The 71,595-nt window shown below is 46.7% G+C and overlaps 1 protein-coding gene across 2 annotated transcripts; it reads right to left on the reverse strand.

Moving 5' to 3' along the window:
* Positions 1-1,881: 1,881 nt before the first annotated feature.
* ATP1A1 (ATPase Na+/K+ transporting subunit alpha 1) lies at positions 1,882-31,112 on the reverse strand. Of its 2 annotated transcripts, none has more exons than XM_025872514.2 (23): positions 30,836-31,112; positions 20,857-20,961; positions 20,103-20,162; positions 18,123-18,326; positions 16,807-16,920; positions 16,387-16,521; positions 16,166-16,283; positions 15,456-15,724; positions 14,714-14,912; positions 14,334-14,443; positions 12,355-12,489; positions 11,630-11,822; positions 10,126-10,301; positions 9,006-9,142; positions 8,032-8,182; positions 7,271-7,439; positions 7,002-7,156; positions 6,551-6,674; positions 5,229-5,374; positions 4,983-5,113; positions 4,593-4,694; positions 2,641-2,732; positions 1,882-2,241 (listed from the first exon to the last, which is right to left on the reverse strand). In XM_025872514.2, the coding sequence occupies exons 1-23, from the start codon at positions 30,845-30,847 to the stop codon at positions 2,213-2,215; spliced, it is 3,066 nt and encodes a 1,021-aa protein (XP_025728299.1). In that variant the 5' UTR covers positions 30,848-31,112; the 3' UTR covers positions 1,882-2,212. The 2 variants fall into 2 exon arrangements, with proteins under 2 accessions (XP_025728299.1, XP_025728300.1); XM_025872515.2 differs by lacking the exon at positions 30,836-31,112 and adding an exon at positions 30,059-30,286.
* Between the last annotated feature and the right edge of the window lie 40,483 nt (positions 31,113-71,595).

Here is a 71,595-nt window from a genome sequence, read left to right on the forward strand (position 1 = left end):
GGCGGGTCAGTGGTGCCCTCAAGCAGGACAATTTCAATGGACTGGTTTTAATGGGAGCCAGGAGGTGGCGGAGGGATGATTAGGAGGTGAGCAAGTCGAGGGAAAAGGCCGGTCGGGATGGTTCCATTGCAGCTTTGTAGGGGTGGACAGTATCTGGGGTCAGTATTCAGGAGCTGTTTCTGTCATTTTTCTGGAGCCTATCTTAGCTACTACGGACAGGGCTAAAAGAATGCGAATGTGAAGTAGGAATGAGCCCATTTAGTCTTGCCTTTAGAAAGCTTAGAAAGATCTGGCCTGGTGTGGGTACCAGTTTTACCCACCACTTCGCTGCTTCCTCTAGAGCAAACTTTTGGCTCTAAAACTTTATTCAGAGGATTGTCAGAAGGTAGAAGTGTTCTGGTGGGAAGGGGACGGGAGATTCAGAGCCTCCCTTGGTCCTGCTCCACACTCCCTCTGGGGGTCTCGAAGCCTAGGGCTGCTTAGAGCAGTGAGAAGCCCTGGCCTGGAGGCCACCTGGGGTCACCCGTGTCGACCGTCGTCAGGCCGATGACCGTCATCATGGTAGTGTGTGTGTTCACTGGTCAGTTCTCCGGGGATGCCAGAAAGCAGACACGCGGGGAGTAGGGGCAGGGCCAACGAGTCTGCCAGGGCTTTGCGTGCGGGTTTAAGCACATGGCAGGGGCCTCACACCACCATGACAACAGTGAAGCCCAGCATGTCCTCCAGCAGCCAGTTACCACCTGTCTTGTGGTCCAGGAATCCCGACAACTTTCTCTTCAGCTTCCTCCTGGTTTATGTCGGGCTGAGCAGATGGCTCTCTTTAAAAATGACTGGTTTACAAGTGCAGAGCTCATCCCGGGGGAAAGTGCCCCAAGAAAGGCAGAACAGCGGGGTTAGACTAAGGGCAGACCACCCAGCCCTCCGGCTGGAGGAGGTAGGGACAGTGACAGCCAGTATGTGGGAATTACCGGTCTCCCTTCCTGTCCCGCCTGCACAGCTTGGAAGTGAGTGGCAGGCGAGAGGCATGAGCAATGAATTAAACTTCCAGAGGAGAGAAAGTACTTGAACTTGTTCTCTGATCACCCGCACACCACGCTCTCTGGTGCCAGCAGTAAGGAGCCTGGATCGTTAGCTGCTTGAAGCAAGGACAGCCTCCGAGCGGGCTCCTTATCAGCCCTCAGGCTGCAGTACTGAGCCAGGAGACGGGGAGGGCGTTTCACACTCACTCTTTGAAAGCAGGCATTCTCAGACTTGACCCTGAAGTGAGATCTCCTTACCTTTTTTTAAGTGCCTTCTGGCACATAAGCACTTTCTGAAATGGAGCCATTTGCCGCTACATTAGGACCAGGCTCTGAGAGGGAAGCGCTTTGTGAGACACACACCGGCTGAGATGGTGTACATGCGGGTTTCCGCTGCTCACACGCACCGAGGCCTCACGACGCTCAAGGCTGTTGTGGTGGGCACGCGAGAGATGGCAGGTGGGCTGCAGGCTGGGACCAGGCTGGCGAGAGTGTTATTACACCAAGCGACTTAATCTTTCACAGGGCGTGTTTTTCCGCCAAGAAGCAGAGGATCGGTGGCAGGTGGGGTTACAGTCACCTGCCCCCCCCACCCTGAGGTGGCCCACAGGAGAATGCATCAGGTAAGTCCATCTACTCAGAATCAGAGAGCCTGGGCACAGTTTCCTCTGAACACTGTGACTCCGAATTGCCTAGCGAGCCGATGAAGCCAGACGGCCGGTTAGCTCTGGTTCCGGGGCTCTGGGATTTGCCCTGCTCACAAGTCCCCGGTCGGCGCCCGTGCAGCTGCCGGTACCGGGCTGCGCACTGAGACCCGCACTCACACATCTGGGCCTCAAAAGGGATGAGGGCACGAGACAGATTCCGTTATAATAGCCATCTTTATTTGTAAAAATCCAGATATAAAATGTATTCTTTCAGTCTTTCCAAGTTTTCCTTTTTACAAAAACAAAAAGGCACATAAAAACCATCCCCGCGGTCATTCCCATAGACGATGTTTGTCAGGCAGCCCTCCCCCCTCCCCCCCATATAGCTACATGCTTCATTCCGGGACGTCTTGCTTCCCCCACATGCTTCGGTGCTTTCCTACCAGGGTAGAGTTCCGAATTCCAAGACTGAAGTACACAAAGAGGGGGTGGGGGGCGGGTGCAAAGTGTGTGGCGTGATGCTCCACGGCGTGCAGGACACGGGGTCTAGTAGTAGGTTTCTTTCTCTACCCAGCCTGGAGGCAGCAAAGAGAGACAGACACACGGCAGTGAGGCCTCCTGGCTCTAGTACACAGGGGGAGCAACAGTGATGAGGCGCAACCCGGGGGGTGACAAAGCCCGGGGTGGGAGGAGGTCACCCAAATTCAATACCGGACCTCAACTGTTTTTATTCAAATGTTTTTAGAAAGGACATGTTAAGTGGGAAGATGGCTCCGATTTCTGACCAACTTTCTACCGTATCCTATTGGGTTTTAGTGGAGTCTAAAATAGGATTGGTTCTGAAACTCTCTGGGGATGGGACGGTGGCTGTAGGCAGTCCAGGGGCCTTAGCCAACCAGACTGCTCACAGGAAACAAGCCACAGAACCATGGCCTCCCCCACACCCCTGCTGAAGCTAAAAGGTCTGTACTTACCGCCAGGGCGTCGCCTGATGATGAGTTTTCGGACTTCGTCATACACGAAGATGAGGAGAGAGTAGGGGAAGGCACAGAACCACCAGGTAGGTCTGGAAAAGAGAAGCAGGTACCAATTTACACGTGAACACAATTCAAAGGAAAGAGAAACTGTATCATCAGCGACAGTGGAAGAACCTGGAAGGAGGAGCCAAATACGGTCATGACTAACCACTGAGCCTTTAGCATGGACCACTCAGCAGGGTCCCGAGAACAGAATGCTGCTCCCTGTGCCCAGGGCCTAGAGGGACAGAGGAAAGCAGACTGCAGACTTTCTGAACGAATCCCCTTCCCACCTTCAGTTTGCTTTTTTTAATTTGGTTTGGGGGGGGGGGGGGGGGGTTTGTTTTTTTTGTTGACCATCCCACAGCAAAGGGATATTTTCTTTCTTCCCTTTCTCAAGTTTAAGCAGCTTGAGTGTGACCTGTGTCTACATCCTGGCATTTGCTGATCAAGATCTGCCAGTGTGGGTCAAAACCAGTTTCTCCATCCCTTGCATTCAGTCCGCTGTGTGTTGAATCCCAGTGCTGGGGAATGAAAACAGCCAAGCCCTAAGAGCGCATAGGCCTTTGGGAGCCCGGCGGGCTGCTGCCACAGTCCCCAGCCTGGGTGCTTCCCTGACGACCAACTTCTGCAGTCAATGTATGAGGGAGGCTGTCCCAGGACAGAGGCCTGGCACTCTCCTCTCCTTCCTGGCGCTAGGCGTCCTCCTCCATAGCTAAAAGAGGACCTCCTCTGACTCGGCCACGCAGAGTAACTAAGCCACCTTCCAAATTGGGTAGAACCTGTTCAGGAACAAGCTCTCCAGTCAGAATAAAACATGGCCTGAGACACTACTCCATTTCAGGGTGACTCTCCATCTCAGCCTTTTAGAGAGCTGGGTTCTCCTACCCTCCTCTTGACAAACTGGCTCAGGCTGATGGAACTCAACTTGGACAAGGCTTGCCCCTGGTGTACGCTAGCTCTGTATAAGGTACTGGGGCTACAAAGTCAAAAAAGATCCTATAGCCTATGTCTTAAAGATTACAACCTAGTGGGGAGTAGAAATAATAGCAAGGAAGGGGTGTAACTGCACGTGTCCAGGAGGGTGACATCACACAGTTGTGGCAAGCTCCAGGGAAATCGGCCCTGAAGGACTCTCTGGCCTCATGGGCTGAGAGGGCGCAGCCTTGCCAAGGACACAGGCAGGGAGAAAGAGTACTGAATCCATCTAACAAGCTTGGATGGCTACAAGAGAAAGCTGGAAAGCCAGCTCGGGCAACAGCGGACAGACCCTGGATGCCAGGCTACCCTTCCACAGAGGGAATGTCTGTATAGACCCAACAAGATGTCAGTGAGGCCCACAGGGATTGGCTACGGCAGGGACAGAGTCAGGCTACTGGAATTTGCACTTCTGATAAACCTGCATTTTTCACATGTAGGGTTTACCACAAAGTCCTTCACTGGGTTTAAAAAAGGCCCGTCTGGTTCTGAGCAAAGTTAGTGGTGGGCTTCCTTTGGTCTACTCCACCCATGACCCACCCCAAGCCTGCTTCTCCCCCCTCCTTCGGGAGCAGAGGATTCAGGGGCCCACAGAGGTGGGGGCCTGTGATGGGACACACAAGGGCTAGGTAAGTAAATCAAGATTTGAACCCGGTCCCCAAGCCCCAGGATACCAATGACGACCAACTGTTACCACGGTGGACCCGAACATGGCACCCAAACACTCAACGCAGTGAGCTGGTGAGCCACCCCAAGGTACCAGAGCCTGTCTGGCCTGATCTTAGCCAAATCCTAAGCACCCTGGTCAGTCCTTCCTAATTTCCAGACCAGAGAAATTCTTGTACATGCCACCCCTAATCCCTAAAAATAATAGCTATAGCACACGTCACTTCTATTTCATGCTTTATGGAGCTGGATGAGGAGTGACTTACTTGAGGGGGTACATCCTCAGGGCAACACCCATTCCAGGGCAGTAGGAAAGGAAAGCAGCAAGGGCCGTCTCTTCAAAGAGGCCAAATATTAAGATCTTGTTCCTAAAATCAAGGGGAGAAAAAGCTTAAGAACGCAAACAAGAGTTTATCTTTTAATGCTATGTATTCAACGGCAGATCAATGTCTTTATGTGTTAGTGTTAGCTGTGCTTAGGAACTTGAGGGCAGACTGAAAAAAAAAAGAAACACACACTGGAGAATTACATTTTGCTTCCTAAATCTGTGCCAAAGGGGAGAGTCCAGAAACTGCCATGTGCCAGGGGCCAGGATTTTGCAAAGAGCTGAGAGACCGGGAGCCCTGGTCTGAGGGCCCCAACTGTCCTCTACTCACTTCATCCCCTGTTGGAAGACAGAGTTCCTCCTGGTCTTACAGATGACCAAATCAGCCCACTGCACCACCACGATGCTGACAAAGAAGGCCGTGTGGCAAGTGAACTCCACGATCTTCCTCTGTTCGTAGGTCTGAAACACAGAAGGCCGACAGATGAGCCCGGCCCTTGGCCCGCACGGCCGGTAGCTGAGCGGCCACCGTCCTCAGGGGTCTGAGGAGCGCCCCACTGGTCAGGCCCTCGCTCACCCACTGCTGCCCGTAGCTGTCCTCCACATCGTTGATCCAGCGGTCATCCCAGTCCACTCGGATGCCCAGCAGGTGGGTTGGGAGGAAGCCGTTCTCAGCCAGAATCACAAAGTATGTGAAGAAGCCCCCCAGGGCCTGGATCATACCTGCAAGTGTGCACAAACAGTCCTAACCTGGTTCCGGGGCACCTCCGCACACACTTCAGCCGACTGCCACAGCAGGCCCCGGAGGGTACTTTGGGGCGGTCTTCGGCACTGGCTGAGAGACGACTGAGAGGATGGGAGGACCCCAGCGGCGCAGCCCCCACACGGCACCCTCTTCTCTTTTTTGAGTCACTTTTTAGAGCTTTCTTTAAAAGGGGAAGACACGTAGGCCTTGCTCTGAAACACCCACTGCTATCATATGATCACGTGTCTCTACCAGGGCAGAGCCTTTTTAGGGGAAAAATGCTTCCCTATTTTTTTAATCTCTGCGACAACGTGACTTCTTTCCCATCTCAGTTTTCACACATTCCAAACAGTGAATGTGGCACCTTCCAACCCCCTCCCCCCACCGCATCTGATCCCACCCCACCACCCTGAGTTCCTCAGGGCAGGATTTCATCCTATGCTCTGGCCCTAAGCCTCCTCCTTAGAGTCAGGTCTTCCTGGCCATTAGCCAACTCCTTGTCAACAACTGTTAACCAGTCTGCCATATTTCCACAATGGACTCATCGGTTCCACTTTAACCCAAGTGTTCACAGTGATGCAACCCATTAATCCAAAGGCCTGGGCTGCTCCTGGTGGCCTCGCTGGGTTCTCCTGAAGGCCACTAGGCAGAGCATTTAGGATCCCAGGGCATTTTCACTGCCCACTACCTAGAGACCATCTGTTAGCTGGTCATGCTCCACTGGTAGAGTGGGAATCAAGCCCTGGGGGTGGGGAGAGTGGGGGTGCAGGGCTACCACTGGGTGGTGATCCGCCAGCCAAACCTTCAAGCTCATGTGGTTTCTTCAAAGCCTAACTCTCTATCCAAATTAGTGCCTGACACTCTATATCCCCAGGAAACACTGCCTCTGAATGAACTGTGCCTGGCGTTCTGAGGGGCAGCCCCCATTCTTAGGCAGCCAAGCCCCGTCTCAAGAACTCCAGTCTCCACAAGGAAGTAACTAGACAGACAGCAAAAGATTTCTTCTCGCTCAGGAGAATCTTGTACAAAACTCCCCTGCGTCTCACCCTATGCTGCCTCCTGCTAGATCTGAAGCCTGAGAAACCAAGCCTGGCAGAGCCCCCCTCCCCGCCACAGACGCTTCCCACTAAGCGCCGGGGGCCTCGGCAGCTCACCGATCTGCCCGTAGGCCATGCTGATCAGCCGCTCGTTCACAAGCTTGTCCGTTTTGGGGTTTCTGGGCTGTCTCTTCATGATGTCGCTCTCAGCTTGCTCATAAGCCAGGGAGATGGCAGGAACCTGGGGAAGAGAGGCGAGAGAGAAGAGTATAAAAGTTGTCAGATACCAAGAAGCTGACAGCATGAACGCTTTGTTATAAAGTCCTTGCCCCCTCTCCTTTAAAACTGGTTTTCATACCATGAGATGCTGTTACCAGGCCTATTAAAAAATAATAATAATGTTGCCATCTGATAGGTGGTGTCAGCTGCCCGGAGGATCGGGAACACAGCTTCCTGGGGCCTGAGGCCGTGACGCATGGTGAGTACCACTTACGCCCAGCCTGACTGGGCGATGCAGCGGCGGGTGAGCGAGGGGGGCCTGAAGCTGCCGTGCCAGTCACTTACTTACCATGTCCGTGCCCAGGTCAATGCAGAGGATGGTGACGGTCCCCAGGGGTAGTGGAATGTTTGCAATAATAAATATCAGGAAGGGGGTGATCTCTGGAATGTTACTGGTCAGGGTGTAGGCAATGGATTTCTTCAAGTTATCAAAGATCAGACGACCTGGGAAAAGCAAGAGGTTGGTTTTGTTTTGGCTTTTTACTATAGAGCTTAAAGAGATGGGCAGTACCGGGATGAGTTTCTGGTGAACACTTTATAAACACAGTGCTCGCTCACCTTCTTCTACTCCAGTTACAATTGATGCAAAGTTGTCATCCAGAAGAATCATGTCTGCAGCCTGCTTAGACACGTCGGAGCCAGCAATCCCCATAGCAACCCCAATGTCTGCCTTCTTTAAGGCTGGAGAGTCATTCACGCCATCGCCAGTTACAGCTACAATAGCCCCCTGCCAGAAGAAGGGAGTGGGTCTGTTAAGAGCCACACGGTCCAGGGGAGGAGGCACACGGGGCACACGCCTCAACTTGCCTCTCCTCGCTACAGACCCTGCCCCTTTCCTAGGAGACTCTCAGCGGGCACAGAACTGGCTCAGCCAAGAAGCCACCCAGCCACAAGCTGACCACAGAATCGAGGAGTGATGACAAATGTATCCCCTCCCCTTACTAACAAGGGCTCCTCAAAGCCAGGACTTCGATGAGTGTACCTCTGGAAAACCTGATTCCTTTAAGGTCTTTTCAAGGTATGGGACAAGAGTCTCCTGGCTATTCACGTCCCCCGTGTAGACCTGAGGAGCCTGGACTGCTATTCTAGGCCAAGTGTGGAGCCTCAGACTCTGGGCCACGGTGAAGACGTGTGTGGTCAAGTGTGTGGCTCGGCTGAGCCGTTATCAGGTTTCCCTTCTCTCTGGAGCCATGCCTGGAGCTTTTTACCGGCACATAGGCAGTGAGTCTAAGAAGACGTTGGGCTGTGGTTCCGGCCCTGGTGCTGCGACCACAGAGGTCAGCAGTGCCCGAAAGAGCCAGCCCTGGCTGCCCGCTAACCTGTCTCTGGCAGCCTTCCACAATGATAAGCTTCTGCTGAGGAGAGGTCCTGGCAAACACGATCTCCGTGTGGTACTTCAGAATGTCATCCAGCTGCTCAGCGGTCATGTCCTTCAGGTCGCTTCCATGAACCACACAGGCCTTGGCATCTCTAGAATCAGGATGGGAAGAAAGATCCCCCGTTGCTTCCCCTGCGTGATGCTCCTCACCAAGCAGGGAGGGGATGTTCAACTATGCCGAACGCTTTGTACAGCAGCCCACGGCCAGAGGGGATCTTCCCCATCACGTAAGAGCTATTATCTGGGCAGAGGTCCACAGGTTACAAAGCATGTTCATACGTCTTAGATCTGGTTCAAGACGCACAGCCACCTGCGGGGCAGCCTGCCTTCACCTTCCTTTCCCGATCTTTACAGAGGACACACTGAAATGGTATGACCAAGTTCTAGACAGTAGATCAAACCCTCTCATAGCCCCAAGCTGGGTGAGGGGGCCCCATACTTTAACAACACACCAGCACAATACTGCTTTGTCTCTGTTACCTTCTGTACTTTACTGCCCAAATTCCTTTCTCGCCTGAACTACCTGGACAAGTTAGTGTGGCCCTGGAAACAGACTTGGTGCTAGGTGTTAGGTCATATGCTCTGTGATTAATAGCATGAAATGAGAGGCTCGACTGCAGAGTGTACTGTATGACGAAGCTTCAGCTTCCCTGCTTTGCAAAGCGGGACTAACACCTATCTTCATAGGTTACCGCTTAAGTGCTGAGGATATGTAAACCTAAGTGTTAGCTATGATGACCTGCTCTCACTGAAAGCCTCCCCTGGAAGGACCAGACTGCCTTCTGGAACTATAGGGGCCTTCCCTATTCAGAGCAAGGTCATCATAGAAGCAAACCATCATGCAACCAAGCTGATGATTCCCAACAACCACCATTTGTGCACTTAAGGTAGACCAGGCTGAGCTTCCTGCCTTACCTGGGGTTCACCTGGCTCACTGGGATGTTGAGGCGGGCAGCGATGTCTTCCACGGTCTCGTTGCCTTCTGAGATGATGCCCACACCTTTGGCAATGGCTTTGGCTGTAATTGGATGGTCTCCAGTGACCATAATGACCTGCAACAAGAAACAGGGCAATATTGCACGCAGCTGCCTAAGTAGGCAAGAATAAATATTAAGGATGCTTCATCTTGGACTATCAAAAGGACAGGAATGCAAACCTAAAACTCATAAACATTAACCAAAAATACAAACATACACCTGTTTATGGAAAACACGAAGCAACATCCAGATCTTGTCTTGGTATATGATCATATAAGATATGTAACGTCTGTTTTTCCTTTTACACAGTCATGTAAGAAAACTCAAATTTACTAAAACCGGCAAAAAAAAAAAAATGGTAAAAATGTGATGCTGATCGGACTACAGGGCAAAGGTGCCACACACTGCTGGTCAGCATCCCCAAAGTGGCCCAATTTGGGAGAGAGCATAAATACGTAAAAAGAATTCAAAACCTTGTTACTGCTTTTCTGACCCGATGATTATATTCAGAAGACTACACTGAAGAATATAGTCAAAGTGTTTGGGGAATCATTTTTACAAAGTTTTTCAGGGCGGTATTACCAATGAGCATGAGAGAGTGGAAACAAATCAGACAGCCAGCACCAAGGCAGGCTAAACAAACCGCCCCGTTATCAGTGCACTTGAACAATGTTCCGTGACTTAAAAAGACAGATACAGAGGACACCAAACATTCATTAAAAAACCAGTTAACTGAAAATAGAGAAGACCAGCTATTCCCAGCATGAAGTAGATCAACTGAGAACGTATTTCAAATGTAAAACCTTACACCAAGTCTTTTTGCTCTTTCCAGTGATTTTTAAGCTTCCATTTCTTTCCCCCCAAATGTGTTTTTTCTTTTGAATCTCTCATCTGCTGTCTACACCAACATCTTAATACCATTTGGCCTTTTCTGGTGGTAACCAAAGCTTTGGAGATAAGAAACTCATCCTCCTGGTGAGAAAACTGAGCTGGCCCCACGTGACTCCCGTGGGGCCACATGACGAAGCAGGGTGCCCCGAGGCACACTGCACACCTACCTTAATACCAGCGCTGCGACACTTGCCCACGGCATCAGGGACGGCGGCCCGCGGAGGGTCAATCATGGAGATGAGCCCAACAAAGCAGAGGTTTTCAACGGGGAAATTCACGTCATCCGTGTCAAACTGGAACCCTTCAGGAAACTGTTCATCGGGCAGAAAGAGGTGGCAGAAACCTGCGGTGGGGGGGGCGGTCTGTGAGGACCTCACCGATGGAGATGGCCCAGGAAAGAAGCCGCTGGTCATTCAGACGGCCTCCTTCTGGCTCCAGGTTGAGTTTGGAATATTGTTTCAAGGTCTAGTTTTAAAACCATGAGGTTTTATTTAACATGTACGTTTGCTATGGGGTCAGAAAAACCATGCAGATGACAAGAGTCCATCACCAAGCCTCAAAGGAAGCTCCCCGTCCAGCATGGAGAAGACAGAATGAGGACAGGACTTCTGAGCACTGGGGCTTCAGGGTTCATGACCTGCCCACTCAGGTGCTTAGATTTGGCAAATCACGTAATTATTTGTCTCTGCTTCTTTCCTTAGAAAAAATTGAGCCCCTGTCTCTGCTCACTCTTCATCTAACCAAAAGACATGACTGCCCACCAGTGAGGGCCAGCCTGCAAGCTATTTTGAGGATAAATACAAAGCAGACACATTCTGCCCAAGGCGCTTTATCACACAGTATCATTACTACAGGATCATGACATTCCAGAGGTTGTTGCAAGGTGGTATGAAGGTGCAAGTGGTAGGAGGTGGCATATGTGGGTTCATGGGAGAGAGAATGCTTCTACTTTGGGCCCGGAGACGTGGGGAAATGACACTTGACCACTGATTTTTCAGTGGAGAGAGACAGAAGAGAGACACCTCAAATCAGATGAGGGAGCAGGTATGAACCAGAGCATGGGCCCAGGCAGTCACTTCTGAGTTACTCAGCTAAGCGGAACAGGAAGAATTACATCAATGATGGCTTTTTACCTGTCCGCCTCCAAAATAGCACAAACGCTGCTTTCTCAATTACATTATACAGTGAGTATCACGTACTCCTCGCCTGCCCTGGCTGACATACTCCAAGGACAGGTAGCTCCCTAGATGGAAAGTTTACTGCCAGTGTCATTTGTGAGCTGATGCATAAGCTCTGGTGTAAATTCACAACCGTTGTGCCAGTCAGGAAATGGTTTTCCTCTGGGAATTAATTTTAATTTCATTAAGTTTGTAAGTCATAGTTCTAGCAACAAAGGTTTGATAATAAAGCTCTTCCCTATTTTTTTTTTTTTCAGGCAAACAGAACTGACCAGCATGAGACCAAAGGTCTAAGTACGAATCAGAAGCAAACCAATAGGATTTTGTTGCTCAGATGCCCCAACACACCAAACATCTCTCCAGCCCTTCCTATTTTCAGAATAGGGGAACAGATCAGGGAGGAGGAGGAATCCTCCGGAAGGGCTTCGGGGAGGTCAGGACACCGTGCAGATGTGTACCAGACTGACAGCCATGCTGCTGGCTGTCCACGTACCTAGCACTCGCTCTCCGAGGCCACCCAGCTCCAGGTAGGCGTTCTGAAAGGCATCCTTCAGCTCCTCATCTAGGGGCTGCTCCTTGCCGTGCAGGAGGATGGAGCTACAGCGGTCCAAGATCCTTTCTGGGGCACCCTTCATCACCAATAGGTGTCGGGGCTCAGACGTGTTGGGGTTCTTATGGATGGACAGCTGTAAAGGACGGTGGACATGTGAATGCCGGTGGCTGCATGTGGCGGTTGGAGCGGGGAGCGCAGCTCACTTACTACTTAGTATGTGTCATGACAACCACCAAGGTCTCCTATTTCTGAACTCTGGTGTCCCACGCCTTGTAGCATACTTTGAATGCTACCCAAAAAACCAGCACAGCGATGTCGTCCTAAATCCCTGGCACGCGTTCATACGTAAACCTTTCCTGAAGGCAAACTGGGAACAAAGGGGTGGGCACATGCGTGGACACCTCGCCCCCTCGCGGCACCCCCACTCCAAACCGTAAGTATTCCAGAGGGCCCCAACACATTAGGGGAGCCTTCATTTATCCCACCGATACTCAAATGACTTAGGATTTTCTATACCTACTCCAGGGCAAAATCTAAGAGCTTGCATAAAGTTGGGAGAATTCGTTTTTTGAAAGCACTTAAAGCTTGTAACATTTCAAACGGGAAAACAGCTCTCCTTCCGGGTTCCATTCCTCCCCGCCTGCCCCCCGCCACCACTAGGCCACCTGGTACTTGTTGGTGGAGTTGAAGGGGATCTCCACGATCTTGGCGTATCGCTCTCTCATCTCCTTCACTGAGCCACAGCACAGCTCGATGCATTTCAAGAGCGCAGACTCCGAGGCGTCGCCTGCAACTGCCCGCTGCAGAGCAGAGACAACATCTGTGGGTCAGCCTGAAACGCTTCACCCGGGCACCCTGAACACCTGGAAAGTCACCTGGATGTACTCTGATCTGGTCAGAAGCAGAGAACAGGGCAGGCAAGGGGAAGCAGCACTGTTGGCGGTGACTGGCCTCCCTCTGCTCAGACACACACCCCAGCCGCCGCCTCCTGTCTGCCCTCTTTCCCCACCCCAATTCCAGCTTCTGGTAGGAGAGGGGCACCTGAAGGGGTCACCCACCCTTGGGAGGAGCACAACACACTCTTCTAACCTACTTTAGCCTTTTTTTTTAAATCTTCCCCTGTTGCAAAGTCTCAAAGCCAACACTATTCCCAAGGACATATTTCTGGTTACGAATATGAAAATACCAAGTGAGAATCCAAATATTTACAGCACCTACAATTGAAAATCCCTTCGGTTCCCAGGACTGGGGGCAAACTATGTCAAGGGCAAAATAGAAGGCTTTAAACATAATTGTGCAAAATTATCTGGGCCTGAGTGGTGTGAACTGAAAGCTATTATTAGCTCCAACAGTCATATAATCAGCTAACATTTTAAGTTAAAGCCTACACTTGAGGTAACACATACTTCTCTTTGGTGTGATATACTGGGACACACTAAGAACATTTTCAGCTGTAGCCAACTTTTATATAAACACCTGAGAACTCTGCTTTAGGACTGCACAAGCAGATAGAAAATTAATGCTCGCAAATACAGTAGCCCTGTTTAGTAAGAAAGGTGGCCAGGTTTGGGAAGAAACGTGAAATTAGTGGGATCGTTTTAAACAAAGACCAGTTATTAAAGCAGAATAGAGCTGTATGCCTTTGGGGGGGGAAGGGCAGGAATAATGCCATTGACACGGCCCCACCCCCTGAAATACTCAGAAATACAGCCCATGCTCCCTTTCTGGTACTTTTCAATGGGGAAAGATTTGACACTTGTTGAGTCCTATGCTGAAAGCCTAGATTTCCACTTTGAGGTAAGGAAATATATGAAAGCAGGCATCTCAAGTTTTATCCCAGGATAAATACCCTCCTCTAATCAACATTAATTCAATGCCAAGAACACCTCCTTCAAAGGATACAGAGGTCCCATCTTCATAGGAGAAGCCCCCTCAGTTCCATCTAAGTGAGCCGCCTTTGCCTTTGACAGCCCGGTTTCTACCCAGAACCACCCCCAGCAGCCTTGCTGAGAACAAGCAAGCCCAGAGGGCCTCCTCACACACTGTCTTCTGCATCCTAAACAATCCTGTGCGGCTATGACCTTTCCAAGACCGTCTCCACTGGCAGCACAGTGAAACCTCAGTCATTTCACATTTCACATGAATTCCATGAGGCTGAGCTTATGTTCGCATCATTAGTAAGCAAGCAGAGAACAAATAAGATAAGAGAAATAGCTGAGCTATTTTAAGAAAATAAATGGCTTAAGGGATTTACTGGAATCTACTGTATCCTAATATGCAAATACGATTATCGAGTCACAAAAGCAGCCCTCACTGTCTGCTAGGTTAGTGGGTTATCATACACTCAGAGTGGCAACACCAGGTTTTATTCATTTGGTTTCTCACGGTTAAGATTGCTTCCCACCTCTGGTCAGTTTTTACTGTAGAGTCCCTCTTCTCGAACCTATGCAGACCACAGGGTAACCCTAAGTGCTTTGGGATCCCTAGGCAACACGTCACACGGAGGGTGTCCTATGGGGAGTGGTTCCCTTACAGGACGCAGAGGGCACATGCTCTTTAAAGAGAACACTGAGGTGGTGGTTCTTGTGGGGTACCTAGAACCCCGCACGGCAGCCTAACAGCTAGCAGGAACCCCTGAGCATACCTTAAGGATAGGTAGGTTTTCCTGGTTCGCCTGAAACACCGCCCTGTTACAGAGACCCGCAATTCTGGACAGAGAGAGCCAGGTGGCTGAACTCTTGTCAAATGAGACACCTGATGGAGGCAAGAAAGAAAAGATAGGAAAATAATGCATTACCTTTATATAAATGTCCCATAAAAAGTGAAACAATACATCTCATTTCCCGACTAATGAAACTAATCAGGTTTCAGGGCAAAATTGAGAGAAATCTAAAACCCATTCCCTTAACTCCTTACCAGATGATAAAAAACAAAAACCAAAACTAACTAAAAAAAAAAAAAAGAAAAAAAAGGAAGCCACGTGAGCAGGTAAGGCTACAGTGTGGGGTGGGTCCGGCGCCTTACCACTCTGATTCTCCGTTGTGTCGGCTTCATGGATTTGATTGTCGAACCACATGTGGGCGACTGTCATCCGGTTCTGAGTCAGAGTTCCAGTTTTATCCGAGCAGATGGTGGACGTGGACCCCAAGGTCTCCACAGCTTCTAAGTTCTTCACTAAGCAGTTTTTCCTTGCCATGCGTTTGGCAGTAAGGGTCAGACATACCTAAAAACCATTAGGAACCAGATTATTTCAATCTCAAGCAGGATGGAATTCTATACAGACTGCGGCTCCATCCTAATGTGGAAGATGCTGGTCTAAAATTAAACCTCTCCGGCCATCCTCTGAAGTCTGAACCCTAATGGAAACATGTACAGAGGGCCTTCCCTCCTCCCATAAAGCAATAGATTAAGAAAAGTGGAAACAGCCAGGATTTACCATATTGTAGTTCCCCTGCTCACCGCCCCCCCAATTCTTCTCCTTTGTTACACTATTGTGGAGCATGTGATAAGATCAGATCAAGATTTAGACCTCTTTAGGCTTTGGCGTTTCTATCTTCCACGTTAAAAAAACAAAACAAAAAAAACACGCCAAGCCTCCTCGTTCTCTGACCCTACCGACGGCTCTGAAGAGAAACTGCACACAAGTGCATGCGATCAACCCTGAGTCGGTGGCGGCTGCTGGGGGGCTGGGGGGGTGGGGGGGGGGGGTGGAGTCACACATGCAGGCTGATCTAAGAGCGAGCGCTGTCGTCCCCCAGTCACTAACCGTGACAGTAGCCAGCAGGCCTTCCGGCACGTTGGCGACAATGATGCCGATAAGAAAGATGACGGCCTCGAGCCAGGTGTACTCCAGGATCAGAGACAGGACGAAGAAGGACACACCCAGGAACACGGCCACACCCGTGATGATATGGATAAAATGCTCAATTTCTGCAGCGATGGGAGTCTGGCCTCCTTCCAGCCCAGAAGCAAGTGTGGCGATTCTTCCCATCACTGTTCGGTCCCCAGTGTACACGACAATGCCACGAGCAGTGCCTTAAGAAGGGGGGGGTGGTACCGTGTTTCATCAAAGAAGTCACAGATTTTGCACAGTTACCTGGCATGGCTCTTAGCATGGCTCAAAAAGAGACCAAACTACACGTTTTCAAGGGCCAGCTCTTTGGTGGGGTAAACACGGCTTTACACCACGGAGACTCTGGTGAAGGGCTTTCTATCCAGGAGCAGGACAGCAGCTCCAGAGGCCATGGCCAGGTGGGCACGGCCAACAGAAGAGGTGTGCTGGAGGTGGGGGACAGAACAGACCAACAGTCCGCCCCCAGGCTCCCAGAGCCTTCCTGCCAGCGAGTGAACCACAGCTGCTGTGCTTGACCACAAGAGTCAGACAAGGAGCCAATAAAACCAGGACAGAAATGGTAAGTCTCTGGTTTTGTTGTTGTTGTTAATGCCCAAGATAAACAGCATGTTAAAATGGTCTACCTTCCACACAGTTGGTTGAAAAGAAGGCAATGTTCCTCGTTTCCAGGGGGTTTTCATTTGTGAAGTCTGGAGACCTAGTCTGGGGCTCTGATTCACCAGTGAGTGAGGAGTTGTCCACCTGTCCGTGAGACAAGCGTAAGGGCTGTGTGAGCGCAAGCCGGGCCGCCCTGCACTCTCCACCTGAGCCCTGCGGGTGAAGATGGGGGACCTGCTGAACCCACCTTGCAGCCGTTGGCAGAGATGATCCTGAGGTCAGCAGGGATTCGGTCTCCTCCTTTCACTTCCACCAGATCCCCGACTACAACTTCCTCCGCATTGATGCTCATTTTTTCACCATTTCGAATCACAAGGGCTTGCTTGAGGAGCAGAAAACAGTTTATACACCATTCAATCAGAGAAAAGGGGCTGCCAACAAGGACCGGGTAGTGTTCAAATGAGAAGACCAAATTCCAAAGGGATCTCTAATGTGAATTACCCGAGGGCATGACAAGGAGATTATTAATCTATTTACACAAGTTAACAAAAGCTTGTCGGGAGTTACTGCGAGGTGGCCCTCTTGTTCCCATCCACTTGGAAACCTCAGTTTCACACTAGCTCACATCCCCGGGGCTCTCCATGGAGAAAGGCAAAGCAAGAGGTACCTGGGGAACCATGTTTTTGAAGGATTCCATGATCTTGGAACTTTTAGCTTCTTGATAGTAGGAGAAACAACCAGTTATGATGACGACAGCTGACAGTACCACCCCAAGATACAGCTGGAAGGAACAAACAAGTCAGAGCCGCAGGCTCGCAGGAAGGAGTTGGGAACATTTAGTTAATTTTTGACTGAACAAAAACCAAAGTTTTAACAGGTCAAGGCTTCAGAAATACAGAACTTGCGTCTTTGTATTTATCTTCCTAGAGACTGTGTACAGGAGGGTCAGAAATGGGGTCCCAGATGGGCGCCTGGGTGGCTCAGATGGTTAAGCGTCTGCCTTTGGCTCAGGTCATGATCCCAGGGTCCTGGGATCGAGTCCCGCATCGGGGTCCCTGCTCCTTGGGAGCCTGCTTCTCCCTCTGCTTCTCTCTCTCTGTCTCTCATGAATAAATAAAATCTTAAAAAAAAAAAAAAAGAAATGGGGTCCCAGAGACACTTGGTCACTACACCTTGATAGACTTTTGGAAGTGTTCCAGATGAATCAGTTTCTCCCACTTTATTAAAACAAAGATATTTTCAAAAAAACTTGTCACTTCTGAAGAGTGGCTACCAAACATTTCTGGATGTGCCTTATGGGCCAACATGAGAAGCTGTGCTCTGCTGTATGGGTGGCGGCCGGCCCCAGGCCAGGACCTGTGCAGAGCTGCCTGTTCACCGCGACATGCTGGGTGGACATCCAGCTTGGAAGAGCATCTAGAAGGTGGGAGATGGAGAGAGAAACCGGAAACGAAGAAGAATGGATGGGGCCTCGAAGGCAACAGTTGCTAACGCTGCTTTCCCTCATGTTTGTCTACTTTTAAAGACTTATTTACTTGAGAGAGGGAGAAAGAATCCCAAGCAGACTCCTGGTTGAGCATGGAGCCCAAGGCAGGGCTCGATCTCAAGACCCTGAGATCATGACCCAAGCAGAAATCAAGAGTCGGACGCTCAACCAACTGAGCCACCCAGGTGCCCCTTTCCCTCCTGTTTAAAACCATCAGCTAGGGCTCTTGGGTGGCTCATTTGGTCAAGCGTCTGGCTTTGGCTCAGGTCATGATCCTGGGGTCCTGGGATTGAGCCCCGCATTGGGCTCCCTGCTCCTTAGGGAGACTGCTTCTCCCTCTGCCTCTGCCTCTCTCTCATGAATAAATAAATCTTAAAATAAATAAATTAAACCATCAGCTAACTAGTGGTAACCAGTGGAAAACAAGTGGGTGGCAAAGACCAGCAGGGATACCTTACGCATACTCAGTAATCTAAATTAGGAGCTACAGAACTCACGTTATCATTTTGAGGTTCCTCTTCTGTGGCAGCTTGGATGCCGTAAGCTAAGAAACAAAGAATCGCTCCAATCCACAGTAACATGGAGAAACCCCCAAACAGCTGCCGACAGAACTTGACCCATTCGGGAGTGGTGGGAGGCGGGGTGAGAGCATTGGGGCCATCTCGAGCCAGGATCTCAGCAGCTCGAGCAGTTGTTAAGCCCTGAGATGCAGAGGAATGTAAATAAGACATACTGCCCCCAGAACATACAAGCAAATATACCCACCTGATAGCTGGAAGGCCCCAGTAATGGGTTTAGGAGGAAACAAAATGCCCCAAGCTAGCGAGCCTACAAAACCTGGCAAGTTCTGATGAGGACCCTCTCCTGGTCCGGGCACATAGCTGCCCAGACTTTCTAAGGAGCCCACAACACCAGACTGAAATTCGTTTTAAATCGATCCATGGACAGATCTGAATCCAGTCTGATCTAAGTTTAGGTAAGGGACTCAGGCCAAATTGCATTTTTACCAAAAAGATAGCAATGTTAACTCATCGGTTCAGTTTTGCAAATTAAGAGCTTTGAGTTCTTTTGCATATTGAATCTGTCAGGAAGGAGAAGAAAGAAACCCTCTATAAACATCAAAAAAGGAAGAAAAACTTCTCTGTAGGAATCCAACCTGTGAATGGTTTAATAGCCAAGTTTTCAGTATAGAAGACTATCCTGTGGATGGTAACTGAAAGGACAGTCTGGCTGGGAGGGTTCCCACAAGTGCACATTCCAGCCCACCCCCAGGAAGCTACCAACATCAAAGAATTCACGGAAAAAATCCACTGTACTAAAGCCTGGCGCTTCTCTAAATGGGCCTTAAAACCAAGACACATGGACGGCACACAGTAGATACAAGGCTCCCATGACAAGGGGAAAATGTGATTACTTTCATGTTATCAAAATACCGGGGGGGGGGGGGGCAGGGGTAGAGACAAAACCAATTTTTGCCCAAAGTATCCGTTAATATGTAGTTTGTATTCACACGTTATTTTAAATATTTGAGCTACCTAGGGAGTATGAGTAACAGGAAGAAGAAAGCCAGGCAGTGAAGGGGAAATGAGGACGCGGCTGGGACCCCCCTCAAGTTCCTGATGTAACCCCAGGGCAGAGTAACTGACACCCACCATCTGAGCACTCTCTGCACGCCAGGGCATTCTCAAGACAACCCTTTTCTACGTATTACTACAAGGGAGAGCATGTGCTCAGGCTGCCCAACAGGGAGTGTCAGCTCCATCTGAGTCAGGCCTCCCCTCGGAGCCCAGGGCATCCATATCAGCCACGCTCCTTACAACCTCTTGAGCATTTATTGAAATGATGGCTACATGTTGGCTAGCACTCACGTCAGTCCCCAAGAGTTTTTACTTTTTGCACAGAAATAACAAACTGTACCCTCCCCTGACTGTTTACTTTTATACTGTTCGTGTGGCAAATTTAATACCCAAATCCTCCAGGTAACAAGAATACACAACACATGCTTTATGGAAAGATTTCTTTAAGTGGTGTAAAAAACAAGTTTCAAATAAATGCTAGAATAATCAAGGTTCTGGAGCAATGGAGCTAGATGGCAAAACTGCAAAAACTGAAGTGTTAAAGATTCAACTCACTGAAATATTCAACTCCATTTCATGAACATAGAAGAATAAAGACAAAGATTTATAATCGAAAGGTCAGGGAATGAGCATGGCCACGGAGCCATTCCATTTTAAATCCTGGTGCTTCCCTTATTGGATCTCACTTATTATAAAATGGGGAAAATAACATCTACTTTCAAAGTGTCAGGGGCCAACAAAATACTAAAAAAGCGCCCCAAAGCCCAAGCTTCACATGCGGCACAGTAGATACTCAGATGGTGCCTGTCATCATTCTCTTCCTCTTAGGTCTGTGCCACGGGGGAGATGCCCTAGGGAAACAGGATTTGGATTCTGTACAAGTGTGAAATGACAACATACTCGACTCAGGTCTGTTCCATATTTGCGATGAAGTTCGTCAAGGCTAAGTTTATGGTCATCCTACGGGGAAACAAACAGAAGAATTAAATACTGTACCATGAAAAAAGATGAGGAGAAAGCATTAATGTCCCTCGTTGCCAGTACTAACTAGGCTCAGCAAACAGGCTTTCCTTCCCGTGCAGAAGGCAGTAGATGTCTCGCTGATGCCCAGTGGCTCGGCAACCACCCAGCCCTGTGCTGAGAGTCCCTCCCTGGAGGTCAGTGAAAGCTGTGGGATGAGGCCCCTTGCCACCTGCCAGGACTTCAGGGAAGCCCAGCAGGCTCAGAGCTCAAGGGAAACCTTGTTTGCCTTCTCTGATGACCAGCAGGTTCTAGGTAGGCCGTGTCTGTGGAAGCCTCCACAGCCGGGGGGCTCGAGGCTCCCCTTATGTTTGGCATAATCCAGAAGCAGAGAAAAGCGATGGCCCCCGGTATCAACCACAGTTCCTTCTATGGACCTTTGGTTATGCCAGGCGGTGGGGTGGGGGATAACTTTCCCAACATGCCAACAGCCTGGAAAATGAAAATTTTCCAGACCGATCACTAGGGTTTGGTAAGGTCTGTAAAAACAACCACAATGACTGTTTTGCTTTTAAAATAAAGCAAGTCTCTGACTGAAGGACTGGGGGTGGGGAGGGGAGAATCAAACACCCAACAGATAGGATACAATTAATTTATAAGGAGAACAGAAAGTAACCTGCCTCCTAATACCTACCATAGAAACTTCTTTCTTCAGTTCATCCATATCCCGCTCTTTCTTGGCCTTCTTTTTGTCGCCATGCTCTGAAACGGCTGCAGGTTCATATTTATCACGTCCAACCTACAGGAGAATGTGGGAGAGGTGAGGTTGTGTATTATGAACACACAGGGAATTCTGGAGCAGGGGATGTTAGCAGTTTTTAGGATAGAGAACATTTCGAATAGTCAACAGGACAGTAATCATGGACACCACAAACTAAAGCAACGACTACTGCAACTATCATGCCCCAAGACACGCCACGTGCACCCGAAGGCAGTAAGACAAGGGGAGAAGTCACGGCAACCACAGAAGGGTCCCGCTAGTCACTTCCATTTGGGGTGAACAGGGAAAGGGTTGTGCTGTCAAAATCTCCATACCGCCACCTTCCATCTTCCCCACAGAGAGAATGAAATCATCTTTACATCAGTAACTGAGAGCACAGTGCTGATGCCTTTGCATTTTGAACCAGAAAGTCTGAGTTAGACTCCTGCACTCTACCACTTGTCAGCTATATATCCTTGGGTAAGTCAGTGACTCTTAAAGCTTCAATTTTTTCTTTGCTGGTGTGGAGAGAATAGTTGTGCCCACCTCCATGTAGTGTTTTCTGGGAGAACCAATTATACAAAACACTTAAATGCAAGTTACTTCTATTTTGTTTAAATTCTTAGCTTTGCAAAGAAGCCATTAAGGATCAAATTTAAATATTTTTAGGGCTTACATAAGAACAGTGACCTGTTCATCTTTTCTTATATAAAAAAAGTTAGCCTAAAAATACTTAAAATCATTTAAATAAAAGACAAAAAAAAAAAAGTCCTCTCCCCAGTCCACAGCCTGAAAATAAACCCCCCAAATGAAAAGTCACTGGAAATGTTTTGACATAAGCAGGGTGTAGGAAAAGCATGTGCATTATCACACAATTCACAGGATCCACCTACACCTCTTGAAAACTGGAACCATTTTTAGAGAAAACGTTGATTCTATAGTTTAAATTTAGATTGTTCTGCATACCCCTCCCCCCACTGTTGAAAATCCTTGTGCTTATCTACACAAAGCCTGAACTTGGTGCTCCAGAGCTTGGTTGGCGGCAAAGAGGCCTCACCCCCACCCCACAAACTGTCTCTCACAACCACTACCACCTGAGAGGGGCAGGGGAAGGAGAGAATAGCATTTTTCTTAAAATGGATGATCTGTAGTGCTATTACTACATTATCTTGTACTGTAGCTCTCCCTGACTCACTTCTAACTTTCAGAAGCGCACTGCCAGCTATTAAAACAGTTGAGAACCTGTGTCCACATCAAAATTTTTACTGTGCTAAAAATCAAATTTAAAAAAAAAAAAAATCAAAGGAGATGGGTGTATTTCAGTCACAGCTAAGATGGTTGCAAATAAATACTTGAATCTGAAAACACCCTCTCTTAAGACTCTAAACAGAAATCCTGCCCCAAATGAGCTGGTGTTGCCCACAAGCAGAGACATTTACATTATTCATGTTGTTCAACTCCTGTGGTTACTTCTGCAGTGTTCCTTGACTAACTTCTCCCGACAGAGTGGAGTTCTTTTGTTTCTATCTTATCTGTTAAGAATGAAGCAGGTCTAAAGATAGTCGACATTCTTGAAATTCTCTCCACTGTGGAGCAACCACATTTATAAGTGCCTCTTTGCATAGAGCCCTTGGTGCTACTGTTAAAATGGAAAATAATCACACACTGAAAGCAAACACACAAATAAAACAAAAAGAAAGGACAGGGCTTCCACCAGACGAGAACCACAGTCTGAAGTGGGATTTCTTTCACGTCTTGAATGGGAAAGCACATCACTTACAACTCATTTCAAAGGCATTGACTAGGGAATCTCTAGAAGACTATGTGGTCAGTTTGTATTGATTTTTAAAATACAGTTCACAATTTCTCTTTTAAGCACGATATCATTAACACAAGTTTAATTTAAATATATGAAAATCAGATTTAAAAATCTCTCTGCCTCACCACCTATATGCTTTATTCTCAGACTTTCAGTATTTTCCACTCCAAAAAAGGGGGAGAGAATGGTAAGAGCTAGGCCCTGGACAGGTTCCAAAGTTGTATCCCCATTACAGAAAAGTATCTTGCCTCCAGCCTCACAGTTATCAGTGGTTAAGTTGGCGGGGAGTTTGATTTCCTAATAACCCCCACCCTCCTTTCCTTATCAATTCATGCTACGTAAGGCATAGTTTTAAATGAGAACATTTGTGAAAGAGACATGGGAAGTATTAACGTGGAATTTCTTCTCCTTCAAGATTTTAATTTTTTCAATAGGCAATGTCTGTCTAGAAGACCAGATGGCTTTTACAATTCAGTTCTTCCCTACAAGTAAAACAGTGATTTAATATTCGCTTACTGTGACAGGAACCAAATATTCCTTAAGTCCCTATAGGTCTCGATTATCACAGATTCGAAGCAGAAAAAAATTGTGTGTGTGTGTGTGTGTGTGTTTGGGGTTGAGGGAGTGTAGGGTGGGAGAGGCACTGGGCACACATTTGGGAAAAACAAGAGAAACACGGTTTCCCTTAGAAGGGAGTCAGGGAGAGGTAATGTAGTAATAACACTACAGATCATCCATTTTAAGGTGGGTGAGACAGCATTTTCTTTATTATTTCTTTTAAAAACATTTGGGAAAACAAGAGAAACATGGTTTCCCCAGTTGACTACAGGAACCTTCCCACTCCTCTGAGCACTGGGCACACATTCCTACTTCTTCAATTAGAAAACTCGGATCACTTCTCCCACACCCACCATGCTCCCTGCAGTGGCGCCCCTCGGACACCCCGAGGTCTCTGAGCTAAAGGTTCCCATGAGGCCCTTCACAAATGGGACACTGACTGGTGAAAATGATGAAGTTAGTTCGGTTCTGGTGTGTTTTTTTTTTTTTTTCCATTCCTAATTTAGGAAGTGGAAGGTCACAAGGAGGGCAGGGGCTTGCCCAGGGTGACACAGCTGAAAATGGGTCATTACTTCATCCTGTGCTTCCCAGGGATTCCATCCTCTCAAAGACGCCCTAAGGAGTTTTGCCACCGTTGGATCTGGGCAGAGGGAAAGGTGCCCAGAGAGATGGGGAGAGAAAACTCTTGACAGGAGAAACCAAGGTTAACACAAGTAATGAGGTTCACTCATTTAAAAACATGGACCACCCCCCAGATGTGCCCCTTCCTCTCGGTCAGTAACTAACCACCTGAAGGGGGTACCCGTTCCCACCACAGTAACAGACGGCCCTGGGGGCAGCAGGGAGCTCAGCGTGCTTCAGACTTCTGGAACTGCTGAAGAAGCCTCTGGGATACTGGGAACGTCCGATGTCCATGCCCTTCGGACGGGAATGCTGATGTGCTTCAGGTAGGCCCCCAGCCATCCTGGCTGGCTGCAGGACCCTGCACAGTCAGCCTCAGCTGCCTGTCCCTACGATGGCAAAAGCATTCGATGCGACGACTGAAAAGAGTCTAGAAGGCATCCTGATTTGTCTGATTCATCAAGGAGCCGCCGTCAAGTCTGAAAACAAAACACCTAAAGCCCCGCGCTGTTCTTAAAACCCACACACAAACAAAAGGTTTGGACTGGCAAGAGGGGCCAGAAGGAGGCTATACCTTCCTTCAAATGGGGGGGAAAAGGGGGAGGGGGCTTACCCCATCTTCCTGGGATCGTGTATTATTAAATCATTCTCAAACACGACTCTGTATGTAAAGGTGCTCTGCAAAGCACTGCGCCACGGTTATTATAATAACTGGGTTTTAATTAACATATAAATTACTGCCATTCCTCACTTACTATGAAAACCCCTTTCAACCTTAAAAAAACAACCCATTTGGGGTATTCATCTCATCAGTTAAAACTTAACAGAAAATATCAGAAATGATCAAGCCCAGTTCATTGCATACAGCCTCCAGTTGCACCTAAATGACTAAGTGGTTTAGTTTACGTGCAAGGAATTTTCTAGCCAGGGATCTGAGGGCCCCGAGATGGCTGGGGTTGAGGGAGGACACGCGCTGTCTTAATACTGCAGCGCTCTGCGGCCTGGAGCAGCATTTAGGGCAGTTAAGGAACGAATCAATTGCTTTCTCCTGCAGAGGAGGTAACCCACGGGACCACCATGTCTTCATATTCCTTGTCACTCACCTGAACGTGCAGCAGGCTGGAGAAGGTCATGTAGCAAAGCCAGAGCAATGGGTCCCTTTGTGAGGCCAGCTCACCACCTCCATACTTGGGCTATAGCCCACCAAGCCAGCGGGGTGGGGGGGGGGGCGGGGCGCGCAGAAACACCAGCTCCAGCTCTAGCCAGCAGGCTCCCTCAGCCCCAAACAAATTAGGCTTAACCTTCCTCCCCAACCTGCTGGTAAGGAAATTCTTAAGGAGCCTGCAAGCCCGCCCTCCCTGCAAAAAACACCCACGATCAAAAAAAAAAATGCTAAAATGTCTAAACAATCAATATACTTTAGATTTACTACCTCTTTTGAAAACATTTCTTTGTTTTTCCAGTGATTCAGAACAAAACCCAAGCCTGTTTTTTCACTGGGGTTAACTTTACCTCTATCATTAGGCACCCGGGTTATGAAGAGTTAAAACTTTCTGCCTGTTCATCCGTTGCTCCCCTCATCCCTTTTCTCATTTTACCAGACCACTCTTTGGCTAGTGCTACTCAAAAGATGTTGTCCGTCTGAGAGACGAAGGATTCCTAACTGGCACCAGTGTTGCAAGGGGACTGAATAAATTCCCAGTTCTCATGGCTCCTCAGTTGGTACCCCGAGGCGTAGGGTACGGTACGAAGTAAACCAGCTGGCGGGCTGAAGAGGACAAAGGCAGCCCAAGGCCCCAGACACAGGTCACTTGAACTGAAACAATAAAACAAATATGGCCCCATGGAAACATCATGTGGAAGATAAAAGAAAAACACAAAAGGATAGCGCCCAAAATGCCCGAGGGCCCTGGCCATGATGACAGCCTGGAAAGATAAATCTGACACCAAGACCCACTGGTCCCCACACCTGACACTCTTCACTACCGGGCCCCCAAACAGTCCAAGCCCCAAAGACAAAGCAAGAGCCACCAAGAATCACCTCTTTGGATCACTACTAGGAAATACCTAACAGCTGTTACTAAGTAGAGTTTGGATAAAACCAGATACAGAGATAATTAATGTTCAGATACGATTCACTGTAGTCACAAAGGAACTAAGGAATGAGGTGTACTGGTCCCAATTCCCGTGGCTCAGGATGCAAACGAAACCCGAGAGAAAAACTGCAGGGTGGGTGGGTGGGAGGATGGGGGCTCTATTCTCACCAATAGAATTTGCTACCCAAACATCAGTCAAATAAATGTGAAGAACTTCTTGTGGATTCCTGACAACAGATTTCAGCACAACTAATGAGGTGAGTCATATGCAAAGAACAGTCTCTCTCAGATTCCAGCCAAAGAATACACTTCCTCTCATACACTCAATTCATAGCAACGTGAGAAAGTTCAAACCTGACTTGGTTACATCTTCTTTTCCAAAAATACAGATACGAAGGAGAGTGTAAAAAAAAAAAAAAAAAAAAAAATAGCCAGTGGGCTTTCAAATTCTCTTTACTTCACATTATCGCTCACTGGCCATGTATTTTCACAGTAACCCAGAACTGGACAGCTCTGGCAGGGATGGGGAGACATTCTGCCCAGCGTCATGCTGTCCAAACGCAGCCACTCTGATTACTGTGAGCCCATCTGATCTGACACTCGTCTTTCTTCTTCTGGCCTGCTGGCTGGCAGAGAGCCCTGGGCAGCTAGAAGGCACCACGGCACAAATGTTCACACTCCCTCCCATCACAGAGCGCTGAAAAGCAACCCCCCCACCTCCTTTTTTTTTTTTTTTTTTTTGGTAAGACTTTTACAAAGACTTAAAAAAAAGTCAAGTCCCTTGCTTGAAAAGTGAAAGTAGATGAAAACTCTAAGATGCCATTAAGTTAGGAGGTCAGCAATGTCAAGGGGGATACTTCCACTTGGCTTTCCTTTGGAGGGTAATTAATAGTAGTTCCTATTATAGTCAATCCTTAATATGTTTCTCAGATGAAAGAAAAATTCTTCTCTGGTTCTGAAGGGTTTAAGACTAACTGATGAACAGGAAACCTATAGTTTATGAAGATCGGATCTTCCCTCAGTGCCAAATCCTTGGTCAGCCTGACCACAGCTGTGGTGTTTGCTTGCACTGCACTCACTTTGGACAGAACAGAGATGACTTCACTTGGTCCTTAGGGCCAGTAGTCTACCTAAGGGCCAGTTGAGAACCTGAAGCTTCAGGGCTTGAAACAAATTTTTTTTTTTTTTACCTTTCTGTTTTTAAATGAACAAACTAATTTTACTTACTTTTGCATACAAAATCCTTCAAATAGTTAAAGCCTTTTTCTTATTCTTAAATTTGGCTATCTTTAAGACAACACAGCCTGATTTGAACAGAAAGTCACTTAACTGTTAATTTGTTGCTAAAATAATCAGGAAACAAGGATGGGATGGAGCATGTTTGGGTACCAAGTCTATTGTGCTTTATAATTCTGAGTTCATCTTTTATTTTTAAATGCAGCTTAGGGGTAACACTTCCAGAGGGCTGTTATGTTTTCAGTTTTAGCTCTCACCTGGATGAACATTTACCAAATTTTTAAAAAATCCCCCTGGGAGTGTGGGGGAGGGAGGGTTGCAAGCCTTCTCAGATTTATGATGCAGACCTCCCCCCCTTCCCTACCCTCCCACCCAAAGGTGAGTCACTAGAGTGTTACAAACTTACTGGCAGAGAACACTACAAATTAACAAACAGTAAGTTACCAAAAGAGGATACACCCTCAGAACAGGGTACAGAAAGAACCCTGAGCCGGGGAACTGTCACACTCACACACCGAACACTTCAGAGACAAAAGGGGTGTGATGCAATCCCGGCCCTCTGGTCTGGCCCCAGTGCTGGTCAACAGTTCCTCCTATAACGGCTTCACTCGCTCCCGGCCAGGCCCGGGCAACTTTCCACTCTGAGGACTCTGCCTTCCAATGTTTTCAGTCTAAAGTACTAGCTTTATAGCAGCCAGAGGAGATTTAGTCACACTTTCAAGTTGAGCTCCAAAAGGGCAGCTGATAATGTTACCGAACGACCAGGATTTCTGCTGACTTGCGTATCCCTTGTGCAACCTTCACCTGAGCCTTCTTCCCCTGCTCCTCTTGAAACCACCCCCGTAAGCCAGGATTTATTTTCTAGGTAACTTAAGTTAATATTCAAACAATGCGGAACCGCATGGAAGGACCTGGTGACATTCCCCCCTCCCCCCAGCTCTGGTAAACTTGAGAAAAAAAGTTTTTTGTGTACCTTTGGTGAGCTAGTTGTGGGTGGCAGGCCTGGCTGTGGCTGTAAGCCAAGTCACTGGCAACAACACCCAATATGAGAAAAAGGGACAAAATCCTATTTCATCCAGGAATGATTCAGCAGGAGCTGTTCTTTCGTTTCCTTACCAAAAGCTTAGGAACTACATTTTTAAGGAGAAAGAAAATCACCTGAAATATCACCAAAACCTAGGCCCCCAAGCAGTGGGAAGAAGCAGGGAAGAAATTAACAATGACCTTAAAAATTAGCTGCCAGCACAGGCTTCCTGGTTAACCAATTATCAGCAGGGCTTTAGTCACCACTCCACCCACATTTTAATCCCCATGTGGAAAAATCCCAACATTTCAGCATAAAATATCCTTCTGAACATTGGACTATCACAGTAAGTCACTGGGGACAAAAGACGTAACTTTACCCCAGGAGAATCACCACATCTCCCGCCTTAATGTTCAATTTACCAGTGTCTCCCCCTCCAAAACGCTAACTACCACCCAGCAGATAAGCAGCCTATCATCCTGTGAACCAGCTGCAATTCAGTTTTGTGTTTGCCAGCCACTGGCTTTTTATTAAGAACCCTAAGACATCCTGGTTGAACCTTCACAACCCAGGTGTGTGATCTTCACCACTGTTGGGCATGGGTTCAGTTATGAAAAACACATACAGAAACGTGGCTAGAACTCAGTTACTCAAACATCTCTCGGGTCCATTAATTTTTAATGTGATTTTTAAATCACAAATACCCCACTTTCATCTGAAGAATAATGCTGGAGTTCTGCATATAAGGCAACGTTAAGTGGGTTGTTCAGGCTGGGGAGACCACAGGCTGTTCAGGAATCAGGCATGGCTGGTGTACCAACCATTTGACCTTGAACAAATCACTTCACCTTCCTAGGCCTCGGGTACATATTCCCGATCACTACAGCCCCCCCCCCCCCCAAAGCAGGAATGTCCAGCTTTGGGTATCAACTTTTTTTCTTTTTTGAGGGAGGAGAACCAAAGGGGTGCGCTTAAAGGGCTTGTTTAAGGGAATGACCTAGGGTTTGATGGTGTGGTACAAGCCCAGGTCACTAACCCACTTTTATATCGTGGGGAGTACACTCAGCTCTTTGCCTTCGGCTCTGGAACCTGGGTCAGCCCTCCACATTCTGTGCTTTTAAAAGATACCAGTCGTGCATGCCACTTCTCCCTGCTCTCCCTACCAGGTCCAAGGCCTTCTAATTACCTAATCCTTCAAAATCCAAAATTAAGAATCCCCAAAGAACGCACCCTGCCTCTTCCCCCAGCACTCACGCCACATTGCGGAGCCCTGAAAACCTCCAAAGACCTACTAGATGCCCGCAACGTGCAAGCCCTGGAGATAACTGAGCGGCTGCTCTCCTACCCCGTGTTCTCACGACCTGGTCATTTTCTCCCATGAATTGATACTTTGGGGGGTTATCCTGTATAAACTTTCCTCGACTTGGCTTTGGCCCCGTTAGGGTCTGAGACTCGGTCTTCTGCTGTGGCTACGGGCATTCCCAGCGCTCCGTGCACTCTCCTCCCCTACCCCGGAGACCCGCGATTCCTTCGGGAACTGCTCTCTCCCGCGGCTCGGCGGTCCTGCCACCGAGTCCTGCCCGCCTCCTGCAGTCCTTTTTCGGGTTTATTGTACCCAGAGGCCCTGGTGAGCCAGCCCATCCTCCTTCCAGGCTCATCCCTCAAAAAAAAAAAAAAGCACCTCTACACACCCCTCCCCACCAGGGAAATGACCACTCCAGCCGCCCCAGGGCGCATCCAGTGTTTAGGGAAAGCGTCCCATTAAAGCTCTCAAAAGTATACCTTAAAGGCCGTCTTAGGGCGGTGAAGACACACCCTTTCTGGCACCAGCCAGCACGACCGGCTCCGCAGTGAAGGGAAGCCCGTTGTTGTTGTTGTTTCTCTCTCTCTCTCTCTCTCTCTCTCTCTCTCTCTCTCTCTCTTTAGGGGAGGGCGGCTGCCTCTGCGGGGAACTGGCTAAGCCCCAGCGCCTGCGAGAGTGGGAGCCTCACCCCCTCAGGGCCACCCCCGCGTCGGAAGTCCCCGCCGGCGCCCGGACCCCGGCCGCGGTGGGAAGGCAGCCCGGGAGGGGCCCCGGCGGCGCGCCCCAGGGGAAGGGGAGGAGCACGCCTTTCCTCTGGGCACGGAGGGCGGAAGGAAAAGGGAAGGCAAGAGATGGGAGGTGAGGGCGGGCGGAGGGAGGGGAGGGGAGGGGAGCCGGCTTCGGGGATGCCGCGGCGGCCAGCTCCTTCCCGGGGCCGCCCCGCGGCGTCCGCCCTCCTCCTCCCGGCCCCGCGGCTCCCGAGCGCCGCCTCCAGGAGCCCCCGGCCCGCAGCGCGCTGGGACTCGGGGGTCCGCGGCCCGCCCCGCGCTGCCGCCCGCCCTCCCGGCCCCCACTGCTGCGCTCCCTCCATTTCCAGAGTGCGTTGTCTTTTAAGCCTGGCCGCCCAGCCTGCCCGTTCCACTCCGCGCCGCTTCCTCCTCCGCCGCCTCCCGCTGGTCGCGGTAGCCCTCCTGACTTCCTCCTCCTCCTCCCGCCCGGCGCCCCGCGCCCCCTCGCCCGGCTCGCCGCACACTCACCCCTTTCCCCATGGTCGCGGAGGTCTGTGCGCGGCGCCGGGTCCTGTCGCTCGAGAATCAGAGAGGAAAAAGAAGAGAGCAGCTCCCGGCCGAGCTGGCGCGGCCGGGGGAGCGGAGAGGAGGGAGCTAGGGCTGCCGCGGGGCGGGAGGGAGGGAGACCGGCCGGCGGCTCGGGCCGATGCCGCCGCTGGGGCTGCTACCGCTGCTGCTGCCACGTGTCCGCCTCCTCCCGCCGCTGCTCCGCGCCCCAGACCCCGCCGCAGCTCAAGCCCGCGCCTCCTCCTCACTTCCTAAAATATGCAACCTGCGTGTTTGCCCCGCCCACGCCGCGGCACGTCACCGTTACCGGAGCAACCTGACACCGGCCGCGGGCCTGGCTCCGCCCCCGCCGCAAGCCCCGCCCCCGGGCCCGGGCCGGCTGGCTGCGGCCAGTCGGGGCTCCAGGCGGGAGGGCGCCGGGCCCCGGGGCGCGCGTGCCCAAGTCCCGGGAGGCCGCGGCCGCGCCACTGCGGGGCGCGCCGGCTGGCTGGGCCGCGGGGACTCTGCGGCCGTGCGGCTCCCGCGCCCCTCCTCCCGCCGCCCTGCGTGACCGGCCTGCTTTGTAGGACACGCGAGGTCCGCAGTGGGTGCTGGCACGCATTCGGAAACTGGGCTCTCCGAATCTCCGCGGACCGGGGGCAGAAACCGCGGAGGGGCCTTTCCAGTGTAGCTATCAGGGAGCTCCTCTGGAACTAAGGGACGCGCCGGGGTGGAGGTGGGGGGTAGGGTGTGATTGCAGCCCGCGCCAGCCTGAGGGACAACGCCTCCTTGCGCAGTCCCAGCCCCGCGCCCACCTGCAGATGGCCCCCCCAGTCTCTCGGTGCCCTCCCAGATGCCTCCTCTGCTGTGGGACCCGCGTGGTCCACTTCCCGCTCGGCCCCAGGAAGAATGGGTCTGGGCTGGCCTTGCAAAAGGTCCCAAGCGCCCTCCTCCTACTTCTCTTCATGACCCCAGTGACCACCCAGAGGGCTTCCAGTGAATTTATTCACGCTACTGTGTGAAAGAAACCCGCTTGTCGGGTTTGGGGAGTCGCTTTTTAGGGAAGAAACAAGAAGAAGCCTAAAGGAATGCCTGTCTTTAGCAAAAGGGGTTGACTTGATGGAGAGATGTCCGAGGACCTGTCTGGAGGCTCTTCGTGCCTCCCACCTCGCAGGGGCAGTGCCCCTGCTTGCGCGGCCTTGGGTGCCCTGAGGGACTCTGGGCCTGGTGTGTGATGATAAGCCCAGGAACCTCCAGAGAGCCCGGGCCTGGCTGTGCTGTGGGACTTCCCTCCCATTAGAGCTTCTTAGCAGCAGCTGCTGTGGTTGAAGGCCTCCAGCATTTAGAAAGTAAAGTATTATTATTAACAATACTTTCAGGAAGTCAGATGTACTCTGGGAAAACACAAGATTCGCAGGAGAAAGTCTCTATGCATCTCTGGGAATTCCTACAAGAAACAAGGAAAATATTAACTTCCTAAGCAAGTTAAAGCTGACCCTGGGAACCCTAAGTATTAATTTAACATGAACAAATAAAGATACGAAGCTTGAAAGAAATAGGAAAGGAAGGAAGGGAAAAAGGAAAAACTATACACTGTATTATCAGTTCCAACAATAGGGTAATTTTTATTACTTCTTAAAAGATACTGTTTCTTACAGGAGTCTCTTCCTCTGGCCCAAGAATGCATTGTTAACGGCTGGCGCCTCCCCTAGCGATCTTCAGGCTTGGTGACATCACTCCAGACCGTGAAAAGCAGAGGAATTTGTAACCTGGATTCAAATTCAAGACTGCTGGGGAAAGAGCCCTCAAGTCCAGAACAGAGTTCCCTATACTGCTAATCCAAAGACAGTTACAGAGTGTTATCAGGGCTCCGCTCCAGGGGCCTAGACAATGGTTCATTCACGAGCCCCTTATAGCCTCCCTGACTGCTAACCCCTAGAAAGCCTTTGCTTGCTAAACATCTCAAATTGTTTAAGATTAATCATCCCTTGGGCCCTGGTCTGAATGGAAAAAGTGCAGCAAGAAGAGCAACAAAATGTAGAAAGGAAAAGTCTGAGCAGTGTAGATTTTTCCTGCCAGCTGATCTCCTTTTTCTCCCTTCCTAAGTAAAATTATCTTTTTTTCATTCAAGAATATAACCTCGATAGATCAACGCATTTCCCTTTGTCTCTAGAGCTGTTTATTTGGCCGCTGGAAGATTGCTGAAGGTCCTTCCGGGAGGACCTCAAAGTTCTAGCTGTATTCCAGCATGGGGGAAAAGGCATAAAAACATGAGAAATGTTAACTAAAATTTGTTATGTTGCCTTGCCTTCGCAAAGCGCTTTTCCCAATAAAAGCCCCTTGGATCCTCACAAGTCTGGAGGGTAAAGAGTTTTAGGTGCGTTTTACAGAGTGGGAAACAGGAGCCTCAGGGACTTCCTTCTCACAAAGCCATTCAGTTAGTGTCTGGGGGAGCCTGGCTCAAAATTGCAGAATGGGAGCCATCCTCCTACTTCTAAAGTTTGGTCTCCGAGCATAGCATCAAGGAGGTTCTGGTGGGGGAAGATCAATTGCTTCCAACCCTGCTGTGCTCACACTTTCTACACGCCTCTCCTCTTATAACCAAGAAGACCTCCACTAGAGCCTTGTTCTCCCCTGGCCTCACTCTTCAATGGTCTGCTGTGCGGCATCTAAGGCAGAGAGCCATTATTTTGTAGAAACACCCTACGTAGATCAACACACACTCCCTCCACCACCCCCTCACCCCATTTTGGCCCACCCCATCCCACTGCCAGAGACAAATCCCAATCCATTTTCAAGGTATTTGATAGTGTGTCATTTTCCATTGCAGTCTTGTTGAAAGAAACACAATTCAACGAAAAAATTTCAGAATATCAGGAAGGGCTTCACTATTACCCCTTTAAAGTTGATGCTTTCTCTCAACAGCACCCCCCAAGTGCTATGGTATAGGTACTTCTGGGCAGTCTTCAGGGGTGTTTTTAGGAGTAAAGGTTATTGCCAGGAGTCGATGGCTAATTTTAAGAGGTGAAAGGAAAAACTATGGTCAGGAAGCAAGAGTAGCAAATGCCTAATGAGAAAGAGTGATGGAAAGAATACCTGCCTGCTTGTAATACGGAGCTCTGGATGGGCCTATGGAATCAAGACAAAGGGATGGCATGGCGGGACAGATGTCTCAGATTTGAGAGAGGTACCTTAAAACATGGGTGACTAAAGGGGGAGAGGCCCTTTTCTTGGGAAAGCCTTCTTTCTTCCTCTTGGGAGAGGGTTCTGAATAGAACCTTAGAGATCAAACACTCTCCTCGTTTTTTAATGAAGAACCCGAGGCCCAGGGAGCAATTGGCACTGGATAGTCTCAGGAGATCAGCTGAGTTTTGTGTACCTTTTCAAACTCCCAGAGCCATGCAGGGGGTAAAGAATACTTCCAGAAGAGAGGGCGGGGCAAGTTCTGCCTCTCTATTCTATCTGCCTCTCGTCCTATCAGGTCTTTTTAAGCTCCTAGCTCAGGACACATTAAACTGATTGGCCCAGACTCGGCATTCACAGACCCAAGGCTGCCAAGTGTGCATGGCCTCTCCGAGGAGGATTTGACACAAACATGGAGGCTTGGCCCAGTCATTGTGAGCTGTCAGCAGATGTATGAAAAATATGATGCAAGTCAGTATTTTGAGCCAAGAATGCTAGCGCTTTGAACAAGCACTTGCTGAATTGGATAAACACACCATTGCAATTAAGGGCTTTAGAACATGAGTTGGAGCCTACACCGAGTTAGCATTTTCCATAGGGAGCAAAAATTGGGGGAGATCAATGAGCCAGGGATCTGGAAGGACAAGGTTCTTTGGCCCAGCTTGCGCCAGAGCCGTTGTGGAAACAATCGTAAGCGTGGGTCTTTATCGTTCACTATTTTCTAGGTCCCCCAGAAAACCACCTAGCTACCACTGTCACTGTCACTGCATTAAAGCCAACCTTTCTCACTGTCCCGAAGTTCCTCCGAGACCGTGTCTATCCCACCATTGCAAATCCACTTTCTCCTGTCCAGCAGCAGACAGATTACCTCCTGCTTTTAAAAAAGCACGGTTCTGGACACACCACCAACATCCGCAATCTGTCGGTTAAATAAATCTGACCCCCCCCCACCCCCGCAACTTTTCCTCCCAGCCTCCGTTTTCTGCTCATCTCTTCCATTTCCTTTTAAGGCTCTTTAGTACTCTCTCGAACAGATTTTCTTCTGTTAATGATTTTTGAAGCCCTCAAGTTTTGCTTCTGGAAATTCAGAAAAGTCAGCATTTCCTTGGTGCCTGTCCTGGGAGTTATGATCAACCACACAGCGTCAAATCCTCAGTCTCCCCCTCAGCCTCCCTTTCCTACGACTGCCCCTTAAATCAGTCGTTCTTCTGAAGCAGTCTTTGTAAGTCAGATGCTGTTTGTCATGGCTTTGACACAGAATCCCGAAATTCAGAGCCAGGGTGTGCTCTTCTCCTCCATCCACTCCCCCCACACATCTATCCCCTCATTCCAATTCAAACCCTACTGAATGTCACAATATCCTGACAAAATCAAAGGCCACTGGGGCATTGCAAACAAAAATGGCAACAGCGAAAGGATCTAGAGTGGAAAATATTCTATTGCCTGAGACTCATCTGCACTCCGACAGCAGAGACGTGGCGTCCGGCAGGCTCACGACCCAGGGTGGGCAAGCCCACTCCAGAAGAGGCAGCAGGAGAGAACTGCTGTGTGACCCGTCTTGTTCTCAGGGGAACACAGTCATGAGCACTAAGGAAATGAGCGCTACCGTTGGGGTGGTTCGATTTGCTATTCCTGGCCTTTAAATCTTCCATGGAAAAACATTTGTGGAAGATGGTTCTACGGAGAACAACACTCTTCCATAGATGCTTTGGCACAAGAGCTGGGTTTCAGGGACTGTGCAGATTTTCCTCCCAGTAGAGTGAAAAGGAAAGAAGACAAAACCATCGAAAAGTGGTTTGGTTCATTTACAAAGACTCCCAGAGTTTTTCTACAGCAGTAGAAAGTAACCAAAAAGTAGGTCAGGCACAAAAATAGTAACCAGCTCAATTCATTTTTAACAGCTTAGGTTTTACTCTAGAGGCTGCCATTTTGGTTGATGGGTGACCTCCACATGTGGACCCTTACAGATAAGCCCCTAAGGAAGGTTTCCTCTCTTTCCTCCCATCTCACCAAGACTCCTCTCCAGCCCCTGCCTCTGGCATGCCACATTGTTTACACTGTTTAATGAAAGAAAGAGCTAGTTCATGCCAAAACAAAACAAAACAAAACAAAAAACAACCCGAATAGCTCTTATTGGGCATCTACTTTGAGCCTAGCACTGTGCCCGGTGCTCGCATCTAAAGATGACCAAGACACATTCTCTGCCCTCAAAGAGTTCACCACCTGGCATAAAAGAAACACCCGCAGAGATATTAGTACCACGGTGAGAAGTACAGTAACTGTGTAGGGGGGGCATGTACCTCTCACGGGGGCATGAAGGGAGAAGTGGTCAGGTGTGTCTGCAGAGGTGGAAAGCTTCTCTGGCTGGCTCTTGAAGATGGGTAGGAGTTGATGAAGCGGAGCAGTATGTGTTGGGGTGCAGGGGTTGGATGTGGGAGGGTGACTGTAAGCAAATGCAGCAGCATAGGCAAACCCTTCGGGACATCAACTTTGTGTGTTGGAGGCCAATCGTTTAAAATGGCTAGAGCGTGGGTAGTGAGGGGGAGAGCAGTGGGAGAGCAGCCTGGAGAGGTAAGCAGGGTCCAGACTGGGGAGCACTTGGATGCCAGTCTAAGGGCCCGGACTTTATCCTGTGGGCCATGGGGAGACAGTGCCGGGTTTGGAGCAGGGAAGTGGCATGATCAGTTTTGTGCTTTGGAAAGATTTCTCTGGCGGTCTCAAAGCGCTGGGATAAGCCTTTACAATCAGGCCATTTATCAAAGCTCTTCTGATCAGATTATTGAATTCAGATTCCCAAGGCATCACTATCCCCCCATATATCTTTGAGATGGCACACTAATTTTATTTTCTTCCTTTTTTGTGCACACACATGCATGCTTCATTCCCATTATCATTCCCATTATCCACTGCTTCCCCAAATAGAGGCTTTAAAATTGCTGGATATGATGAAAAACTGGGATTTGTACATAATTTTAACCATCTGTTAGCACACGATGCCCTGATCCTGGAAGATAGCTCAGTTTGCTGGGACGGTGCGGGCATCTCACTCCATTTTCCTAACAGTTTTTGTAAACCTAAACTCCACGTAGGCCGAGGACTTGGTTGGCTTCCATTTCCAACATAGATCGGTCCTTGAGGTAATTCCCCAGACTAAAGAAAAGTTAAGTCACCTGGCGCCCAATTCCACATGTAAAGCCTGGGGCAAGAGAGGATAAAGAGAACAGTGTAAAAGGCCAAATCAGTGAAAACTTTAGCTTCAGTTGTCCAGATAGTTCAAGTAAAAGACGCTCCTGTATAAACGAATCTCAGCTCTTAATATTTTGGGGGACAACCCCGTCCATTTGACATTTTAGCGTCCAGTAGCGGACATAGCAGAAGGTGGGGGAGGAGGTGGGGGAGGAGGGAGGAGGTGGGGGGGGATTTGGCAATGATGATAGAGAGGGTGAACTCAAGACACTTGATCAAACAACAGGACCCCAATCAGATACCTCTTTCAAGCAACAGCATTTTCCTTATTCACATGAAACTTGGGAATCTTTGTGTCAGTAACTAAATAGGCTGCCACGACCAGGCTGCCACGATCATCAAGTGACATGATACACTTGAATAATTAAAACATCGCCTGCCACATAGTAACTGTTCAAAACCCTCAGGAATTGCCCTGATTTCAAATTCCTCCTCAGTCTGGGAGAAACAAGACCTAAAGAAGGAGGAAGGCATCCTCAAAAATGCGTCTAGAGGAGGAGGGCCCCAGATTCTGAGCCTAGCATCTACTTGATGCTGGCTTTGCTCTTCGCCCACCAACCTCCTTTACCCAACAGCAGGCCTGTCTGCTGACGCACAGCCAGCCCGTGGCCGTAAGCAGAGTGCAGAGTGCAGGGGTGGGTGGGTCAGTCAGGGGGGTCAGTCAGCTCTCCACCTGTCTGATCTGGTTATCCCCCGACCGCAGGTGGGGACCAGGCAAATGAGCCCACTAATGCATGGTGGCACCAGCCCAGCAAGGCCATTTTCACGGTCAGAATAAGAAGCCCGAATAACCGCATTCTGAACTGCAGGGACCGATAGAGCCCAGCCTCCTTAGAAAAAAGAAGGCATTGTCTCCAAATGCAATTTCCTTGTCTGAGTTTTCCTTTTTACTTAAAACAAAACAAAACAGAACAAAACCCAAAAAGAAAGATACCATCTGCTAATGCAATCATGAATGATGGAGGGAGCGTTCTTACAGCCTCCTAAGAGCAGACCCAGGAGGAGACAGGGCTTAGGGACCATCACTCCTGTTCCTGGAATAAAGCAGCTGGGTCCGCCAGGCACTGTGCTGCAGGCCAGAGCTGCAGGGAGGTGGCAGAGGCCTAGGATCCACTGCCCTATCATGCCTCTAATCTCATCAGCCAGAAGTGCTCAGACTCAATGTATTTTCTCCCCCTCTCATTTGTCATAATAGAAAAAAAAAAAAAAAGGCCATGTTAAAGCTTTGAATTAAGAAACAGTTGCCATCTGGGTAATTGAATTGCTTGCAGCAGGCCACCTGGTTCACATCAGCAACTCCTGGCAGGTATGGAAGTGTCAGCTAAGGTCCTGTGTCGACTTCTAAACCCAGGCCCACAGTCCATGCGCATTGCGGACACATCACTTTCTAAATAGTGCACGTCGTTTTCTATCAGCTTCCCTTAGCGCCTGGTGGATTTCTTAGGCTGCAGACCTTTGGAACAACAGCAGTAATGTTGGTCTTGTCCATCCCCAGCCACCTGCTTGCTGCCTTAAAAAAATAAGAACTGAAAAGCCAGTTCCCTTTGGTTTCCTGTTTGGACATCCGTGTCATAGAAATCTGTGTGACTGAAATCACCTTGTTCTGCTAGGGGATTCAGGAGGCTGTTTCCAGCTCTTCCAACAGCGGAGAGAGGAGCATGCAGCCAGCTCAGGGTCTATCTATGGGCCGGATGCCACACCCTATACCCTTCTCTGCAGCTTTCTCATTGGCTAGCCACTCCTGCTCCCCAAAGGGGGGGCACTCCAGCAAGTTGCAGTCCTGTTCCCCAATCTCAGACACCCACATACCAAGAGAAAAGGAACCCGGAGCATTGCACGCACCTCCCAGCCAGCGTCCAGTGCAACTTCCATTTAGATGCATCTTCCATTTAGATGCATAGACAGAGCTGGTGGCAAGGGGCAGCACTGGCAAAGACAAGATACAGAAGAAACAAAACCCCAGCCCCTTGACTTGCCACTGCACTGTGCTGCTTCCTTAGCCTAAGCACCACTAGAAAAAAATGTCAACTCTGAAACAGAAATGGGTTTCTTCCAAACAAAAAAAAAAAAAAAAAAAAAGAGGGTTATCCAAAACATGTAATTTAAAGGAACAGCTCTTTTAAAACAGAGTTTTCCATGATGCCCTGGCTACTTATATAGGTTCATCTTAAAAATCTGACTCAAGCTCTTCTCATCCTTTTCTCAAGGGATCTGTATCTGAACACACACATACACACAAACACTCACGGAGATGTACACGCATGCATACACATAGACAAAACGCACACACTCACACTACTGTTTGCAATTTCAGAGAATTCAAGGAAGCTTCTTCCTCTTTGCAAAATGGTGTCCGGGTAACATTAAATTAAGATCTCTTGCAGGGTTCTTAGCTCAGGAAGAGCCCCCTCTATTTCTTTATGGGAAGCCTCTTCTTTCTCCAGTGGCAGTCCCCTGGGCCCTGCGTCACGCTTGTTTGGGGTCTCCTCGAGCTACCAGGCGGTGTTGCCCAGGAACGCTTCCTGGCCATCTTGGCCTCCAACATCCTCAGACTTTGCCCTCAGCCAGCCGCTGGCGGAGGACAGTTCTGGAGAGAATATGGAGGCCAGGAGCTAGGGGCCAGCGCCTGAGTGTGGAGTTGGGGTAAGGTTCAGCAGGTACCGGAGGCGGAGCGGGGGGTTGGAGGTGCCAAGGCAGCCTCAAGTAGCCCATCCCGACTCCCTGCGGGCTCACTTATGTGCCTTGGCCTCAGATCTCTGTCCTTCATCCAATACGGCGGCATTTGCCTCCACTTGAAAAGGTGCCACGAGATTATTTTATCCACAATATCCTGTCCTGAAGCAGTTAAGTTCGCCAATTTCCTCTTCAAAACTAGTTTCTGAGAGGGCTCTTTTGATATCGATCTAGAACCATAAATAGTTTACAGCCCCCGAGGCGTCATTGTCTTTTCACTCCCCCCTTTCTTGCCAAATGGACAGTGTCTCAAATCTCCTCGCTCCTTCGCCCACGCTCGTTTCTCTCTCTGCTGCTACATCTCTGCCTTGGCACAGAACAGCCTCTGCCCCTGGCCCCTCTGAAAATGAGTCAGAAAAGACTCCGTCTTGCTGCATCTGGATCCACGCATGATGTGCAGAAGATCGGATCCCCACCCTGTGGAAGAGAAGGGGGTGGTGGAGAAGCACCAATTCTAGACCCAGTTGCGGGGAGGCTGGAGGGACTTGGGAGCGCCAGCGCCTTGCGGGGTGAGGGCTGCTGGCCAGAGCAGCAGAATTCTTCCCTTTCGACACAGGATCAGCGATTCTTCTGGTAACTGCATTTTCCTCTTACCATAAATCATAGCCCACTGATAACCAAGGGTCGGGTTTTTGTCAGAGAACTGCATCACGATTTTCCCTACATGTGGCCCACAGCCTCTGAAAACAGATCTGGTGAAATATTGAAAATGCTCTCTCTGAGCTTGGGAATGAGTGACGGACTGATGGATCACCGAAGTCCCATCCTGCTGGGTCGGCAGCTCAGCCCTTGCCCTCGGGTAACTTCCTCCTCCAACACACAGCTTGGCCACTCCTGCAGGTTCCCATGGCAGCCACACTCCCTCACCTCCTCCAGGGAGGGCTGAACCTCAGCCTTGGTGGTGGGGAAGGGGACCCTTTGACATTTCCAAGTATCTTCACTTACTCACTATCCCACTATCTCCCGCGATCCAGAGGGAGTCGCTCCTTTTGCTCTTTCTGTACCCCTTAGAGTCATCCTTGACCCTTTTAAATAGATATCCACCTTTTTCCTGATTGTACTGGGTCACACATTTTTCTATTAAAATTTCCCTGTTCAAATGCCTGGTCTGGTTTCTGACTCCTCACTGGACCCTAACTGATAAAAGATCTAAATAAATTCAGGAATAAAGAATGTTCAGGGTTTGGAAGATGCAATATCGCAAATAAGTCCTTCTCCCTAGTTTGAGCTATAGACGTAAGGAAACAGGTTTCTCCTAGGTGCTTCTTTTGAGGGTACCAGACAAATATAAAGTATCCAACAATACTTGATTGTTGCTGCGGTCCAGTTCCCGGAACCACATGGAAAGTCCTAAATCTGTTCTTACCCATGGGATCTGTGTTATAATGGGATGTTGCATTCTTGACCAAAGACTTGCCATCCAGTAAATCAGAGATACTAACTATGTTGTAGAGTCAAAAATTCAGAGTTCAAATTAGGTAGTTCTCAACCCTGGCTGAGCATTACAATTATCAAAGGAGATTTAAAAAATAAATAAATAAATACCAGTGCCTGAGCTCCACTGGGGATCAGCTGAAGCAAAATCTCTCTCGGTGCGCCCAGGCAATCCGGTTTTTTGTTTGTTTGTTTGTTTATCAAGAGCCATGACCGAAAGAAAGAAATAGTTGTCATCTGGCACTTCAAAAAATTAAAAGATCCACTTGAAAGTAAATCACAAGATTTACTGACTCTCCAAATGGAAATTTAGAGCTCCCACGTTGATGAATGAGTCATTCCCACATGGTAATAAGATGTTGCACATTGCATACACTGTCCACCAGGCCTGAATTTGAATTAGTGCCCTCAAGGTACAATGTTCTAAGGCCAATGGTTAATGAGTTAATGAGTATTTAGAAAGATTACACGACAAGTGTCATGTCTCCGTATTGGGAATTTGGCTAGGAGCCTTTGGAAAAGAATAGACACAGTCTCTGTTCTTAAGTGTTCAACGAGAGAAGAGCACAATGTATCTGAAGTTAGGCTTCCGGTAATTCAGGAACATGGAAATGTTGTTCTTTGCTGACAATAGCATTTGTATCTGAAGTGATCTCAATCAGATAGAGCCAGTTATTTGGAAATTGTGATAATCCAGAGATATGTTCCAGGATTCTTTCCTTCCCTTGGCAGAAGGCTGGAGAGAGCTGACCCGGGAGGGGAGCCTTGGTTCACTCTCTGGGTCTCCTCCAGGTTCAGTCAATACGAGGAGGAAGGATGTCCCTGAGAGCTAGCCACCAAGAGGCTCGGAGAAGAGACCAGCCCTCTGCATTTCTCACCGGGCTTATGCGAGTGGGGCCAGGACCAAACCCAAGAGGTCGTTTTCTCTTTCAGATTCTAGTTCTTAGTCATGAATTATGTGATTTATGGCAGGGCACTTCATGGTGTCTTGGTAATCCACTATTAAAATAGAAAAATTGTGTCTATTTCCTATCAAAAGATACCCTCAAGACAAATTAAGTTCTATCAAAAAGACATCTGAGTACTTTTACCATTTTTTGTCCTGGTTCTAAGAGTGGCATTTATTAAAGAGAATTTGGAAATTACAGAGAACAGTTACATAAGGAAGAAAATAAAACCAACCTATAATCCCATAATCATTATTTTAAACATTAAAAAACAGATGTGGTTTTGTACCTTGTTTTTTTTTTTTACATAAGATGACATAATAAACATTTCCAGATATCTTAAGGTTCTTTAAAATATTATTTAATGGCTGCATAATATTCCATTTTATCGCAATATTATGATCTGCTTATTCATGGTCAGATACGCAATAGGAGTATTTTTTAAATATAAGGGAAAGTTAATAATCCAAGAAAATTTTGATCACTATTATTTATAACCGTACATTTAGGGATTTTAAAAATAGACAGATAACAGTTGGAAACCATCTCAGGAGCACAGAAAATGAAATTTAAAAAACAATCAAGGGCAATTTTATTTTTAAAGGTCAATTCGCTTACAAGGGACACAGAGAACATGGCAATAATTGCCTGTAACTGCATTTCCATTGACTTCTGAGTGGTAATTTTATCTTTAACACCCCCTACTGGTTTGCCTTATGGTTTTAGTGTTACCATTTTCCTTAAAAAAAGAAAGAAAGAAAGAAAGAATTGTGATTTCATTAGAAATCTGCCACCTTTCCAGCCCTAACCTCTTAGTTCTCACCCTCAAATAAATAAATAAATAAATAAATAAAGTGAGAGGAGTAGGAGCAAAAGAAAAACAGAACAATGGATTATTACTTTATATAAATTTACGCCCAAGTCCACCCACTAGACACAACGAATAGAGGCTGGAAAAGCTCAAGAGAATAAGGAGGAGCTATCTTCAGACCTTCTTGTAAGAACTTCGTAACTTGTTCATTCAAGACCATTGCCATAGGCTCTCTATCTCAGGTTACTCAGTTTATCAGAAAGATAAACTCAGGAATGTGTGGATTCGCTGGAACTGAGGGGTTAAGTCAGGTCAGGGGCAGTGTGGGTTCATCCTTCTCACTGTTAGAACTCCAGGCAGACCAATTGAAAGCGCTCCTTGGGATGGCCCCTAACCGGTCAGTTATTTGCACCATCAAAGCACTTGAGAGCAAGTTCCAGCCAGTGACTTGACTTCCTGCCACAGAGACTGGTGGATGCGCATGTGTGTCGTGAGGAAACCAGAGGAGCTATTACTCCATTTCTGATTGCTGTGGCTTCCCTTCATTCATTCAAAAAGCATTTATTGAGTGTTCCTTCTGTGCCTGGCACCAACCCAAGCACACGAACAAGACAGATATGTCCCCTGCTCCCGTGGAGTTTCTAGCCCAGTGGCAAGGTGAACAATCGCAAAGCGAAAAGGGGGAGTCCCATTTGTTTCAACTATACTTTTACATATGTGCAACATTCGCATTTGAATACAGATAAGTCTAGGTACTATTTGAGATTCTGCTCCCCAGATTGCTATATAGTTCATTACAAATCCAATCAAAATCACAACATGGATTTCTGGGCTTCTGATGAACTGATTTTAAATTTTATATGGGAGGGGCGCCTGGGTGGCTCAGTTGGTTGAGCGACTGCCTTCGGCTCAAGTCATGATCCTGGAGTCCCCGGGATCGAGTCCCACATCGGGCTCCCAGCTCGGCGGGGAGTCTGCCTCTCCCTCTGACCCTCTTCCCTCTCGTGCTCTCTATCTCTCATTCTCTCTCTCTCAAATAAATAAATAAAATCTCTAAAAAAAAATGTTATATGGGAGAGCAAAGGCTCTTGAGTAACCAAGCAGCTTTGACAAAGAAGAACCAAGAGACAGAACGATTCTACTTGAAATTGAGTCATTTGAGAAAGACATAGAAATGACAAGTATAAGGCTGATGTGCAGAATTTATATACATTTACCCCCCAAGTCCACCCACTAGACACAACGAATAGAAGCTGGAAAAGCTCAAGAGAATAAGGAGGAGCTATCTTCAAACCTTCTTGTAAGAACTTTGCAACTTGTTGCATTACCCGTTCATTCAAGACCATTGCCAATGGCTAATGGAAAGAATGAAGAGTCCCCAAATAAAACTATGTAGCCATGATAAGGACAGATTAATGAGCATATATAGTAAAAGGATAGATTACTTAGAAAATTTGGGAGAGGATGGTCTTACTTAAATGGAGAAAAATAAACTTATATCCCTATCTTGATGCATTAAAAATACCTCAAAATGCAGTCATTTCAAAATGAGCCAGTAAAACTATAAAGCTAATCGAAGAAAACATTGGGGAATACTTATTTGCCATTGGGCGATAGAGACACTGTTAAGTAAAAACCTCATCAGCTCAAAATGCCGAGATATACTGATGATTGACAATAATAAACATTGGGTGGCTTAGGGCCGATGAAGGACATCATGCAGTTAATAGTGACAGGTGTCTGGTGACAGTCTAGAAGGTATTTGCAATACCTAAAGCTTTAGGGTGTTAAGAGCCAGAACGTATAGGCAAATTGTGCAAGTCAGCAATAAAACGACGGAAACAACAACAGAGAGAAAAAGACAATGGATATGTGCAGGCATTTCAGCAGAAGGGGAACCTCGAGTGGCTGATAATCATGTGAGGAGACAGAAGTTCAGCCCAACCAGCAGTCAGAGAAGAGCCCAACAGAACCCCACTGAGATTGTATTTCACACCAGGTTGGCAAGAACCGTGAAGTCTGACAATACCAAGTGCTGGTGAGGATGAGTTGAAACAAAATGTTGCATAACTGGTGTGGGAAGGTAAGTGACTACAGCTCTCCTCAGGGGCAATCTGGCGATTTCTACTGAAATTATGTACTCATGATCCTATGACTCAGCGATCTCCCTCCTGGGTACATACCTCAGAGAAACTGTCTGTAAGGAGAAACTGCACATGTCCTTCTAGGGACAGTTTCTCTGGCCAGCATAGAAAACAAGTGTAAGTACAGAAAATTTACATGGAAGTTCACGGAAATGCTTTGGAGGCAACTTGAGGGCTTGTCCTGAAGTATACAGATAAGTACAGTCGCTATGTGCATTTGATAGAATGGTATGCAGCGGGCAGAAGTATGAACACTAGATTTACACGTAGCATATGGATATCTCTCAGAAACAAAGGTGGAGGATTAAAGAAATAAAATTTATAGCACAATATTATTTATGTAATTTTAAAACATAGACCCATAAACATTTTTTAATGGATGCACATTTTTCTGAACGTATGTGATGGACTGGTAGACTGGAAGGATGTACATTAGATACACCAGAGTGGATACTGGAGAAGGGATGGAAGCAGGGAGGGGAGAGGGGTGGTGAGCGTAAGGGTGACAGGGAGAAAAGAGAGCAAAGAGGGGCCCCCGCGCAAACCAAGAAGGACATGCCGTGGACTGAGAAGAATGAGTAATTCCGTTCTGCAGAGAAACTTCAGAGGAAGGAAAAAATCCTCGTGGTTTGAAAAGACCCGAAAGATTTTTCAAGGGAGAGGTGGGATGTGAAGGGGTTCTGGGTACAACAATTACCACATAAAGTGATAGTACATCACTTTCAGCATTTCCAGAGAATATTCCCACTGCGAGTATAATCAGAAAGACTCAAAATGTAATAGAATACCCTACATATGAAATATTTGTATTTCCATGACATTGTATATACTTCCCCTTCTCATCCATCTTATTTTTTTAAAGATTTTATTTATTTATTTGCGAGAAAGGCAGAGACACAGAGAGCACACAAGCAAGGGGGAGTGGGAGAGGGAGAAGCAGACTCCCCACTGAGCAGGGAACCCGATGCAGGGCTCCATCCCCGGACCCTGGGAACATGACCTGAACCGAAGGCAGACACTTAACAGACTGAGCCACCCAGGCGCCCCTCATCCATCTCATTTTTAAAACATATATTCATTAAAAGGAGCTGTTACTATGAGGCAGAGTTGAACAGCAGTACTTGCTTTTAACAACTTTTCGCATACTAGAGCTATGTCCCTGTGTTGATTATGAAAAATAAAAATACGGAGTTTTGTAGGTCTCCTCCATTCATTTTATTTTCGAGGTGCTTAGTTTGTTTTTTTTTAAACAAATCTCACGCATTGTAATTAAGGCTCCATGTTGCTTAAGTAAATGTTTGAATTCATTTTGATTCCAAGAAAACAAAAACCATAATGGTTAAAAAAAATCTACCTTCTTGGATATTTTGACATTAAGATAGGGTTGCCAGGGAGGCGGAGTGAGGTGACAGACTTAAGATAAAGTATTATTTTTATAGGTGGCAATATTGGGTCTCAACTGACAAGTTAAAATTCAACATGGATAAACGTTAGCTCCAGCATTTAGGCTCAATAAAATCAATTGTCCAAATAGAGAATGGGGAAAACCGAGCTCTATAATAATCAATGAGAACAGAATCTGGGATAGTTGCATGGACTGCAGGCTTAATTTGAGGCTACCATGTAATGTGTCTGAGAAATAAGTTAGTCCAGCATTTGGCCTGCATTAGTAAAAGTACAAAGTACAAATTGCAGGCCACCATGCTCACTGTACTCTATGCTGGTCAAATGTCAAATGGTTGATTATGTCCAGTACTAGATATTGAAATCTTCTAAAAAATACCTTCATTTGTTGTAAAAATAACACGTTGCCAAAAATATATATAAATGACGAATATGAGCACCCATTGAGAAGGTGCTCGATATCATTAGTTATTAGAAAATGCAAATCAAAACCATAATGAAATACCACTTCACACCCACTAGAAGAGCTATAAAAAAGATGATGACAGTAACAAGTGTTGGCAAGAATGTGGACAAATGGAAACATTCATAAATTGCTGGTGGAAATGTAAAATGGTACAATTATTCTGGAAAAACAATTTGGCAGCTTCTTAAAATGTTAAACATAAACATCATAGGACCCAGCAATTCCAGTCCTAGATATCTATCCAAGAGAAATGAAAATATATGGCCACACAAAAATTGGCTTACAGACACATATAATGATATTATTTACAATAGTCAAAAGATAGAAACAACCCAATGTCCATCAGGTGGTGAGTGGACTAAAGAAAGGGTAAGTATGTGAGTTGACAGATGTGCTAATTAACTTGATTGTGGTAATCATTTTATTGAGTATATGTGTGTCAAATCATTATGTTGTACACTTTAATTACATACTATTTTATGTGTTGATTATACCTCGATAAAGCTGAAAAAATTAATTTAAAAAACCTGATGCATGGGTAAAGAGTGTGCCATATACCCATACACTGGAATATGACTTGTCAATAAAAAGGACCAAAGTACCAGTACATGGTACAACATGGATGAACCTCAAGAACATCGTGTTCAGTGAAAGAAGCTAGATGCCATATACCACATATTGTATGATTTAATTTATACAAATTGTTTATAATATGAAAATATGAAGAGACAGAAAGTAGATTAGTGTTTGCATAGGGCTGAAGGTGGAAATGGGGAGTGACTATAAATGGGTTCAAAGTTTCTCTTAAGGACGAAGGAAATGTTCTAAAGTTAGATTGTTGTGATGGTTGTCCAGTTCTGTCAATATCCTAAAATGCATTGAAGTAGACGCTTGAAATTAGTGAACTTCATGGTATATAAATGACATCTCAATAAAGCCATTGAGAAAGACAAAAACAATAATACATGCTCATCATAAAAACTCAAGGGACATAAAAAGTTAAGAGAAGAAAACAAAAAACAATAACAAAAAACATAAACCAATAAAAATCCTGCCAATTCTGCACATTGACAATTGGAAGAAGATATAGACAAGTAATGAGAGAAATAATTTAGCACAATAGTATACCGTATGTGCTATTTTTATCAGTTCAATCGTTAAATCAGATTCTGCTTGACATTAGTGAAATAGGTGTGCTATTTTTCAGAGATGAGTAAGAAAGGAGGCTCCTGAATCAGACTACTTGGATTCATATTCTGGCTCACCACTTGCTGTCTATAAGACCCTGGCAAGTTCTTGCACCTCTCTACACCTCAGCATTTCAATTACACCCAGTGCCGATAATAATATCAGTCTCACAGGTTTGTTGTAAGGATTAATGAAACAATTCTGTAAGGAGGGCAGTGTAGCAGTTGACAGAGAGCAAGCATTCAATAAGTATTTACTACTGGGGCGCCTGGGTGGCTCAGTCGGTTGAGCTTCTGCCTTCGGCTCAGGTCCTGACGCCAGGGTCCTGGGATCGAGCCCTGCATCAGGCTCCTTGCTCAGCGGGAGCCTGCTTCTCCCTCTCCTCCCCACTTGTGATCTCTCTTCGCTCTCTCTGTCACTATCTCTCTCAAATAAATAAAATAAATAAATAAAATCTTTAAAAAAAATAAGTATTTACTACTGATTTACCGTGATTATTATCCCAACATCTTCAAGGCACTCAGAGCGGAAAGCCCAGGATGACGAAAAATCCAATACCATGTCATTCAAAGAATGGTTAATGGTCACTGGAATGGTTCATCTGGAGAGAAGGATGAGGCAAAATAGCACGCATGACTCTATATTTGGATGTCAACAGTAAACCCAAAAGATATATCAGAACAGCCATATACATGGCAAAATTAATTTTGCAGATGTGATTAAGTAAAAGATCTTGAAATGAGGAGATTATCCTGGATTACCCAGGTTGGTCAAATAAAATCATAAGGGTCTTTATAACAGGGAAGCAAGAGAGTCACGGACAGAAGAGACATGATGACAAGCAGAAGAGATGGTGGTTGGGGCACGGGAGGGAGGGAGGGAGGGAGGGAGGGGGAAAGGTTTGAAGATGTTGAAATCCTGACCATGAGGATGGGGGAAGGGGCCAAAGAATACGGACAGCCTTGAGACATTGGAAAAGGTGAGGAAATGGATCCTCCCTAGAGCTTCTAATAGGAATGCAGTCCTGCCAACTCTGGCTTTAGAACTTCTTATCCCCACAAATGTAAGATGATAAATTTATGTTGTTTAAGCCACTAATTTGGGGTAATTTGTTTAGAGAGGCAATAGGAAACTAACCCAAGAGATTATACTAATATCAGACAAAAGAGACTTCAAAACAAAAACATGTTACTTGGGATAAAGAGGGACATTTTAGGGGCGCCTGAGTGGCTCAGTCGTTAAGCGTCTGCCTTCGGCTCAGGTCATGATCCCAGGGTCCTGAGGTCAAGCCCCGCATCAGGCTCCCTACTCCACGGGGAGCCTGCTTCTCCCTCTCCAGCTCCCCCTGCTTGTGTTCCCTATCACTGTGTCTCTCTCTGTCAAATAAATAAATAAAATCTTTAAAAAAATTAAATCTTCAAAAAAAAGGGACATTTTATAATGAAAAAGGCTCAGTTCATCAGGAAGCTATAACAATCATATATATACATATATATATTATATATATAGCAACAGAGCCCCCAAATAAGTGAAGGAAATACTGATGGAATTGAAAGTTGAAATTGAAGAATAGTAGTCAGAAACTTTAATATTCCACTTTTAACAATGGATAGAACAACTAGGCAGACAGTCAACAGGAAACAAAAGACGTGAACAACATTATCAAACAACTAGACCTAACAGATCTCTAGAGAATTCTCTACTCAACAAGCACAGAATACGCATTCTTCTCAAGTGTTCTGGAATATTCTACAGAATAGACCATATCCTAGACTATAAAACAAGCCACAAAGACTTTGAAAGAACCGAATCATACGAAGTGTGTTCTCCAGCTACAGTGGAATGAAATTAGAAATCAGTAACAGAGAGAAATTTGGGTGATTCACAAATATGTGGAAGGTAAACAACAAACCCCTAAATTCCCAGTGGGTCAACAAAGAAGATACAAGGGAATTTAGAAAATATTTGGAAATGAATGAAAGTGAAAACACAAGATACCCAAACTCATGGATGCAACTCACACAGTGTTTACGTTTATTTTTAAAAAGATTTTATTTATTTATTAGAGAGAGAGAGAGAGAGAGCATGAACACAGGGAGAGGGAGAGAGAGAGGGAGCAGCAGACTCCCTGTTGAGCAGGGAGCCTGAGGTGGGACTCAATCCCAGGACCCTGGGTTCATGACCTGAGCTGAAGGTAGACGCTTAACCTACTGAGTCACCCAGGTGCCCCTCACACAGTGTCTAGAGGGAAATTTAGAAATGTAGAAAACAAGAAAGACCTCAATTCAATAACCTATCCTTTCACCTTAGAAACTAGAAAAAGAAGAGCAAACTAAGCCCCCAAAAAGCAAATAATAAAGGCTAGAGTGCAAAATAATGAAATAAAGAGAAGTATTAGAGAAAATAAACAAAACTAAAATTGTTTCTTTGAAAAAAATCAACAAAATTAGCAAACTTTAAGCTAGAGGAACCAGGGTGGAGAGGGGACGAAAAGACTCAAATTACTAAAATGAGGAATGAAAGAGGGAATATCACTACCAACCTCTTATAAATATAAAGGATTATAAGGGAATACAATGAATAATTTATATGCCAAAAATTAGATAAGGTAGGTGAAATGAACAAATTCCTATAAAGACACAAACCACCAAACTGATGAAGAAATAGAAAATCTGAATAGAGCTATAACAAGAGATTGAATCAGTTAAAAACAAAACAAAACAGAACAAAAGAAAGAAAGAAAGAAAGAAAGAAAGAAAGAAAGAAAGAAAGAAAGAAAGAAAGAAAGAAAGAAAAGAAAAAAAGAAAAACCCTAACAACTTCTTACAAAGAAAAACCCCCAGCCTAAATAGCTTCATTGGTGAATTATACCAAAGGTTTAAAGAAGAATTAATGTGAATCATTCATATACTCTTACAAAAATATAGGAGAGGAGAGGATACTTTCCAATTCATTCCACGAGGTCAGTATTACATTAATACTGAAACCAGACAAAGACAATGAAAAAAATCTTGCAGATCAATGTATCTTCTAAATATAGGAGCAAAAATCATCAACAAAGTATTAGCAAACCAAAACCAGCAACTTCAAAAGGATTCAACATCATTACCAGGTGGGATTTAATCCCAGGAATGAAAGCTTAATTAAACACAGTAAAGTCAATTAATTTCGTATGCTATATTAATAGGATAAACCACAAAAGCTACATGATCATCTCAGTAGAAGCTGAAAAAGCTCTTGACAAAATCCAACACATTTCATGATAAAAGCACTTAACTAACTAGGAATGGAAGGGAACTTCCTCAGCTTGTTAAAAAGTATCTATGAAACCAACAGCTAACATTATACTTAATAGCAAAAGCTGAAGGCTTTCCTTTCAGATTGGGAACAAGATAAGAATGTCTCTTCTCCCCACTTCTATTCAACATTGCTGAACTTTGAAGGTTTAAGCATGGACAATTAGGCAAGAAAAGGAAGTAAAAGTTATCCACATTGGAAGGAAGAAGCAAAACTATCCTGTTTACAGAAGTTATGATCGTGTACATAGAAAACCCAAGGAATCCACAAAAATACTATTGGAACTAATAAGTGATGTTGTAGCTGTAACATTGATATACAAAAATGAACTGTATTTCTATACAGTAACAATGGATAATCAAAAAATTAAATTAAGAAAATATTTCCATTTATAACAGCAACCGAAAAGAACAAAACACTTAGGAATAAATGTAACAAAAGAAGCATAAGACATAAATAAATGGAAAGGCATTCCGGGTTTCTGGATTGGAAGACTTAATACTGTTAAGATGACAATACTCCCAAAGTTGATCTACAGATTCAGCGTAATCCCACTCAAAATCCCAGATGCCTTTGTGGGTTTTTGTTTGTTTGTTTGTTTTGTTTTTCTTTTTGCAGCTATGGACAAACTAAACTTCATATGGAAATGGAAAAGCAAGAGACCAAGAAGAGCCAAAATGATCTTGAAAAAGAAGAACAAAGTTGTAGCATTCACATTTCTACATTTCAAAACTTACTACAGAACTATGGTAATCAACACAGTGTGGTACTGATATAAGGATGGACAGATAGATCAATGGAATAGAATTGAAAGTCTAGAGATAAACCTTCACATTTATGATCAGTTGATTTTTACCACAGATGCCACGACAATTCAGTGAGGGAAGCAATAGTTTTTTCAAGAAATGGTACTGGGAAAATTGGATATCCACAGGCAAAAAAAAAAAAAAAAAAAAAAAGTTGAACCCCTACCTCACACCACATACTAACACTAACTCAAATGGGTTATAGACCTAAATGTAAGAACTAAAATTATAAAACTCTCAGAAGAAAAACATAGACATAAGTCTTCATGGCTTTGAATCAGACAATGATTTCTTGGATATGACTCCAAAGAATAAACAAGAAATGAACAAATAAATAAATTGGACTTCCATCAAAATTTAAAAATTTTGGTGCTTCAAAGGGAACGATCAAAAAAGGTGAAAAGACAACTCATGGAACGGGAGAAAAAGCTTGCAAATCATTTATCTGATAAGGGATCTGTACCTAGAATACATAAGGAAGTCTCACAATTCAATTCAATAATACGAAGACAAATATTTCAATTAAAAATAGGCAAAGGATTTGAATAGACAATTCTCCAAAGAAGATATACAAATAGCCAATAAGTACATGCAAAGATTCTAACCTCATTAGTCATTAGGGAAACACAAATCGAAACCACAAGATACTACTTTACAGCCACCATGATTACTGTAATAAAAAGGACAGAAAATAACAACTGTTGGTGAGAATGGGGAGAAAGAATCCTCACACACTACTGATTGGAATGTAAAATGGTGCTAATCACTTTGGGAAACAGTCCACAGTTCCTCTAAAAGATAAACATAAAGCTACCATATGACCTAGCAATTTCACTTCTAGATATACTCAAGACAAATTAAAACATATCCACACAAAAACACGTGCACAAATGTTTGTAGCAACCTTATTTAATAATAGCCCAAAGTAGAAACAACCCAAATGTTCATTAATTAATGACTGAATAAATAAAATGTAATCTACCCATAGTGGAATATTATTTGGCAATAAAAAGAAATGATGTATTAATATATGCTACACTATGGACAAACCTTGAAAACATGATGCTAAGTGAAAGAAGTCATTCAAAGAAGACAACGTATTATATGAGTTCATTTATTTGAAAAGTCCAGAATAGGCAAATCTATAGCAAGTGAAAATAGATTAGTGGTTACCTAGGACTATGAGTGGGCTGGGAGGATTAGGAGAGATTGAGGATTGTCAGTGGGTATGGTGTTTCCTTCTGAGGTGATGAAAGTGTTTGAAAATTGATGGTGGTGATGGTTGCAGAATTCTGTGAATATACTAAAAACCACTGGATGATACACTTTTTCTTTTTACTAAGATAAAGCTTTTAATTTGGAAAAGAAAAAGAGCCAAAAGGTAGAAGTCATAATGTGTTATTTCATTTTAAGAAAGGACTTCCTAGTAACTAGATCCACCTGCAAATGGGCTGTTTTCGAGTTGGCAAGCTCTCTGTCTGTAAGCAAGAAGTAGTCAACTGGAAGTTGATGATTGTTAAGAATGTCAACCCTTCCTTTCCAGACGCACACAGTCGAGGAGCTGACTATATAGCCCTTCACCCAGAGAAACCTCTTACTCCAGAAAGGTCTGGCCGGGATGTTTCCAGCCTCACCCAGGGCTCTAGAAACTCAGTCTCGGGAGGGTATTCTGTATTGTCTGTGCCTCAGAGTTACCCCACCTGGAGGAAAACTGACAAAGTTGGGTATAGATCTACCAACTCTGCCTATCACTGGTTGAGGCCTGCTTCCAGAGCATTAACTCTCTCGCAATTCCATCTTATTCTGTGTAAAATTCAAATCTATTCCTGAGGCTGGAGTAAGGCGGGGAGTTGCAGGTGCTCACATAAGTTGCTTGCAGGTAGAGAGTGAACGTCAAGTGTCAGCATCTGCTATGACATCCCAGTCTCTAGCTATAGTCCAGATGTCTGTTCTGGGCATCAGACACAAACAGGCAAGTCACCAGATTTCTCTACCTGTGTCCACTTCCAGAAAGATGGGACTTGAGCGGGGGACTAAAGCAGTGCTAGTCTCTGCCTTTTAGTCCCCAAAGTTATCTCAAACTCAACCTGCCCGACATGGGACTCATGATCTCCTCCCGCAATCTGTTCTTTCTATATTTCTTGTCTGCAATGATGGCCACTCAAGACCCCGACCCAGAAATCTTCCTTGACTATTCTTCAACTCCAGTATCCTACTCGTCACCATTGCTTGCTGGAGCCACTTCCCACCTCTCTGGACTTTTCTCAATCTGCTGTTCTTCAAATATATTCTTTATTCAAATGGGAAAGTGATGCAACTAAATAAGAAAGGGGCCTTGATGATTTTCTTGGTGGTGGCCAAGCTGAGTTTCCATGGTTCAGCGATCGAGGTCATTGCCTTACTTTTCTCCCCAGCCAGGATGGAAGCCTCCTGAGTGCAGGGACCACATCTTACTGATGGCCTAACCTCATGGCTCTGAGCCCCGGGATGGGTACCGGAGTCTCCGTAATGCTTGCCGTGGGCTGGTTTGCTCTCAGCAAGGCCATCTTATACATTAGTCACAGCAGGTGCAGGGGCTTCGACTCATACATTTTCAGGGGTCCGTGGAAATGTTTTAATTTCTTTTGCAATTAGAAAAAAAGATGCACATAGCCTAATAAAATAATGAATATATATATATATATAGATGGTTCTAGCTTGGATTCTATTTGTCTTTATATCAACATCATTGGAAAATACAATTGTTAATCTTTTTTCCTTTTTTTGTGGATGAAGGGAGGACCCTTGATCACAAAAACGCCTAGAGCCTTCGAGAGGGGTAACACAGCCCGGCTCTCGGGCCAGCGTCACCTCACCCAGAAGCAGGAAACTTCTGGGCTTGCCTGGGGTTGCACTACTCTTGGCCCTTTTCATTTATCTTGAAAGAAGAGCTCAGAGAACTGTGTATTCTGCCTGGTCCTACCTCCCTTTAAGACTCTAGGACAAAAATAGCCCCAAGGCCTTTTGGATTGGTTGAACTGAAGATAAGTTTAAATTTAAGAGGATCTAACTTCAAACATGGGAGATAAGATGAAAAAAGAAATCCAGACAGTCTACTTTCGTTCTATCCCAATCAAACTTTTATTTCAAAGAACTATTTAAAGGACCTGACATATGTGAAACACAAAACTCTTTTTTTAAACCTTCAGGGATCTGACAAAGAGCCTGAAATGAGACCTCCTCCTTCCCACAGCATTAGGTACCCTGTGAGTGCCAAGGTCTGGGCCGAGCAGGGAGGACGGCTCTATTCGGCCTGCCCTGGGGCCATCTGCTGCGCCAATTGCATGTTTCCTGGACTCCCTGCAAGTTGCAAGCTGCAAGCATTTGCCCAGCAAATCAGGTTAAAATGAACAAAGGCAGCCTCGAAGGGGGATGTCTCAGAGGGCACTGCCGGCGGAGGGGAGTGTGCGATCCGTGGTGGGTTAAGAACGGGGTAGAGCAGGTTGGGGAGGTGGAACGCTGTTGCTAGGCAACCAGCCCTGGTGCCTTTGTAAATGTGGATATATTGTGTTTGAAGCAGCGCCTGGCAGCCACCACCTTCTTTTATCTCCCTCCTCCTTCTCTCTGTGCCCAGAGCACTGACCTGAGCTATTGCTCGCAGGGAGATCTGGGGAAGATGGAGTAGGGACCCTGCTTGGGGCTACAGAAAAAAAAAAAAAGTATATGCATGAGAAGACAAATAACTTTATACAACAGCAGAGACCCTGATGGGATCTGGATGTTTACCTTTACTAACCAAGATCTTCGGCAAGTTATTTCATCTCTCTGATGTTCAGGTTCCTTGGTTATAAAACTGGGGACACAGCTCTCTTGCAGGAACACTAAGGAGATGAGAGAAAACCTATGCAGAGGACCCAGTCCAGCCCCGAGAACATGGTAGATACTTGGCAATCAGTAGCAGAGTGGCGAGAGCATGGGCTGAGGCACTGGACTGCCTAGGTCCTCACCCTAGCTCTGCCACTTACTAGCTGTGTGACCTCAGGCATGTCCGTGAACCATCCAGTGCCTTTGCTTTGTTTTGCTTTTTTTCCAATCTGTGAAATAGGGAAGAGTAACCGAACTTCGCTAAGCAGGGGTATTTTTGAGGATTAAATCCATTCATAATGCAGATATTTAGAAGAGTGCCTGGCACATGGCAAGCACTTAATACAGGTTAGCAATGATTTGTGATACCCCTGCAGTGTGCCTGAGCGTGTCTGCAGACCAGGTGCTGGAGCAACAGACTTGCATGAGCTCATGTTCAAAGGGCTTTGGATTTTGGCTGCTAAAGACAGGAGGGGGTTGTTACTTTAGAACCTTGATAGCCGCATCTGTGTCGATGGAGCAAGGAGTTTGGGGGCGTCCGGATGCTTTGATCAACTGCATGACCCTCTGCAAGTTCCTGAAGCTCTTTTAGCTGTAAGAGGCCATTTTGTGAAATGTACATAATAAGGATACCTACCCTATCTGGCCGTGGTAAAGGATTAAGTGAGGTAACTTGTCAGGTGCTTAGCATAATGCCTCACCCAGAGCGAGCAGTCAAAACCGGGTGGCTGATATCATTTCTAGAAATAGAGACAAAGACCCGAGGAGCAGCACTGGGTCTGTGCCTACTCTAACAGAACCGCAATGGGAAAAAGCCTCCAGATCGAGGCCAAAGAAGCTGGTTTTGGCCGGGTTCTGTATTTGGGGTGTGGGATATATGAGCCGAGTCACGGGCAAAGCTTCTTTGGCTTCCAGGTGACTAAGAGTGACAGACCAGGAAAATTGTCCTTCCTCGGCAAAAGTTCAAACTTTTGAGCTAAGGGTGCAAGGTTTTCTGTAGACCCACCTCTGTGGTCACTCCAAAATACTTAAGTTCCTCCTTCTGGCAAGTCACTGTAGTTGGGCCTTTTCTTGGGCTTCCCCCACTTAAACTTCCTGGCTGTTTCTCTGTACTTCTGTAGTCCATTATTATTTTATAAAGTCCACATTTATTCCTGAACTTAGGCAAAATAGCCCTAGTTTTTGGTGATTTTTCTTCATCTTAACTCAGAGCATTTACTAAGTGCGTGTCACCCAGATGTCCTTAGGCTTCACCAGCTGGGGCCCTAATAGTCACTCTAAAAGAATGAGTCCATGCTGGTCCCCACCTGCTGATCCAGTTGTATGCTCATCACCATACAACTGCTCTTTCTGAGTCTCCTCACTGAGGGCTTCCTCTGGGGCAGCTTCACCCCCATGCCTGCAAGCCCTCTCACCACGAGAACTCCACTGTCTACACCAAGCCCTCTCTTTACAGCTCATTTTCCCAAAGTGGTCACATGCCTGTTCTTGCACCTGTCATTAGCAAGGTGGGTGAGTGCACCTTTAGATCAGTGGCTCTCAACTGGGGGGGTGATTTTTTCCCCCCATCCCTCCCCACCCTCATCACTTGGCAGTATCCGGAGACATATTTGATTATCACGAATGGGGGGTAGGGGGTTGTGAGTAGAGGCCAGAGATGCTGCTCAACACCCTGCAATTCCCAGGACAGCCCCCCACAATAAAGAATTATCCAGGCCTCAAAAGTCAAAAATGCCCAAGATGACAACCCCTGTTGGAGACTGACCAGCCCCACATGTGGGGCTTGGAGTGTAGTCAGGGGCCATATATGCATGGATGGATGACGACGGAACAAAACTGAGATTCACTCAGGAAAGAGAAGGAGGAAATGGATCCCGAATTGACAACCAACCGTGGACACTTCAACTTTGCTTCGTCAGGGCACTTACCTCGTGTGGCTGTTATTTATTCATTCCCTGTGTTAGCTTTCTATTGCTGTATAATAAATTGCCCCAAAGTACTGTAAAACAACACAGGTTTATTACCCACAGTTTCTGTAGGTCAGAAGTCTGGGCGTGGTGGGGATGGATTCTGTGCTCAGGGGCTCACTGGGCTTAAACTAAGGTGTTGGCTGGGGCTGTGGTTCTCCTCTGGGGCCCTGGGGCCGCTTCCAAGCCAATTCTTGCAACTGAATTAATTGCCTTTATGGTTGTAGGACTAAGGTCTCTGTTTTCCTGCTGACTTCTCAGCTGGGGTCCCTCTCAGCAACTAGAGACCACCATGTTCCTACCGTGTGACCCCCTCTATCTTCAAGCCAGCACTGATGTTTGGAATCCTTCTTATGCTCTGAACCTCCGACTCACTGTTCTGCCACCAACTAGAGAAAACTCCCTTTTAAAGTGCTCCTGCAATTGAGTCTGGCCCAACCAGATTATCTCCCTATCTGAAGATCAACTGATCTGGAACCTTCCATTGACCAAGTCTCTTCACAATAGTACTTTTTTATTAGTATTTGAATGAAGAACTGCCAGATGGTGCATGTGTCCCAAGCATCTTTGTGTTACTGGCTTTTAGCAGAGTACCTGGCAAATATTTTTTTTTCTCAGTAAATATTGTTTGAACAAGTAAAGAATAAAACAAACTCATTTCCTTTTTTTTTGGATAGAATTACTAGATTGGTCACTCAGGGGAATGCTATAAACAGAACTGTGTCATTGGGAGTTAGTAGGTACATCTAGTCATAGAGGAATCTGTCAGTCATTGTAGGCATCCACATATTCACAGTGTGGGGTTCATCAGATCAAGATTTCCCTGGTTCTGAGCTCTGCATCTGTTACGATTGCGGACTGAGTCTTTTTTGCACTGCCTTTTTGGCAGAGCCAGTGAACTGCTGACTCATACCAAATCTGTAGCTCACCTAAAACTTTCCTGCATTAGCTGGTGTCATGCCCGGGCTCTCCCATTTGGCACTTGGGCAGGATGTTAGGCCTCTCGCTTCCACTCATTTTCATGTCATGAGTTCTGGCCTATCGTTTCAGCCTGTTGGAGACCTCTGGGAGTTCTGATTTTATTATCCACCTTCTTGGCTCTCCTGTCTAACTCTATAACACTTTAAAACATAATAAGCACATGTCCTTTTTCTTTTTCCAAATAGTTTATAAAAATGTTGAATGAGGCAAGGCCAAATTCAAAGCCCTGAGGCATGTTACTTCTTTCAAGTTGACAACAATGATTTAATCAACACTCTTTGCATAAGGATTGCTCAACCTATGATGAATCAACTCTTACTTTTATTTGTCCATCCTATCTACAAGCATATTATGAAAGACTTGAATGTTTGGCTGAAGGTAAGCTACACAGAATAATACCATTCAGTTATGCTCCTAGGACTATAACACACATCTTTTGCAATCAGGTTCATACATCTGTCAGGAAATTCTCTTCCAAATTCTCAGATATGGCAAGCCTTGGTGTCCTTTATATTGTTTTTGTGCAGAGACACAGATATCCTTTAACTCCCAGATTTTATTGAGTCCCTTCCAATATTTTTTCAGTAACAGATGATTCTAGTAGCCTTTATGTTGATCTATGAGCTGGCAAGCCCTTCCACTTCCTTGCCTCCATGGCTTATGGGAATTTCCACTTGGGAGAAGAGAAGATTGTCCTGACTTGTGAGGATTACAGGTTGGGCTGCAGGGTGGGAACAAGTCACATGACTCCTTGTTGAAGGGATTCTCGTTGAGACGCCTATTTAGTCCCCATGCTTTTCTCCTTGATCCATTATTTACATTTGTAGTTTCCCCAACTCTCCTTAAGCATCACACGTTATGGAAATCAAAACTCCCTTGTTCACAGGAAAAGACTGGGGCTCTGTGAACTGCAATTTCCTATTGACCCATGGGGTTTTCTTTTGATGAAGGATTGGATGCTCCTGGACCCCTAAATGCACCAGTGATGCTGGAGGTATAGAGCTTCACTTTACAAGCTCTTAGAAAGTCTGTGAACTTGGACAAGGAGAAGAGAAAGAGAGTCGGGCAGAATTTAATGTGGTAGCCAGTCTTCTGGATAGCTCTCAATGATCTCTGCCTTCTGGTATTCACATTCTTGTGTCATCTCCCCCGACGTTGTACCAAGGTCTGTCTGTGTGACCAGTAGACTACAGCAGAAGCGATGGTACGTCACCTCTAAGGTGAGGATATAGAAGTCATTGCAGTTTTCATCTTGGTCACTCTATCTTGTTCTTTGACCACTCACTCTAGGGAAAGCCAGCCGCCATGCTGTGAGCAGCCTACAAAGAGGTGAGTGTGGAGAGGAGCTGAGACCTGTCACCACCAGCCAGTGAGGAACTGAGTTCTCTTGCCAGGAGTTAGGTGAGAGACTAGTATGTGATCCTCCAGGCCTACTCAAGCCTTCAGATGACTGCAACCTATGGGAGATCCTGACCAGAGACACCCCATCAAGACACTCTGGGTTCCTGATCCTCAGAAACGAAACGAGATCATGTGTTTTGAGCGTTTTGAGCTGGTAGATCTTGAGGTAATTCATCATGCAGCAGTAGGAAACTGACACTCTAGGAGATGCTGAATGAGATGATTGGAATTCCTTAAAGGGAGTGAATAAAACATTAAATCTCCAGAAAACAGTGAAAGGCTAGTTAGTGAATTTCTTAGGGTCAGAACACTGGAAGGCACTGTTACCAAATTGGCATAGGTATGCCTTCTGCCACTTTTTTAAATGTCAAAATAATACTTGTTCTTTGTTAACACACACACACACACACACACACACACACATGAACAGATATATAAAGTAAAAAGTTTAAGTAACTTTTCCATCCTTCCTATCTTACTCCTCAGAAGTAACTCTTGGTATCAGCTTGGCTTTTATCCTTCCAGATCTTCTGTTTCCCGTCAATTATCATCACACACACACTAATAAAACCTGATTTGTGGGTGTGTGTGTGGGGGGGGTGCGTTCTATTTGACAAACGTCTTTATCATAGGCTAATACATCGTGGCTTCTTCCTTATGCCAGCAGACTTGGCTCCAATGTAATTGCTCTAAAAGGTACATTACATCCCATAGTATGGTGTTCTATAATTTAGGTAAATATGATTCATCTGTTAATAATTGATAATGTTTTATTGATTAATGTGTTTATTTGCCATTATACACAATGCCACAGTAAATATCTTGGAGCACATGTACAAATATTGTTTTGGGATGAACTTCTAGAAGTGGAATTGAGGGTTAAAAGGGGTGTAGATTTAAATTTTTGATAGATGACGCCTAATTGCCTTTCATAAATGTTCTTATTTCTTTTCCCACTAACATGTTCTCTCATCCTAATACCAGACTAATAATTTTAAAAATTTCTGCTTATCTGATGAGCAAAAATATGCCAGTTGTTTACATTGGCATATTTCTGATTTCTGCTAAGAAATGCACAATCATTTGAAACTGTTCTGTTCTATGTCATCTTTCTGGCGGTTCTCAAGAGTTGTCTTCATCTTGGTTTTTAGTGGTTTGATTATGATGTGTCTGGGTATAGATTTTTTAAAATATTTTTTATATTTATTTTTATATATTTTTTATATATTTAGCCATTATTTTTTCCAGGATTTTTTTCTGCCGTGCATTCTTTCTCCTCCTCTGGGACTCGAATGACACAAAGGTTAAGACATTTTGGTATAGTCTCACTGGTTCCTGAGGCTCTGTTCATCTTTTTTTCAATTTTTTTCTCTGTTGTTTAGACTGAATAATTTCTATTGGCATATCCAATAGGCTTTAAAATTTCGGTTATTGTATGTTTTAATTCTAAAATTTACATTTGGATATCCTTTATAGTTTCTATTTCCCTGCTAAGACTTTCTAGCTTTCCATTCATTTCAGGCTTGTTCTTCTCCCTTAGTTCTTGGAATATTTCATAATAACTGCTTTAAAGTCTTTGTCAGAAAATGCCAATATCTGCACCATTACTGATTGTTCTCATGTGAGCTGAGATTTGACGGTTCTTCCTATGCTGAGGGTAGTAGGCAGAATAAAGTTTCCCTCAAAGACATCCTTGTTCTAATTCCCGGAAACCGTGAATATGTTACATTATGTGGCCAAAGGAATTAAGGTTGCAGACACAATTAAAATTGCTTATCAGCTGACCTTGAGATGGGAAGGTTTACCAGTGAGCCAAATAGAATCACAAGCATCTGTAAAAGCAGAGAACATTTCCTGGCTATTGTCAGAAGGGGCTACGACAATGGAAGGAGGGTCGGAGAAACCTTAGGTCACTTGCTTTGAAGATGGAGCAAGGGGTCCATGAGTCAAGGAATGTGGGCAGCCTCTCAAAGCTGGAAGAGGCAAGGAAACAATTCTCCCACAGAGCCTCCAAAAGGAGCCAGCCCTGCCCACACCTGGACCTTAGCCCAGTGTGACTGATTTTGGACTTCTGATTTAACAGAAGTTTAAAATTAAAAAAAAAAGTATATTGTTTTAAGCCGCTAAGTTTGTGGACATTTGTTTCAGCAGCAATTGAAAACTAATACCCTGAGTCTTGTTGGATGGTATCTTGGATATTTTGAATAATATGCTGGGAGACCCTGGGTTTTGTTTCCATGTTATGTAAAGGCTGGTATTTGTGTTTTAACAGGCAGTCAACCCAGATGGATTCAGGCTGAAGGATCTGCCAGCCTCCTGTGGGATGCAGTTTCCATGTCGGTTTCCTTTTCAGAATCTTCCCCAGGCATGTGTGCCCCTGTGGGGGTGGGAGGTGGGTGTTACCCTGGGACCTGGGTGGTGGTCCACCCCTTGGGTCAGCTCTCCGAGTCTTTGCTGTGCTGGTTAAAAGCAGACCCGCGCAGACGCAGCACAGGGTTGAGCCCAGGAGTTTCTAAACAGCTTCATGGGGCCGCTTGCCCAAGTTCCTCCCTTTTTATGATCTCTCCATCACTTTCTAGCACTCTGGCTCCCCGTGACCATCCTCTGGACAGAGAGCTAGTCCTCTATTTACCCTACTGTGCTGTGCACTTCCTATGGATGCGTCCACATTCAGGGCCGGGTGGTGAGAAAGGAACAGGAAAACGGCTCCTCCAAGCAGAGAGGAAGGGTGCCCTGGGCCGCCCCCGCACTGCCGCACCTCTCACTGCCACTGCTCTGATGGCCTGGGGACCCGCGCACGCGCGAGAGAATGACGAAAAGAACGAAAAAGAACAGCACCCCCACCCCCACACAATGTGAACCGCACTTTGAGCCAGAACTAGAGGGAGCTCTTTTTATCCGCATAGGGTGTTCACTTCCAAATTGGGGCCGCCCCAAATCCCAACGGGGGATACTGTCAAAAAAAAAAAAACAAACGAGTGGGAAACTCACTGCTGGTTGCGTGGTCTTCCTCCCCAGTCGGCGGGTGGCCACTTACTCGCGGGCGCCTCCAGCAGCCGCTCCCCATGTTGGGCTCGCGTGTTAGAACTGCGCTGCGTGGGCGAGACGGGCTGCAGTGGGTTACCCCATTTCATCCAGAACCGGACCCCGCCGTGTCTCCCCTGGATTTCTGCTGACACTCACACTTTCCCTCGGGGTCCTGGTCACACCACAGCTCCCCTTCCCTTGCTGTCCCGTAAGGAGAACAGGCCACCGGCAGGCCGAAATCAATCACGGCGAAGCCACCTCCTTTCTGAGCCGCGCTCACCTGTTCTTGCCTGCTCTGTGGTCTAAGGCTCGTACTGGAAGACACACACGCAAGTCACACTCAGTCTGGATATCGATCTATAAAGAAATCCAGACAGAGGGCTTTCGGCGGCGTGTTATCAGCGACAGAAGCGTCTGTTGAGAATGGATCCTTCCTATGAAATAACCTTAACGTTGTAGCATGCTACCTACAACAGACTCTTGTCATGCTCGCATAAACTAGCTCCTTCTCCGTGAAGAACAGGGGACAATCTTTAGACAGTGTGGCTAAGAGAAGGGGTGTGAATGTGTCTCCCTGCCCCTGGGGAGGCGGTCTTGTAAGACAGTTCCGTGGGGTCATTTGGGAAAGTTGGAAGTTCATCTATGGTATGGCAACAGGAGCGTCTCATCTTTCCTCTGTACTCTGAGAAATGCGGCCACTGTACATGTGTACTTTACACACACGCTTTTCCCTTGTTTGCTCAATATGCCAGCTCCATCCTCTGACCCCAGCCATGTGTTGTCGGGCCATCTGCCTCTGTTTTCTGCCCTTTTGTTTGTGATTGGACTGTGGCAAAATAATGGGCTTTTAAAGTCCTTTTAGTAGGAAAAATGACTTCAGAACTAAAAACAGGTGACTCCGATTAGGCAGAAGACAAGGGGGCAGGATACTGCCGTGTTACCAGTAAACATGCCTGCTCAATCATTTCTCATCCCCTTAGCTTGCCAGCTGCGCTTACGTACATAGGAATCATCTGAGGCTCTTGTCAAAATACAGGTTCTCATTGCCTTGCTCTGGGATGGGGAGCGAGTGCCTGCTTTTATGATACTCTCACCTGGGATGCTGATGCCCATTGCTGGGTCTGCCCCAAGCATTTGAAGAGCTTTACTGCAACAGGGTATGGTAACAAAAAGAGCTTTACTGCAACAGGGTATGGTAACAAAAAGAAGCAGACCTGGGAATGTCGCACAGATTAAGAAATGTTACTAAGTTCTCTGGTCACTGTCTCAGGTCGGTGCTCTCTAGGGAGCAGGAGACCCAGATTGCACGCAGGAGCGTTTTGGGAGGCGCTCTTGAGATCTGCGCCTGTGCCAGAGGCAGGGAAGCCAGGTGGGCCATCTGGGAGGCTCTGTTAACCACCCCCCTGGGAGCTCTGAAGCAGGGATGCTGCATTCCAGCGGTCCTGAGTTCCAGTGAAGGGTCCCAGGCCTTTATAATGCAAACTTGACCAGTCCTTGGATGTCAGCTGCCCCAGGAAGGGGGTGACACCTGGAGTGAGGTGACTCTTCAGCAGAGCCCCTTCCTGCCCAGGGCTGAGGGCTGAGGCTCTTCGCAGGTAGCACGGTGGCTGAAGGGCCCTCTGGGCAGCGTGTCAACATTGCACACCCAGGCCAGAACCCTGCTCTCCAGTCCTCTCCTACAGATGAGCTAGTTTAGACCCCCCCCCATCATTTCCATGCTGAAATCAACACCCTCGACCACAGTCCGCTTTTCGTACCTTGGTCTGAAAAGCCACTGTGAAATGATGTAATATATGGTGATTAACATAACAATAAAAAATAAAAAAAAAGATTTTTAAAAGCCACTGTGGTTGTCAGTGAGAATCAGTTCGATCCTCTAGGTGGATAGCTTGCGTTTTTAAGAATTTCTAGGCTAGGGGCGCCTGGGTGGCTCAGATGGTTAAGCATCTGCCTTGGGCTCGGGTCATGATCCCGGGGTCCTGGGATGGAGCACCACATCGTGCTCCCAGCTCAGCGGGGGGTCCGTTTCTCCCTCTCCCTCTGCCTCCCCCCTGCTCATGCTCTCTCTCTCTCTGTATCTGTTTCAAATGAATAAATAAAATCTTTAAAAAAATAAATTAATTAAAAAAAAGAATTTCTAGGCTAGAGTTTTCAACACCGGAAGGGTTCACTTAACATGTCCTCATAGATTCCTGCTAAATCAGAGAACCTGATGCCATAAGAAAATCTCCCTGAGGCAGAGGGAGGGAGTCGAGGCCTGAAAAGAAAAGGACTTTCTTTCTCACCAAAAACCAAGACCCCAAGGGTCTCTGCAGGCCGAACTGAAAGAAGGCTCGGGACTGAAAGCCCATTTGTAGAGAAGAAAAGCAGGAAGAGCCCAGAACAGGCTGTTTAATGATTTAATCCTGTGCCCCACGGATTATGTAATGTGAACTTTAACCTCCTGTTAAATATAGTTTGTACTGCGAATCCTTCACACTCTAGTAAAAATAGCTGCACGCTTGAATGGCTCATGCGCTTGGTGACTGCAGGGAAAAAGGCTGGGAAATCTGGGCGAGAGCAAGGGAGAAGGACCCTGAATTCTGGGGCTGGGCTATCTGTAGCCAGCTTGCCCATTTGAATGTTCTGGACAGCAGTGGCAGAGAGCTGCCCGATCCAACTATGTAGCTGGCAGGTCCCTGAGTGAGGGGCTGCAGCAAAGCCCACCATCGCCTCCACGCAGCACACTCCTTGCCCGTCTCTCCCACCAGAGCCGGACTGTGACGCTGGGGGGACACTGCTTCCTGCCTGGGATTCCTGTAGCCGGAACACTGGGAAACCTGGTTCTTGGGTGGGAGAACTGAGGGCCCAAAGCATGTGGGTAATGGAAAAGAACTCGAAAGCAGGGCTTGGGCAGGAGCCCCACACAGAGGCAGGCATAAGGATACAAGGCCACACACACCCCACAACAGAGCAGAGGCAGCCTCCTTGGCCCGTGCGGGAGGTCCCCCTCTGTGCCACCGCTGGATACCGGCTGATGCCCGACAGCGGTCGGAGCAGGGGGCCAGCAGAGGATCAAGTGGCCGGGAGGAGAGAGATCTGGTTTTTTGCCTTATTTCTTGCACTTCCTTCAGCTTGTGAAGTGCAAGGGGAAGAAAGAAAACCCAAGCCTGGAGTACAATTTATGCTTTTGTGACTTGGGTGGTTTCGAGAACCCAAGGCAGCAATTACTGCTAGGTACGGACTCTAGCTCCATGCCCTGCCTCCTGCACCAGAATCTGCCATATGCTGTGTGTTCAGGGATGAGCATGGAAATGGCATCTGATGCCCCCAGGAGAGACCGTGTTGAATTATTCATACGTCCACCGATGCATCTTATAAGGGTTGGGTTGGCAGAGAATCACCTCATGCAGATAGAAGTGGTACAGGTGTGTCTGACAGGGAGGAGACATGTGACTTCCCTGAGCCAGGTTCCTTCTGCCTTCACCCTACCCCCTAAAAAGAGTCTCCTGCTAGCTTCGTGCTCGCAAACAGAAAACTTATACAAATGGAAGGTACACAGAAGCTTCCCAACCTGAACAAAACAATGCAAATCATTAAGTGGATAGAACCATATCCTGGGGTTTGAGTGTGCCCAGCCATTGATTTGCATGGATTTTTATTTTTTTCCAGCAAGAAAGGAGAGAGAGCAGAAGCAAGAAACAATTCAGATACACTGATCCCATACCCAACACCTTTCACACCGCTGGGCCCCCCGAATTATCCTTGTACTTGTGCCCTTTCACTGGATGACTTCAGACTTCTTTGCTCTTGCCATTTCTAAACGTAGAAAGGAAAGAAGAGTTGGATGTATCGAGGTACTATATGCTTTATATGCTAATCTAATTTAATGCTTACAGCCACCAGCTGGGATAGGATTTTTTTTCTGTTTTCTGAAATACATGAGGGAAACTCAAAGAGAACAGGTAGTCTATACGGCAGGGTTGGGGATTTTTAGCCTGGGTCGGACACCAAAACCTTGCTCCGCGGTGCTTCTCAATCCCACCTGTGCGCGCGTGCGCGCGCGCGCGCGCACACACACACACACACACACACACACACACATTGCCAAAGGAATCTTGGGAAGTGCCAGTGCGTGGGCCCCATGCGGGTCCAATCAGTCAGCATCTCTGGAGGCCCAGCCCAACACTGGTACTCTAAAACATCGGAGTGATTCTAACGCCTCTGGGGTTGAGAACCACTGGGCGACACCGTACTCTTTCCCATTACAGTACCACCCCTTGGCTCCCGCCTCCCACCTGCTTTCTCTGGCCTTTCAGAAATACCCCAATCCTGCCAGCTTCTCCACAGAGGGGTCCAACAAAAGTCAGCAACGTTTGAAAGCCTACGGATCACTCCTTTCATAACAAAAGGGTGTGGGACAACTGACGCGGGTGGTCCTTGCGTCTGACGAACATTACCTGAAGCGCACCGTAAGCGATGTGGCGATGCGGAGAGACGTTTGCTAATGGCCTTGCTGTGATTACATGAGGTAGGAGGGAAAGCACCACGTTTGGAGCCATAAACATGGGGATTTCCGTTTCTGTCGGCCCACCAGCTAGCTTTGTGAGATGAAGAGCGTTCCTTTGACCACCTGGACCTCAATTCCTTTCTTGTAGAAAGGACCCGGGTGTAGGATTTGATAATATTGGAACTTGCTTCCGTTATCTACCGTGTGGGTCATGACATTGCAACTCTCTCAAAACCTCGCAATGTCCTGCCATAAGATGGCTGTCTTCATTTCACCGGTGAGTTTACCTTAAATGCGGTTGTGTCTTTATAAAAGAAAATGTTCTGAAAACACAAAAGGCTGTTTTTCCTAGACAAAAATTAGGTCAAGCTCTCTCTGTCCTATCCCCCTCGTAAGAATGAATTTAGAGCGTCTACTGCTTATACCTGGATGTTAAGTATAGGTTCTTTCAGTGACATGGGTGACCGTGACTTTTAATTATTCAGGAGTGGCAAGTACAGAACGCGAAGTGGGCTGCTGACACAAGATGCTTGGAAAGAAGGTAACCCTCCTCTCTTTCCCAAATCAGAATGCAGTAATTCATTTTTGGTGTAAGTATGAAGGACACATTCATTTTAGAGAAGATGAATTTAGTCCAATGGTGCAACTCTGTTTTTTAGCGTTATTCAGACTGGCTGACAAAGAATAGTAGAGGGAATCCCGGGGGGGTTCTTACTGGTCTGGGGCTTGTACAGCATAGACACCAAGAGGCCCCTATGCTGGCGTGGAAGCTGCCGGTTCACTAAACGGCTCACTTCCGGCCTGGTAGCAGAGGCGTCTGGAGGCAGCGGGAGCAGCAGGTGCACCCGGACAAAGCAGCTGGACTGCGCTAGGCTCTGCTGCAAAGCCAGCCCCTCTGAGCGCTGTGCCTAATCCCGTCCGGGAATCCAAAGCAGGAGCCCTAACTTGGGGATATTGATTGTCCTGTGAGTCCCAGCTGAGGTCCGAGGAGTCTGGGGTCTGGGCACAGGGGTGGTAGTGGGGATGTCCCAGAAGGACAGCAGTTGCTGAGCAGGCCAGGGAACCAGCCCAGTCCTGATGCAGCCCGAGAGGCTGGACTTCTATACCGTGCACTGGTGTAGGTTTTCCGTGGGAAGATGTCCTGTGGCAAACAAGCAAACAAAAGAACTCTTCCAACCCCACCGAAAGGGATTCTTACCTAATTCCACCAAGAGGGAATGGATCAGCATCTAGTCTTGGGGAGAGCAGATGCTTTTCCCCCTCCCACAGCAGGAGGCGGAGGGACTCGTAAGGGCCAGTCTTCTTGTTAAAGATGTATTTACTCTGTAAAACAACACAGTGGAGAAGCCTTTCTAACTGTTTGGCTCAGGCCCTGATGGGTGGTCAAGACCAGGGGTCAATGCCCACCTGCGAACTTTTGGAAGAAGCTCCCCGCGCCCAATCCCCTTGGGAGCCAAGCCAGTTATGGCTTTTCTCTCCCTTCTCTTTGGCTATGGGACACTGCCTGGGGAGATGGTCTCTGTAGACCCAGGGCCAAAGCCTTAACATTCCAAGGAGCCATCACAACTGGAACAAATTCCTCCAGAAAGTTGACGGGTACAGACTGTGAGAATAGTATGTTCCAGCCTGAGATACTTATCAACCCAGCTCCTGGCCAGGCACAGGTGTTACCAAGTGCCATTTCTGTCTCAGGGAAGCTTTTTGCCCCATTACAGTTCCGTCTCAATAGTCTGGCAGTTTGAGATTTGCTCCCCCACCCCCACCCCCAGCTATATAATAAGGACAGGTCCACGGAGATCAGATTTCCAGCCGCAGACTCTGTTTTCGTTCCTTTGGACTAAATGTTCCCTGTATTTTCCTAGCCTATGACAATCCTATTAAAGCCTCAGTCCCCTTCCTGAACCTCCACATCTCAGCCCCCCACTCTGTGACATCAGGACAGGGCTTTTGTTCTGTCAAGAGTGAGGCCATAGGTTTTCTGTCTCAGAAAATGGCTCTGAGGCTAACTGGGGCTTTTTAATTATTTGGGGTTAGCTCAGCCCGGATGCAGGTGTCTCATTTTTTGCATAATGTTTCCTGAGAATGAGTGAGGGTGACCTCCAAGTTCAATCCACTCTTTTAGAGGATAAAGAAAAGCAAAAAAATACATTGGAAATTGCCCCAATTTTTCCGATTGGTGTGGGGTTCTGTAAGTGCTGCTCTTCTTTAATGGGTGACGAGGTCACTGTGCTCCAATCACAGACCTCCTGCATAAGGCTTCTTTTTCCCCATGAACTTTTCCAGTTGTTCCTTTGTTGTTCCATCCCATGTAGGAAGAGCCAGACTCCCCTCTAGTTCTCTGTGCTCGTTAACATTCCCCTCACCTGGGCTCACGGAGCAGGCTTTTGCATTTGTCCCCGTGGGTCCGACTGGCTCAGAAACCTGTGGCAGGAAGGGCTAGTGCTCAGAGCTGGGCTGGCACAGCATCCTGCTGGTTTGTGGTGGTTTGGCCAAGCCCAGCAGGTCGACTCCGGCGGTATGAAATAGGGTTCATGTGGGTGTCTTGTTTGTCTTAAGGAAGAAGAGGAACGGGATTTATTTTTGTCACGACTCATGGTTCCTCCCGGCTTTCTCTCAGCAGAGGATTTCTGAGCTTCAACAATTTTCAGGGATCTCAGTTATGTAAACTGTCTTGGGGAAGAGACTCATCTTTAGAGGATGACCAGTGGGGGGCAGTGGCTCCTGGACTCGCTTCTCTGGGGACGGTGGCAACTGAGCAATGAGGAGGGGCAGTGCTGGTGATCACATTCACCTCCCAATTATTATCAGCTGTGCCTTCCCTTCCCACTAACTCCCTTGTACATTCCCTGTGGCCTGTTGGTGATGGCTCCTTACATCGCTCCTACCACCTCAGTGTTGCATTGGATGTTGTGGGTACCATTGACCAAAGCTGACCTCGATGTCCATTTAAGCCAGAGTTTGATTCTATTTGGCTATTATGAGAATAGGAAGCACGGGTCCTGCCCACTGTCATTAACCTTGACCTGAGCTCCATTAGAGATTGCTCGTAAATGTTATTCTCCAGAATGAGGTCTCCCGAATTTCTCTCACGCTATATACTCCTCCGGCTCTTTCATCTATTCCCGTGGATCTAATTTTCACCTCAGTGTGGAAGTTCTTCTAAATCTACGTTTCAAGGCTTCTTCCAGACATCAAGAGTCCCCTATTTACCTACCGCTCCTCATCTCCACATGGGGGACTTAACATTTGCCTTGATTTTAACATATCTGACATTTAACTCATTCTCTTCCCCCAGCCAGTGTTTTCTTCTGTGGTGCTTCTCCTGGTGGACTGTGTCATCATCAGCTACATATAAACCCAAGAGAAAAATGTAGT

Source organism: Callorhinus ursinus, unplaced genomic scaffold, assembly GCF_003265705.2.
Source record: "Callorhinus ursinus isolate GAN/ISIS: 27379988/994484 unplaced genomic scaffold, GSC_fseal_2.0 scaffold9, whole genome shotgun sequence".
Taxonomy (NCBI): Eukaryota; Metazoa; Chordata; class Mammalia; order Carnivora; family Otariidae; genus Callorhinus; species Callorhinus ursinus.

Coding starts and splice junctions, on each gene's coding strand:
- ATP1A1 (XM_025872514.2), bottom strand. Junction 20,163..20,856: donor TGAAGAAAGAAGTTTCTATG/GTAGGTATTAGG, acceptor GTTTCCCCGTAG/GATGACCATAAACTTAGCCT. Junction 4,695..4,982: donor GTCTTCCAACAGGGGATGAA/GTGAGTAGAGGA, acceptor CCTTGATTTTAG/GAACAAGATCTTAATATTTG.